This window comes from Leiobunum rupestre, chromosome 6 (genome assembly GCF_980474605.1).
Source record: "Leiobunum rupestre chromosome 6, qqLeiRupe1.1.hap1, whole genome shotgun sequence".
NCBI lineage: Eukaryota > Metazoa > Arthropoda > Arachnida > Opiliones > Sclerosomatidae > Leiobunum > Leiobunum rupestre.
This window is the reverse complement of record NC_143389.1, coordinates 41,770,467-41,842,555: the sequence shown is the minus strand read 5'-3', so window position 1 is coordinate 41,842,555 and position 72,089 is coordinate 41,770,467. Positions and strand designations below refer to the sequence as shown.

Sequence of the window (72,089 nt, the reverse complement as noted above, 5' to 3'; positions counted from 1 at the left end):
TAGAGCCGTCTGTGTTGCCGGAGACAAGGATCTCATTATGATACGTCAGTGTAGGGACAGCCATCGACTTACACAAAGTACGGAATACGGTACCTGTTATCCGAATTTTCGGATAGGTGCTCCATTGGCCAATTTGATGACTTTCAAAATTAGTTTCCACTTATGTGCAAGGATAGGCCGGTCTCCCACTGTTGAAACACGACTCCAATGTAATGTAACGTTTTTACGCTTATAAAGTTGGTTTTCCCCTAAAGCTGGTTCCCTCCACGGTACAAAATAAAATAAATAAGCCGAGTCGTTCAACATTGGTGTTACCCGCTGTGATGAGCAAGGGCTACAACGCGGCTCAACGAATTCACTCTCCACCTTCATCATGGGTTTTTCCCCGAACCGAAAGAGTCGGCGATCACGCGGTCATCCTCGGCCGCGAGGAGGGAAAAAGAAAAAGAGGTCAGAACCAGTAGAGTTTTGGATCCAGCGCTGAAAGTCGAGCGATGTTCTCGATCCTCGTTAAAAAGTGTATGCGCGAGTAAACAAAGTAATAAAGTGAAATGTGGTATATGGAAGAAGTAGAACAAGGTCCTCAGAGCCGAGCTTGCGACTGCGCCTCTTCACCATGGAGCGAGAAATCATAACTGGATTCCGTCTTCGAATTGCTTTAGTTTTAAGATTAGTGTTAAAGGGAATATAACCTGCAAAGAAATCTTTATGGAAGACCCCTTCAATTTTTCAAATTTTCCTGTACAGTGGCGCCAAACATTTCTAAAGCCAAAGGCAAGAGTGGTCATAGCTGCAAACGTTGGTGTTCCACACCAAATACCTGAGGTTGTATTCCCTTTAAGTTAGTTTACTGTGGGTGTTAGATTAGTTTTAATTTTTAGTATGTTTTAATATTAGTGTCGTAAATAAACCTTTTATCATTTATCAATGTTGGCACTTTCTTAACCTAAGCTATAATGCTTAACTAAAAATATTCCCTAGACAACGTGTTAGTTAATATATCTCCCCTTATTTTTAATATTAGATATTTAAAAGTGTCGCGGTAGAACTAGGCGGAACAGATAAATAACCGTTAAAATTTCGATGATTCATAAAAATTTCGGATAACTGTTTATTTATGGATATTAATCCCGGTTATAAAACGATTTAATATGCAAAAAATAACTTTTAATTCGGATTATTTTCGGTTATGGATAAAAACCAATAAAACGGTTATTTCTTATCCAAACCCCGAGCTCTACTCCAAGGTAGGTATACTCAATGTTTTTATTCAATTGAGTGAAGTGTGAAGCACTAAACAGCGTCCATAGGTTCAAAGACCAACACTTTCGATTTCACACTCCCACGATCTTCGACAAAGGGAGAACAAATATCCAAGAGGCTTTGTAAATCATCCAGTGTGTCCCCCAGGTATTTGGTGTGGAACACCAAAGTTTGCAGCTCTGGCCGCTCTTGCCTTTTGCTTTAGAAATGTTTGAAAAATTGAAGGGGTCTTCCATAAAGATTGCTTTGCAGGTTATATTCCCTTTATAGAGGACGTCATCAGCGAATAGAAGATAAAACCGAATGATTTACATGAACACCATGGGAGGAATTTTCTAACCAATCTGTCAATGCGTTGATAAATAGATTGAGAAGAGCAAAATGTAACACCGATGACACCATGGGAAGAATTTTCTAACCAATCTGTCAATGCGTTGATAAATAGATTGAGAAGAGCAAAATGTAACACCGATGACACCATGGGAAGAATTTTCTAACCAATCTGTCAATGCGTTGATAGATAGATTGCGAAGAGCCACGTGTAACACCGAAACTCTACCAATAGTTAAGGGTGTAGTGTAGTTAGGGTAAAATTGGGAAGCCAATAATTTTCGCCTTTTGTTTACATATCCAAAGCGCTGCGGTAGTTATTAACTAGAGTTATTAATTGTCATTCATTTAAAATATTTCTTTAATGCAATATTTCAAAGAATGAAACCGAATAAATACATGATAACAGTTAGCACATTACAATACACGAGTGTAAGTCTAGATGGCGACAGTTTCTACGTGACAACCATGATTATACAACAACGGTTTCTCCTGGCTCCAGAGACGAAAGACAGAGTAGCCCAGACCGATGTTTCTGTTGTTGACTGTAGCCGTGGTGCCCACCCAGGAACCCACGAATAAAGTCACCTTTACAGTAAAATCTGCTGTTCTCGAAAACCAATTTCTATTAATTTTGAAGTTAAAGGGAATAGAACCTCCAACGCGTTCTTTATGGAAGACCCCATCAATTTCCTTTATTCCCTTCTCAATCAGCGATTATCAGCGCCGCAGGTGTGAAAGGCCATGGGAGGCAGCGGACAATATTGGAACCCTCGGAGGGCGACAGAAATACCAGAGGTTATATTCCCTTTAAGATGTTATGTCATTTAATAAATTTTATGACCCGATTTTCGCCCAGATTTCTGGATTTTGAAGTTGATTTCAAGATTTCTAAAAACATTTTTCTCAAGAAGTGTACGGGAGCTCTACGTATGTCGGACCCCTCGGATTATGAACTTCCACATTTATGGTGGATCAATGAATTTAACTTTTATGCCACCAGGTTTAAACCAGTCGTAGCCAGGCTTGGACATAAGGATATTGTTTTTAGTAGTCAGCCTGAATTGTGAGCCTCCTATCTTAATTTATTTTAGTAGTCACTGACTAGTGGGGGTATAAAAGCAAGAGGGACCGCCATCATTTTGCGTTACCCGTCAGAATTAAAATAGCAGTTTATTATCACTTGAGTTACACGAGTAACATGACTTTGTACCGATACCAATTTCTTCACGACTTTGAGTCTTTGACTAGTTTAAAATATTTTCATTGATAATATCATCAAATGACGCATTAATTTGAGATAGAGATTCTGAATCAGAAATTGTATGAGGTGCAGTGGACTCTCTGGACTCTTGATTTTCTACAAGCTCTACAAACGTGTTGTGATTTTTTTAAGTAATATGGGATTGATGAATGATGAATTTATAATACGCCATATTCGCCATTATTTATGAATATTTAGGTACATTTTTCACTAGTCAAATTAACTAGTGAACCCCCAGATTTCGAATAATTTTAGTAGGCAGAGCATTTATTTTAGTAGTCAAATGCCGTGACTAGTGCCTTATGTCCAACCCTGGTAGTAGCGGACGATTTTTCGATTTAGTTTCTACTAACTTTAAAGGGCTGCTCTCGAAAAGCAACCAGACAAGCTGGAGCTGCTGGGTACATCAATTCTTACAATCAAGCTTAAATTGTTATTAAAATATGTATAGAAAATGTTTCTTTGAATTTAAGAGAAGTTTCGAAACAACCCGACGCCATGGAGGAATAGTAGAGGAGGGGAAAGGAAAGAAGGCGCTAAATCCAACAGCGTAGTGCCAGTTCGAGGCGGGGGGAGGAAGGGGGGAAAGTTGAGGTAGACTTTTTAAAAGAATTCAAACCCTAACCGGTAGATGGCGCCATGATCGCGCTGCCTTTGTTGGAATGTATGAATAGATAAAAGTCTACCTCGACATACCCCCCCGTTTCTACATCCCCTTTACGCGATTTCTGAAGAGGAATGTCAGTGCTTAGCCCAATCAGAACTATCAATACCACTCCAGGGCTATTCCCCTATGCCGACGCTTATGTTTCGCCAGAATTCTTGTCTGGAAGGAAATGAGCGCCATCTCGACTTGATTCTGATCGAGTTTCATTATTTTCTGTCTAGATGGCGTTTTTTACAGCAACCAAGTAACCCGGCCAAAGTTTAATGAGAGAGATCGATGATGAAGTACTCAGGCGGATCCATATTAGAAGGGGCAGCCCTTTTTGATGCGTAAACTTCTATTAAACGGTCGTTTTCAGACGGAACAGAAATGTAAATAGTAGCTTGTGTGCGAAGCAATTAGCTTTCGCAAATATTATGATTTAAAGTTAAAAAGCTATATTTAATATAATCAGCAACGGCATGCATTTAAATTATTTAGTTTTATAAACCGTGGAGTTTATTTGAATAGAGATGCTATATACTAAAAATCAATTTAAAAATCTTGGGAACTTTCTCATCGTCGCAATTAACCTTTCGACTTTATCCGCGGAACCTTTAACAGGTGTCCCCAAGTACTTGAAAAATCAATGTCCGAAAACCTGTGGGCATGGGAAAAGTAGGATCTGTTAAAACGCCATGAGATAAATCAATGACATTATGGCCCTAGTTCCGATACAGAAACGCAGATGGCGTCTAAATAGTAGTGTAGCGCTGGCTATACTGACTTTTCGCGACTCTTTACAAAACAACCCTCGTCGGCATACATGGATTGCGTCCAAAGCTCCACGACAGCTATCGTACCTTTTACCCCTAACACTACGTATTTAATCGTTATGACACTAAATATTCATTATTAAGCAATGTTTCTTTACAAACAATTTGAAATTATCGCGCTTATTAATATAATTCTGGCGATTTTAATTGACAGCTTGGACGAGCATTTTTGCAGGTATCAGTTCGATGAATTACGAAAGTTGTTTTTGAGACAATAATAGTGTCTTTTCCCATTAAAACTTAAACAGCGGCGGTGACGTTTTAACCTTTGATAAGATTTCTTCTAAAAATTATGACAAATTGAAACCACCAGTTCATAACGGTAAGTTGGCCTTCATTATTTCAGGAACGAATGTAATGGGATCACATTAAATGTGCGAAATAATAACAATGATCCAAATATTTGTTCGGAAAACTAAATTTAATGCCCACATTTTTTCACTATTTGTCGGTGAATGGAATTTATAATTTTGGTGAACAGTTTAAACGAATTAGTGTCGCGCTTCCAACAGTGAACTGATCAGGTAGAGTCTGTTCGCCATATACGTAAATAAATTAATTTACTTTCTGTCAATTCCCTCCCACTCGTAACGCGATGTAACAATTATAAAGACCCTTAACCCCTAAATTACGCAACAAATACTCAAACCCCCCTCAATTTTAAAACCCCTAAAACTTAAAATTATTCCATTTGTTTCAAATTAATCATACTTTATCTGATAATATCTGAGCGTAATATGCGGATAATCTGATATCGGATCTATCGTAATCAGTTCATCGGTTGCTATCTGAGAATCGATTGAAAGCACTAACAAGGAGACGACCCGAGTTGTAACCCTTCGATTTGGTTTAAACTAGGGGAATTAGTAGACCTTAACGTAACTTGAAAGTTTTTATTGGGAAACGTTATGCTGGGCTATCGTTTTGCCATGGCAACCGAAAATGTTTTTGACAACGCAAAATACACTTTTATCTACGTGATTTAACATGGCAAAATGAAAAACAATGAAATTTTAAAAAACTTAAATTTTGAAAAAATATTAATTTTTTTTATAATTTTTGGGTACTTGAGACTATTTTTGGGTGATTTCGCCTGTCGTTGGGTAAATGTGACCAAATTAGGGTAAATTCCAATCAATTAAGGTAAGTTCAAGTATTTGTGAATACATTAAAAGTAACAAAATCCAATTTAATTTAAGTTATTTCGACTAAATAGGACAAAGTTCAATAAATTGGGTAAAACCGAAAAATTCAGTAAATTGAGTAAAATTCGGTAAGATAACTAAAGTTCGGTAAATCCTAATACATTTTTGTTAATTTGACTAAATAGTTCTTTTTATAAAATAACTTTGGCCATCTTGTTGAAATGTTGCCTCCCCGCTTCAGCTGTGGATCCGTTTTCTCTCCCACTAAAGAGCTTACGAACTCATTCTTAGGCATTGGCTGAACTATTCCAGGGCAACATTTCAACAAGTTGGGCAAGGGTAAAGACATTTTATAAAATCAACTATTGGACGAAGTGTTCACCATTTAATGGAATCTATATAAATTATAAGTTCTCAAATGCAATACATTTTCCAAAAGCTAACTTGCAATAACCCAGATCTAATTGAAAAGTACCTAAATTAGTTTGCGGTTACCCAACTTTACATGGTCTTGCCTATTTAGCCATATTTTCCGAAATTAGTTTCCAATTATCCACCTTTATTCGATCTTACCCAATTTAGTTGCATTTATCCAACTTACTTATTCCCTATTTAATCGACTTTTCCAGTTTAGTCGATTTAACCCTAAATAAGTTACAATTTACCTAACTTTAACTCACTGAATTCAACTCGTATTTTCCTTAATATATTAAAAAATTTCTTAATTTACTAGTATTTACACAAATGATTAAACTTTACACAACTTTACTTATCTTACTGAATTTTACTCGTATTTAATTCAAATTATTCGAATTTACCAGAATTTACGGGATTTTTCGGTTTTACCCTATTTATTGAACTTTGTCCAATTTAGTCGAAATAACTTAAATTAAATTGGATTTTGTTACTTTTAATAGCATTAATTCACAAATATTTCAACTTCCTTTATTGATTGAAATTTACCTTAATTTCTTCACATTTACCTAACGACAGGCGAATTTACCCCAAAATTCTCTCTATTACCCAAAATTGGAAAAATTTCCCATTTTTTTAATATGTTTTTAAAATTTCATTGCTTTTTGACAGGAAGGACCCTTGAAATCTGTGATTTTCCCATGTTAAATCACATATAAAAAAATTTATTTTGTGTTGCCAAAAACATGTTTGGTTGCCATGGCAACTCTCGTTAAGGTCTACTAATTCCCCGAGTTTAAACCAAATCGGAGGGTTACACCTCAGGTCGTCTTCTTGTAAGTTAGTGTTTAGTAAATGTTTTGGCGATTTTAGCTTTTAGGTGGTTAGGTTGATCGCGTGCTGTCAACAAGTCGTTGTGTCTTTCCCGCAATCATAAGACATTGTCACATTGGTGGGTTTTCTGGTCATTAGGTAGGATGATTGTTTGCAAGCATTTCCCCCCCCCCTCCCCTTTCAAGTTCGTTTTTCCGTTATTCTTCGCCCGTTTTATAGTAAGATTCCCTTTGTTGACGCGTTTTCTAACTGTTTTCTTTATTAGCACCAACAAATTGCTCGTTCGTTAATCCACGTTTTGTATACGCCTGAAAGGTATATCATGAGTGGTTACTTCGAAGTCGAGTTCATTCTCGCCTAGCGACATCTATATACAGAAACGACAACTAAAAACTGAATACCGATGACGCTACTCTGAAATGACCCCCCAAACCGACACTGATCAAATTTAACTTCCCGCTATTTCTCCAAGGTTTGAAGTAACTCGGAAGTACCGCTTTGTTTCCCCACAATAACTGTTTTTTACTTCCTCGGGTTTTATATAGTTCATATTCTTAAAGGAAAGGCTCGAATTTTGTTTCTATCTGTAACAGCGAAAAAGTTATAAACATTTATTTGTTCTATTATACAACAACATGTGACGTAAATTTAAGTACACACAATCCCCCGATGTATTAAATATATTTTAAATATTAAATTTAAATTTGAACCAATTTTCGATGATCTTGTACTTAATAAACCCAAGAGGAATTTTACCGAAATTGAATTTTTTGAGTAACCGTTTTTGGAAATAAGGTATCGAAACACTAACGCGTTAAAAGGAATATAACCTGCAAAGCCATCTTTATGGAAGACCCCTTCAATATTTCAAATTTCCCTGCACAGTGGCGCCAAACATTTCTAATGCCAAAGGCAAGAGCGGCCAAAGCTGCAAGCGTTGGTGTTCCACACCAAATACCTGAGGTTATATTCCCTTTAATTTAAATGAAATTTTAGACACACCAAACTTTTCGAGTTACCTGGATTTGGAAATAAGGTAGCCATGTATCGATTGGTACGAAATTCTAATATCACAATAGCGTGTACGCGGGTCGGTTGGGTCCCGAGAATTGGCCAAAAATATCACTTAAAATAAAAAAATTCTTAATGAAGAAGAAAACGTTGTTCAGAAATGATCAGTACTAACTAAAAATATAATTTACAACCAATTCGAAAACCACTTAAATGGAAAAATGATTAACTTTTGGGTTCCAATTTCAAAAATGTATAACGGGCTACCGAGAGCATGATATTTCCTTTCGATTAAGATATCCCTGACTCTGCTAAGCCTAATTCTTATAGAGGTATGTGGATACGGCGGCATCGACCACACTGTACGTGGACCCAGTACATACAAATCCCTTAGGATTGTGTGTAAAAACAAGTTCACTGAACTTTAAAAAAAACTTTTTATTCTTTGTACAGCTAAGAAGGAATAGATATTCAAATATTTCTGGAATTCCTGTGACTTTACAAAACAAAACTTCGCGTTAAACATTCCTGCATCCAGATATTAACGAGAAAGATTATGTAAGAACTACAGAAGGGGTCGAAATGGGGTGGACAACTACTACCGGTGTGTGATGCTTAGGAAAAAAATTAGACATTTAAAAAGAAAATGCTTATTTATGCAAATAGAGCTGCATTATATGCTCTTAAATTTAAGTATTGTTGGAAATTAATTAATAATATTAATATTAATATTAATATTAATATATACAGGATGTTTTAATTTGATCGCCTTAAGCATCTGGCTCAAAAACTATGTAACCTAGAAATGTGAAATTTACAGGGTGTACACTATCGGGGAAGCAAAATCGTTTGAGAATTTTTACTTTTTTAACGCTAGGTGGTAGACGAAAACTGTCAATGAACAAGTTGTAGAGCATACTCGAAAACATTAAGTGAAATTGGTTTGGTCGATATAGGTAAATTTTTCACAAGTTGGTAGTAGGTGGAATCAGCGTTTTCACAACTAATTAAAAAAACAAATCTAAAAATTGTACTGTTTGTATGACTGTTAAAAATGAACGTTTTTTAAACTAATTTTTAATTGGTAATTAATTTTGAGATAAAAAAGAATAATTTCCGAAAGTGTTACAAAATTTACGAATGTACCAGTCTTATACTAAATGAGGTTCAATAATTCCACCATCCACTGCTATACACGTTCGTGCGCGATACAGCATATTTTGAAATTAATTGGAGTTACGAATCGAAACGCTGCAATAATTCTATGGTGCAACTTCGCGCAAGTCTTCTTTGCTAGTGACTGGCGTCTTATAAACTTCCTCCTTCACCAAACCCCACTGGATAACGTCTGGCGGGGTCAAATTCGGATACCGTTTCTTCCAATCCAACGCCCAGGGAACTCGGTGTTAAGGAATTGTATCACACCTCTTTGCTGGTGAGGAGGCGCACCGTCATGCTGGAAGCAAAGGTGTGGGATGTCGATCAAAGGTACATATTCCAACGCTTCATTCCGCAGGAAGGCCAAGTTGTTTTTCCTATTAAGCCTATTCGGTGGAAAAAATGGTTCAATAACGCGATCATCTAGTGGACCAACCCAGACGTTGAGGAGAAATTTGACCTGATTGTGCCAATGTGAATTTTCATCGCTCCACATGTGGCTGTTCTGTCTGTTAAACGGGCCATCTCTCGAAAATGAGCACTCGTCGGACACGATGAGCAAACGGAGGAAACTTTCATTTGCATCGACTATGGTTCTGAACCAGTTGCAAAATTCCAATCTAAGTCACCTATCACCATCGTGAAGTGCTTGGTGCAGCGTGGCACGGTATGGATTAAGGTTATGGTGGTCAAGGACACTCCAGATATTCTTATACTTGCTCGTGGGTAGGTAACAAAATAGGCGATGACTATGTCTCCCATATTAATGTTATGATGTCCCCGTCCGCGGAATCTGGGATTCACGTTGCCATCATCTTCAAAGTCACGAACAGCACGGATCTGGTCGACTAACAGGATAGAACATTTGAAATAACTGACTTACTAGACGTGCTTTTTGATGACCATCACCGTAGTATAACTTTACCATCTTGCACCGCTGTTCACGGCTATAACGAGCCATATTTAATTACTGAAGTACGTTGAGATAATTATTTAATGTCGGTGCCTCCGCAATTTAAATACTTAAAAGGAAACCTAAAATTAAACGAAGTGCAAATGAAATTCAGTTGGCATAAATTTGACATTTTTGTAGACTTCTTACAACCTTATTTTTTTAAACATTTTGTAACTCTTTCGGAAATTGTTTTTTCTCTCTCAAAATTAATTACCAATTAATTAAAAAAACATTCATTTTTAGCAGTCATACAAACATTACTATTTAGATAAGTTTATTTTTAAATTATTTGTGAAAAGGCTACTACCAACTTGTTATTTGTCATGACCTAATAACTCTGTGAAAAATTTACCTATTCTGACCAAACAAATTTCATTTATGGTTTTAGAGTATGCTCTACAACCTTTTCATTGACAGTTGTCGTCTACAACCTAGCGTTAAAAAAATAAAAATTCCAAAAACGTGAAAAAGTTCACGATTTTGTTGCAATTTACAAATATCACATTTCTAGATAATATAGTTTTTGAGCAAAATGCCTGGGGCAATCAAATTAAAACTCTCTGGATATTAATATAAATTGAGATTATATAGTCGTGGAATCTTCAGTAGAGCGGAAATGGACACGAAATTCCACAAACATCAGGATTATACAGGGTGTTAACTAAAAACGATACAAGGCCAATAGCTCCCAATGTATTTTATCTGGGAATTTTAAACTTTCAGGACACACAACACACGACAACGGAAATTTCCATGACCTTGAACCATGTCTTCAAGGTCATTTAAAATGTATCTCGAGAACCATTGAAGATAGAAAGTTCGTTTCAATTAGAAAAGTGTTCCCCTTCACATTTTAGTGGTAAATAACTTTGATCCTTCCTCATTTGACCAATAAAAAGTAGAAAGAATTAAGACAAAAACATGATATGAAGGTCGTGATGAAAATGATGTTACTAGAGACCAGGTTGAAGGGCTAATAACTCGAAAAAATTTCATGCTAGACAATCAAAATTTGCAAGACATACTCATCTGCTCGGATGACATAAAACTCGTGGGTCAAGGTCATTCAAAGTTTATCTCGAGAACCAATGGATTTAGAGAAATGGTTCCAATTTGAAAGGTTTTCATCATGGTGTTGTGCATCGGATTAAAGACATTTAGACTTAAAATTTCAATTTACACACTTTTAAAATTGGAACCATTGGCTTTCGAGATAAACTTAGAATGACCTTGAACCATGAGTATGTCTAGCAAATTTTTAGACTCTACGCATGAGTTATTAGCCGTTCAAACCTGTTCTCTAGTAAAATTATTTTCATCACAACCTTCTGGTTTTGTCTTTAATTCCTCGACTTGTTATTGATCAAATTAGGTATGGTCAAAGCTATTTACATTTAAATGTGAAGGGAAACATAACCTTTAAGTTAGTTTGTTCTGAATTGATATTGTTCAAGATTCTACTTTTGTGAAATATTGGTGACTTAAATCACTGACTTTTTAAAACCATGAAAGCTTTGTGAAACCAAATAATGATTTTATATGCATGGTAACATTGCGCGATCGTCCATTCGTAGCTTATAAATAACTTGTTTTGAAGATTTAATATTCAATTTTCTCTACATAATCCTAGAGCCTCACTTTTATAGAGTACATAGGAACTTTCATAGCGGGTTTACACTTAGTTTTATGCTCGAGTTTGCTTGTCGAATACTCCGGCATTTCTTTAAGGAAGTTTATGACGTCCATCATTAGAAAACGTCGATTTATTTTGCATTGTCGGCCTCTAGAGCAATACGACTCTGTATTCAGTCTTTACTTTACACGACTTCGAACTCGCGACAAGGTCAAACACTCGAATAAGTGCTTAACGTTTCATGTGCAAAAAAACCTTTGGCGACTTTCTGACTAATTTAAATATCGACCAATCAAGTGCCGAATTTGTGAAAGGAGAAAATACGAACTCCAATCGGTTTATGATCACAAATTATTATAATAAGAACTTGTATAGAGATAGAATTATGTGCCTGACAGAGAGTATCGCCGTCTTTGACGTATGAAATCCCAAAAACAATATTTTTTCATTAAAACCTAAAAATATTGAACATTAAAACCTAAAACAATTTTGAGGAATGTCATATAATAATTATGGCTGCTCTTTCTCGATTAAATATAATTAATGATTAATATAATAATTAATTAATATAACTATTATTAAATTATTCTACTACGTTCCTACCCCGTGCTAAGATGACCTATACGGCTGTCCCATGACCAAACCTAGTACACTACATGTTTTCAAATTCGAGAAAATTAAGTTTATCGATTTTGATTTACATTACTTCTTATGGTAATGTAGGTAGGAGGTTTTAGGAAAGACGGATTTTTACAGTTGTTGTATACTACTAACCCAAAATTTCAAAAATGGGCGTGACAGCCGTATGGGTTTAAGTGAAAATACACATTTCGACCTACCCATGTTTTTATGGGAGCATTGCAGCACACGCTATTTTATTATAGTTTTACACGACCGGACCGTGGGAATTTGAACATGTTACACTATATACTAATATTTTACACCATTGTGCTTTTATTGTAACTACGCTGTCGTGAACAGCGAAATAAAAGACGCGAACTTTTCCGACATAAAAACCGGTAAACCTTTTTCCTCTTATTTCAAAACAGAACTGGCCGTTAATTTATTTTTACACGCGCAAAATAACACCTTTTTTAACAGCAACCAAAAACTCACTTTCACGCGCGCGTGCGCTATATAAACATTTGAAAACGAATATAGGTACATGTACTATACAAAATTACGATGTGTACAACCGAACATTCCGCCCGCCTTGAAATAACGAATTTCAAATGAGATAGTAAAAGTCCGAAAAGTTACATTTGCATACATAAATAACCCTTAGTAAACAGTTTGAATACAATTAAAATCAGTCTAGTGGTAACTGGCATAATTTAACTACGGGTCTTTTCAGTGATTTGTCAGAGGTTCTGACAGTTACGACGCGAACTTGATTGTCTTGTCCTGGATGAAGTTCAGTGATTCTTGCCATTCTCCACTTGGTTGGAGGTAAATCTTCATCTTTGAGCAAGACCAAGTCGCCGACTCGTAGATTCGGTTTTGGTGTAGTCCACTTTGGACGTTGTAGAAGGCGAGAGAGGAATTCATTTCGCCAACGGTTCCAAAAGTGCTGCAGTACTTGTTGGCCCAATTGCCAACGTGACAGGCGGTTGACGTTTTCAGAAGTGAGATCGGGTTCGGGTATTGCGGTGAGTGCATCTCCGATTAGGAAATGTCCAGGTGTCAACGCATTGAAGTCGTTTGGATCCGAGCTTAACGCCGTTAAAGGACGTGAATTTAAGCAAGCTTCGATTTGGCAAAGAAGCGTTTGCATTTCTTCAAAGTTTAGAACCATGGTGCCAAGAACTCGTTTCAGATGATACTTGACGGACTTCATCCCGGCTTCCCAGAGGCCTCCAAAATGTGGCGCTGCAGGCGGGTTGAAGTGCCAATTAATTCCTTCGTCTGCGAGCCATCGTGATACTTGATCGTTGTTGTTTGTAGAGACTATGAATTTGATGAATGTTTTCATCTCTCGATCGGCTCCTGTAAAGTTGGTTCCACAGTCGCTGTAAATGTCGGCGCATTTTCCTCGTCGAGCAACAAAGCGTTTCAATGCTGCCAGAAATGCTTCGGTGGTCATGTCACTGACAAGTTCAAGATGAATTGATCTTGTGGTAAAGCAAGCGAAGACGGCAATGTATCCCTTAAACCTGAGGTGACTTCGTCCCTTCATTAGTTTAAGGGTAAATGGTCCTGCGTAGTCGACTCCACACTTCAAAAATGGCCGAGCAGGATTTACTCTCGCTGGTGGTAAATCGCCCATAAGTTGCTTTACAGTGACTGCCTGCTGTCGTACACATGAAACACATCTTCTGATATGGAAACGTATGGCATCACGAAGACCGACGATCCAATAACGTTTCTGTAAGACAGAAGTTAGTAGTTGAGCACCTCCGTGAAAATGTTTTTCGTGCTCGTGTTGTATTAGAAGTTCTGTTAATTTGCTCTGTCTCGGTAACAGTGCCGGATGCCTTTGTTCGTATGGTAAGTTGGAGTGGCAAAGTCTGCCACCAACTCTAAGAATCCCATCTTGATCGATGTACGGACGCATCGAAAGGATTTTACTTTTCCGTGGTAATTCCTTGTTTTGTTTAAGGCAAGCTATCTCTTCGTTAAAACTGTTGCTTTGGACGACCCGAATCCAATGGGATAGCGCCTTTTCGTTCTCTTCCTTCGATAAAGGTCCAGTAATCCTCAATTCTGTCGCATTTCGCGAATTGAAGACAAAACGTAGAATGTAGGCGGTGATATGAATGAGTTTTTTAAGCGCTGAAAATTTGGAAAGGAGCGTGAAATCCATTTGATGATGTGTTACTAACGAAATAATTCGTCTTTCCTCGGATAAACATTCATTTGGCTCTGAGAGTTCATGTAGTTCTTGCGTTGTTGCGGCGAAAATAAGGCACTGCGGTCCATGCCACCAGAGACCATGATTTCCCAGTTCGCTAGCGGATATTCCTCGAGAAGCGCAATCTGCAGGGTTGCTGTCTCCTGAAATGTGATGCCATTGCGCTCTCGGTAGTTTCTCGTGGATTTCTGACACTCGATTGGCTACGAACGTTTTCCAACGTTGCGGTGGAGCTTTCAACCAAGCTAGGACGATTGTTGAGTCCGACCAGCAATGAACATCAGCTATATCCAATCTCAATGACTCCCTGATCAGTTGAATCAGAGAAGCCAAAAGTAATGCACCAGATAATTCCAGTCTCGGAAGTGTGATTTGTTTGAGCGGAGCGACTCTTGTTTTCGCAGCGATCAGTTGTATTTTGATTTGTCCGTTGTTATTCACCGTCTTCAGGTATACGGCAGCTGCGTACGCTTTCTCCGATGCGTCACAAAATCCATGCAGGCTAATGTCTGTAGCATTAGCTTGCGAAATGTGCCGTTGAACCGTAATGTTTTCAATTTCTGGTAAATCGGTTCGAAACGACCTCCATTTAGCTTCAAGTGGTTGGGGAAGTTGCTCATCCCAATTCAATTTTAGCTGCCACATTTCCTGTAACATCAGTTTCGCTCGAACGGTTACTGGTGCCAACAGTCCCAGAGGATCGAATATCCTTGCTGTATCCGAAAGAATCGTACGTTTAGTGATTGAACTTCTTGACGCTGGAGAAGTAACCATAAACGAGAAATTATCAGCCGAAGGAGTCCAATATAGGCCGAGAGTCTTGACTGATTCGTCGTTCTCGATGCATAGTGGCTTTTGTAAATCCTTCATGTTGGCTGGTAGTGTATCCAATAATGCAGCTTCATTCAACGCCCATTTCCTTATTTCAAATCCTGCTTGAGATGTAGCTTGAATGATTTCTGACTGAAGTCTTAAAACGTTCTCAATCGTTTCGTCTCCTGTCATTAGATCGTCCATGTAGAAGTCATTTTGTAAAGCCGAAGATGCCAACGGAAGTGTCTCTTTCACGTCATGGCCGAGTTGCTTCAAGACTTTAGTTGCTAGGTATGGCGCTGATGCGGTTCCATATGTAACCGTTAGCAAACGGTATTCGAGCAAGGGTTCGTGTGAGTTGTTTCGCCAAACAATTCTTTGAAGATCGGAGTCATCTGGATGTACTCTAATTTGACGAAACATTTTGGCAAGGTCTGCTTTCATTACAATGCAATGTTGACGAAAGCGAATAAGGAGGTTGACCAAATCATCTTGAAGTTTTGGCCCCACTAGCAGATGATTGTTTAGGGAAACTCCAGTTGTAGATTTGGCAGAGGCGTCGAACACTACACGAACTCTCGTGGTGGTACTGTCTTCTTTGAATACCGCATGATGAGGCACGTAGTAAGATGGATTGGTTTCGATTTTTATTTCATTCGAGGGAATGAGTTCCATGTCCAAGGGCAATGTATTCCCCCATGAACTTGCGGTACTCCTCATAGAGATTCGGGTTAACACGTAGACGTCGTTCTAAGTGAGAGAATCGACGGATTGCCATTTGTTTAGAATCTCCAAGTTTTGGTGCATCGTTTATCTTTGGTAATCGTACAGTGAATCTTCCTGTAGAGTTACGTGTATGTGATTCTTCAAAGTTCTTTTCACATTGAATTTCTGTTGGAGATAGTATTCTTCGAGGCTGGATGTCTTCTAGCTCCCAAAGATGTTTCAAATCTGCTTCCAATGTACAATGGTGGACCTTTATTTTCGAACTTCTTCCGGCCATCAGCAATGGACCGGAAACTGCCCATCCGAAAAGAGTATTAAAGGCACCTGGAAGACCTTCTTTCCCCTTGCAAATGCCATCTTGTAAGAGCTCTAGATACACGTCAGCACCTAGTAAAATATCCACTTGTCCAGGGCTATGAAAAGTTGGATCAGCAAGTGTTAAGCCTTTCAAGTGTAGACAATTTCCAGGATCGAACGGACTGTTAGGTAAATAATCCGTGACCTTTTTCAGGACGATTGCCTCGACGATGACCTCCGACGTGTTAATGATATTTGACTGAATATTCACCATGACACTGCCTTGAGAGGTGTTCATTCCGGTTGCTCCAATTCCGTCAACTGAGACGTTGAAACGTGTTCGCTTCAATCTTAGTTTCCTCGTGAATTGTTCCGTGATGAAACTGGCTTGAGAACCCGAGTCCAGAAGCGCTCGGGCTGGATAAAGTTGCTCGTCAAGTCCCTTGACTTGGACCATTGCGGTTGCCAAGATAACTTGGGTTGATCCAATTATTTCACGAGATGGGCATGAAACTACACCGGAGGTTGCCTTCGTCTTCGTTAATTCCTTCTCTTGATGTAGAAGTGTGTTATGTCGTGCGTTGCATTTCCTACAATGACCAGATTTGCAGTCATTGCTTTGATGACCGGTTCGTAAGCAATTGAAACACATGGCACTCCTCTTGACCATGTTCCAACGCTCGTCCGAAGATGCATTCAGAAAATTGGTACATTTGTATACCGAGTGTGTTTCGTTGCAAAAGTGACACGTCTCGCTCAGAGCACCATGATGAGCCTTTGTACTCGGTCTCTGATGTAATGGAGGCTTCGACTTGATTGCAGTAGTTGTAGGCGGAGCTGCTGCTAAGGTTCTGGCCCGTTGTTCAAGAAATGTAACGAGATCCTCGAAAGTTGGTCTTTCGGTCCCCCTCAGGGAAAGTTCCCATTGTCGGCGAGATTCTGAATCCAGTTTTTCCTTTACAAGATGAAGTAGTATGGAGTCCCAATGTTGTACTGGTTCTTTGAGAACCTTGAGCGCCCTTATGCATTCGGCGGTGGTATCGATGAGCGTTCGTAAAGCGGATGAAGATTCTTGGATGACGTTAGTTTGACTGAAGAGACGTTTTACGTGTGCATCGATGATTTCCCGGGTATTGTTGAACCGATTGTTTAAGATATCCCAAGCCTCCAGATAGTTAGCGTCAGTTACCGGAATAGATTGAACTAGGAGCGCTGCTTCGTTTCGTAATGATGACTTCAAATACTGAAACTTCTGAGCTCCGGTGAGTGATTCGTTGTTGTGTACGGTGGCCGTGAAGAGATCATGAAATGGAAGCCAATCGACGTAACCACCGCTGAATGATGGAAGTTCCAGCTTAGGTAAACGTACATCACTAGCTGGTCTGACTTGTCTCACTGGAATGTTTGCTGCTCTTTCATTTGATTCAGTGACGAGTAGGATTGTCAGATCTTCGAGTCGAGCGATTAGGGGGTTGTATTCATCTTCGTGATCCGCGAAATCGTCGTCGTCGGGATCGATATTTGCAACTACGGCATCGTGAACCTCATCCAAGTCTTTCGATAGTTTTTCCACCTTGTCTACATACAGCTTCAAGGCGACGTCAGATAGATTCGTTGCTGTTTGACCCACCGCATTTTCAATCCTGGTGATCTGTCCCTTGATAGCTGCTCTTCTTCTCACCAGAACATCCATGATGACTTATGTTGATTCGTTTACGATCGGGATATGATCGATGGTTTAAACGGTTTCCAACGGAGAATCCACGCTAATTTTCACTGTCTCTCACGGAAAGATAGCCGATTCGATGATTAGTTGAGGAACATAATCAAGTTGACGAATGTATCCGGCTCGACGGACCAAAAAATGTCGTGAACAGCGAAATAAAAGACGCGAACTTTTCCGACATAAAAACCGGTAAACCTTTTTCCTCTTATTTCAAAACAGAACTGGCCGTTAATTTATTTTTACACGCGCAAAATAACACCTTTTTTAACAGCAACCAAAAACTCACTTTCACGCGCGCGTGCGCTATATAAACATTTGAAAACGAATATAGGTACATGTACTATACAAAATTACGATGTGTACAACCGAACATACGCTCTTACGCTAGATGTCTTGTTTCGCGAAACTTGATATTTATTCGTTTAGACAAAAGCGAATAGTTTACTTAAAAGTGAAAATTAATGTTTTGGGGCTTTTAGCTAAAATGAACGCAATACAATAATAATCACCTAGGCTAATACCCAAAGTACCACCTTAGGCCTAAGTCATCTAGCGACTTTTAAAGCCATTAATTCAGGGGGCTGGGTTACAACGCGAGCCAACAGCTCCCTACACTCACTATTACCGTTAACCTCAACAAGTTTTTATGAAAGGGGAAATATACATGTAATTTCAATAATATATAAAGCCAAAAAAAAAAACTGTACAACCTAAGAGTCAATCGACACAGGATCTAACTCAGGGTTAAAGATATGAACTAATGGCCTTTCGCAGAATGTCACAAGTTGCCTCAATCACACCAACAACAATTTCGAAATAAGAATCCCTTTCCGACAAAAGTTACCGATTTCTGCCACTAGATGGCATTCTGGTTTTATCTAGGGGATCCCCCATTTCGTGGGAATATCGAATATAAAGAAAGGAGTGGCATCTCTTCTCGCGGAGAAACGGGGCCATGGGCAGTTACAAACATCACTGGTCACTACGTACATGTACAAGCTACAAATAGGCGTAGGAGGGAGTCATTTCACACGGATATATATAGTGGTTAAATGGTTATTAGTATAGAATTCGTAAACCCAGGTGTAAACAGTTCAAACAAGAAACATTTTCCAACCTTTTCGAAGAAATATGGAGAAAATATCGCTTGACCACTCTTACTGCAAAATTAAAATTAAACAAATATTTTGTAAGTTGAAATGGAGTCATGTGAGGTCAAAACTTAATTAACTTTCGACAATTATAAATAATGATCCCGATGCCAGATATGGACAAATCTATTAGCAATATATAGTGCCCATTTTTCTAAGGCATTTATAAGGCCAGAATTTCTAACGAAGGCATAAAAACGTCGTTTTAGCGGTAGAGGTGCCTTAAGAGTCTGTACATTTAACTGACTCAATATTGAATTTTTCATACTTTTATTTTTTAGCGTATTTCCAAGATAAAATTACTTTATATTATTTAATACTTAAAACCAAAAACTCGTTTTTCTCAAATATAGGTTTTTAGACTAGCTTTAACTTTCAGGTAACGCGATTCCCCACCCCTCCTAACCACTAAATAATATAAACATAGCTAAATGACTGTAGATATCTCATTAAAAAATCTGTCAACACGCATTAAATGACCACTAAGAACTAACTATAAAAAGAAGTATTTCATCTAGGTCATCAAAGCGAACCATATACTGTACGGGTGTGGTCGAAGCCCGGAAACATACACGCAATCACCGCTCAACTGTAAATTGTAAAAATTCTGTCTTTCGCAAACCATACTTTTATATTATTATAATTGCAGTTGTTAATTTTTCGGAAAAATGAAATTCGGAAAATTAAAAAATTGAAACATATATTACTTTTTTAGGGTTTTTTTCTAGACTAGTCTAGAGGTTTAGTTTTACTTTTAGATTCGAAAAAACTAGGTGAAAATGCCGCGAAATTTAAATTTTCGAACAATATTAGATTATAATCATGGAAGGAAAACTTTTGTTTTTATTTTTTTCTGAAAAATACCGAAAACTTTCTGGAAAAAAGTCTTCGGTAATTTTCCAGACAATTTTCCGGGCGAGAAATTTTCCGACTTACAACTCTAATTATAATATTCTAATAAATTTAAAATAATATAACATTACAATTAATATTTTTTTGAATAAAAATATTTCGATGAAATAACGGTAAGTGCGTGTTTCAAACGAATAACTTTAGCAGAGATGGACACTTCTCTCTAATTCGATCATTATACAATAGGCAAGCCTGTGATAGTCGAGATCAACGTGGCTGTACTTAGCATTAAATCGATTGACGAGGAGAAAATGGTATTTAAAAATTCAATGTACATTTAAAGTGTTAAAAGAGCTAAACTAGAAACACGATGTTGTTTCATTTGGACAAAGAGCTACGAGACGGACGTTTTCTTCCACCAGTTCTGGTGGGATTCGCGCTTGACCATTCCGACTAACGCCAGTAACTGCGACAAGAATATAACGTCCATCATCATGGACAACGCCTGGCGGGAATTGATGTGGACCCCGGACACCTACTTCAAGAACTCGGAGGACGGGAAACTACACGACATCGTCATTCCCTACATGTACCACACGCTCGACAAGGACGGCACTGTCTTCTTCGCGGCCAGGTAATTGAGAATCATGCCTACCTAACTTATACCATTGTTTGGTTTCGTAGTTACATTCATTTCCTTACACCTACGAGCAACAAACACAGCACCCTACACAAGGAGAACGCAACCCGTCAAAAGTTGCGCATTATCCTGTGTACATTTTTCATTGGTTAGACGCATTATCGCCTGCTGCCGTCGGAAGGGGAAAATTCGGAAATTGTCTTCCCCATTTCCGTAAAACGTGCAATGAAAGTTTGTACACAACACTGTCTTAGCGTTAAAAGGAACCAACTATGGACTGCAATGCAAAGGATGATAAAATTAGCGAATAAGTAGATTATGAAAAGGGATAATAAAGCTAAACCCTAAACAAATTTGAAGAAATATAAAAACTTACAAATAGCTCGTACCAAATAGATCTTCGAGTGATAAACTTAATTAAATTAAATAATGGACTAATCTACTTATTCGCTAATTTTACCACTGCCTTAGCGTGTTTAAAGGCTAGCTGCGTTTTCCTTGTGTTTGTTGCTCCTAGCTTACACCTTGTTGGCACTACCACACTATACGAATTTTAAATTTACATGATTTTGTCCTCTGGGGTATACGGTCAAAATTTACTCGATAAAAGGTTAAATATTAAAACCGCAAAGACTATAATTGGGTAGCTTACGTGTAAACACGATTCGTAAGTGTATATTTGAAATATTAACATCATTAGGGATATATAAACCTTGTTTACATCTTCGGTTATGGAACCTATACGAACTTGACCGTTGTGTTTCCGATATAAATTTATTTATATGTAGAAGGTAACGTTGAATGAGGTTTCGTTGACAAATCACGTAAAGTACCATTTAGAAAGTTCCTTACCTTCTTAATTACGTTAAAAATGCTTGTACCCTCCCAGCTCCTCATCTTAATATGATTTAAGTTAATTTAATATTGATTCTCAAATTGTTAATCCTTCAGAAAATAAATCATAGATTTTAAAACCAATAAGAAAAACACCGCTATTAAATGGTAATTGTTTCTTAAATTCATTCAATTGAATTATTGAATCGAAACTTGAAATTGGTATATATTAATTTTTGATTACAATCATTTTCGCGTTTGAGAGCTAAAAGGTATCGCGTACAATTTAAATGACCTGCTATTAAGTCTGCCGACAAAGATAGTTAAATTCTCGATTGTCCTCAGTAGCCAGGGCTAATAATGTATTCAGGTTAACAGAAAATATGTGGGCAACACCCTGTCCTTGATTTCCGGAAGCAAAACCACGCCTAATGGGGGAACTTCGCAGCGTTGCCAGACGTACGATAATTATCATACACGTTAATAATTTCGAGCTAATTTGTGGGACGTACGATATTTTCAATGGCTTACTATATAGTATGCATTCTTCGATAATTTAGCTTGCACGTACGATAATGTACGATATTGTTTTTAAAACTGTGACTTTTAATAGGTCGAACTTTTATCGCTATAAAAATTTTTATTCCACAAGTTTAACGTTAATATTTCACACAAAATTCAAATTTACCGCCAGTTTTCAGGCGTACGATAATATTTTTCTGAAATCAATAATTTTTTGGCTCTGGTACGATTATTTAAAGGCCTAGGTTTGCTTCTGGCTGTCCCCCTTAAATTAACTTGCCTGAAAAGCAAATACCCTGGTGGTAGGTCAACCGCTGAACATGTTGGCCCACCACCAGGGTATTTGCTTTTCAGGCAAGTTATTTTAAAGGGGGACAGGCAGAAGCAAACCTAGGCCTTTAAAGAGGCTGGAAAGTGGGGTTTTGAAATCGTCCAGTAACGTGGTATCTCCAAAAAAATCCGGACCCTGCTTTATTTTCTTTATTCCCCGCTTGACGGAGATGTTTTGAAAATAGTGAGGAGCGACCCGAGAGAGACTAGTGAGAGGTATTCATACGCGAACTAAGATATTCGGGCCTTCGTGGGCGTGGTTTTGGTTCTAGTATTTTATTATTTATTTAATTTAATTATAATGAACGAGTTTAATTCAAATAAAAAACGGAAACGTGATGATACGAAAATATCTCTTGTTGGTGAATTAGATAAATGGGAAAAGGCAAAAGAACTGTGGTTGAGTTCTAAGGTGTATCAAAATGCTCCAGTGAAACCAAGGCCCTTAGCCATTGGGGCTAAAAAGTAACTATAAATAAAAATAAAGAAGAACAAACAAATAAAATCATTTTTGTTCGAGTTTAGTTGAACGAATACCTTGTTGTCCCATTGGCAGGTTAAGTTTGAAGTTGAATTGCCCGATGGACCTGACGGCTTACCCGCACGACGTGCAATCGTGTTCCATCACTATCATGAGCCGTAAGTTCCTATTGTTCTTTAAGTTATTCATGCGCTCGTTAAACAAACGCAAATATTAAAGCACCGAAAACACGACACGATAGAGCTCCCTGCCTCGGCTATTTGGAATTACTCAAGAATAAACATCGCAAAATTACACCTCAGGAGACAGCTGACGTGCAAAGGCTTTTTAACCGATTGTGGTATTTTCGTTAGCCAGATCTCCACCAGTTATTGATTCTAGTATTTGCGTGGTCGCTTACAGTGGCGCCGATCGGTTTTTTTTAACGGGGGCCGAAGCCCACTAATAAACTTGGAATGAGGCTGCTGGCAACACTTGGGATCGGCGCCACTGGTCGCTTACCAAATATCTGCAAGTTAGAAATACGAGCATTTTTAGTTTTAAGGTTAATATAAACTGGGTCTTGACCCAAATTGTTTAAAATTCACGTAAAATATAAAGTTTATATTTGGTTGAATTCAACCATGGATAGTAGATTTTAGAGGATCGGTAAAAAGCCTGGTTTTTAGCCCCTGTAAACCAATCACACTAAGAGAGTCGTCCAAGGTTATTTGAAAAAAAACAAGTATCGCTAAGAGTGGACGATACTGTTCGAAAAAAGGAAAAAGATAAACACGAAGTACATTTTTACGCCAAAAGGTATTTTTTCACGTTTTTATAGATTAAATATGATATACTAAATATCAGTTGATAGTTTTTATTGAATTAAAAAACCAAAATTAAAAATTACTAAAATATAAAGCGCAAAAAATTACGTAACAATAGCAACCGCGTTAGATTTCCATTTTAAAATTTTAAGATCACGTGGTACAAACTTAAATAATTCAAAATTAATACATTGAAACGTTCAATAGCTTTTTTAGATCTTTACATAGTGATTTCGTTATGTAGTTTTCCCATAAAACTTAAATTTGAATAGTTCATCGACACTAAAATAGACGGCACTGTGTGATTTTCAAATTATTTTCGTATTTTTTTTTCACGTTCATACTTATCAGAAAGGCCACGCTGTAAAATCTGCGTGTAAAACCACCTGGAGGCGTAAAACTAGGATATTACAAAATTTATCGACCTTCAAATCCGGTTTGTAAACATTTTAAACTACTAAAAATGCTAACACGCTGGTTTGGGATTTAAACCTGGTCATTAACTAAAATCAATATTTATGTTTTGCAACATTCAGATGACCCTACACGCGGGTCTTGTGGCAGTAGCATTTCGTAAGCTATACGGGAATGGCCGCAGCTGTGTCTTGGTTCAAGGTGCCAATGTACCTATCCTAAATACATGATTGTTAGCATCTTTCGATCTAGCTAAGAACTTTCTTTTAACTAGAGACGAGGCTTAAGGTCATGCCTGGTTTTGTTAAGAAAGTTAACGAGTACGAGTAGATGCAGGGATTGAAGTCGGACATCGCACTTGTAAAATAAAGACTTGTTTTTTAACGGTATCATGAAGGCTAAGAAGGTGGTAAAAACATGTTTATTTACAATGCAATATGAATTGTACAAAATCACGACAAAGCCTGGAGAGTTTATACATTTATTTTCAGACATTAAAAATTACTTAATACAAATTGATATACAAACGGAGGAAAGATGAGCGCTTAGACCTTGTTGCCCAGCTTTCTTGGTTAGTGTAGCTTTTAACTCTGGTTCGCGTAACATGTTGAATTTTCGTTCACACGCGCCCCAAAATGTTGCTCAGATTTCGAGCGTGAACATGCATAGATAATTACTTGGAACTTTTAAAAAACAACTTGAAATATGTAAATTTACATTAATAAAGATATTTATTTATTGAATCTAAGCCTCGGTCAAAAACAAACCGGTCTTTCTTCAAACCTTTGAACTTGGCCAACCAAAGCGTTTGTGTGGTCAACACGTTGTTAAAATCAGTGGCGCATTATTCATAAGGCTGACAAGGCTGAAGGGGGCCAAAAAGAGCAAGGACCCATAAAATTGTACGAAAGGTGAGCGAGGGTTACGGCACTCGTTCAAATATTTTTTAGGTGATGAAGGCATAAATTCGACCAACGTGTTTTGAAGCGACTAATTGGTATAATTGTGTTTTTGTAAATGTGCCTGAAAAAAAATTTCTTATTAAAGGGGAAATAAAATAACTATTGTCACGGCTAGGGCTCGGGGAAGAAATAACCGTTAAATTGGTTTTTATCCATAACCAAAAATTATCTGAATTAAAAGTTATTTTTCGCATATTAAATCGTTTTATAACCGCGAATAATATCCATAAATAAACAGTTAACCGAAATTTTTATGAATAATCGAAAATTTGCCGGTTAATTCATCTGTTCCGCCTAGCTCTAGCCATGACTAGCTAAGTGTTTCGAAATCTACTGTGAAAACTACATAACACTCGCTTCATATGGATCAAGGTCATGAAAGTCACAAACCTTTTAAGAAAGACATATCAAAATACGTTTTAAATGAGATGTTAAAAGCCTATATTGTTTTGAAAATATCACCTTTTATGAATTTAAAATTATAATATCGTCACCCATTAGGTAGATACTGTAGCTATCAAATGATACTAAAAGCGTACACTCTTGGATGTATTTCTCTCAGACCAAGTAATTTCTCTTTAACAAAGCTATTTACATACTTTCCACATAAGCTCTGAGCAAAAATTAATTGTTTAATTAATATTAATCAAGACGTCGTGGACATTCGAGTACACGCGATCACACCAATGTATTAAGTATATCTTGCATATTTAAGTTTAATTTTGAACAAACTTTCAATCACCTTGTACATAAACTTAAGGCGTTAGAGATTTTATGTTGAGAAATGACAAGTCTATAGCTGCACTAGCTGTCCAATCTTTGCGAAAATATTGGGCAGCATGGGTTTGAGCTGTCCAATCTTTGTGAAAATATTGGGGCAGCATGGGTTTGAGCTGTCCAATCTTTGCGAAAATATTGGGGCAGCATGGGTTTGAGCTGTCCAATCTTTGCGAAAATATTGGGGCAGCATGGGTTTGAGCTGTCCAATCTTTGCGAAAATATTGGGCAGCATGGGTTTGAGCTGTCCAATCTTTGCGAAAATATTGGGGCAGCATGGGTTTGAGCTGTCCAATCTTTGTGAAAATATTGGGGCAGCATGGGTTTGAGCTGTCCAATCTTTGCGAAAATATTGGGGCAGCATGGGTTTGAGCTGTCCAATCTTTGCGAAAATATTGGGGAAGCATGGGTTTGAGCTGTCCAATCTTTGCGAAAATATTGGGCAGCATGGGTTTGAGCTGTCCAATCTTTGCGAAAATATTGGGGCAGCATGGGTTTGAGCTGTCCAATCTTTGCGAAAATATTGGGGCAGCATGGGTTTGAGCTGTCCAATCTTTGCGAAAATATTGGGCAGCATGGGTTTGAGCTGTCCAATCTTTGCGAAAATATTGGGGCAGCATGGGTTTGAGCTGTCCAATCTTTGCGAAAATATTGGGCAGCATGGGTTTGAGCTGTCCAATCTTTGCGAAAATATTGGGGCAGCATGGGTTTGAGCTGTCCAATCTTTGCGAAAATATTGGGGCAGCATGGGTTTGAGCTGTCCAATCTTTGCGAAAATATTGGGCAGCATGGGTTTGAGCTGTCCAATCTTTGCGAAAATATTGGGCAGCATGGGTTTGAGCTGTCCAATCTTTGCGAAAATATTGGGGCAGCATGGGTTTGAGCTGTCCAATCTTTGCGAAAATATTGGGGCAGCATGGGTTTGAGCTGTCCAATCTTTGCGAAAATATTGGGCAGCATGGGTTTGAGCTGTCCAATCTTTGCGAAAATATTGGGGCAGCATGGGTTTGAGCTATCCAATCTTTGCGAAAATATTGGGGCAGCATGGGTTTGAGCTGTCCTTACGATTGTTTGCCCCCCTCCCGGCTATCGAGAGTGTGTGATGCTCTAACGATTGAGGCTTCCTTAACCATTTTATCCGCAACGGTTGAGGAGGTATACCCGTACGGCGATGATACTAGGCAAAATCGCCAAAAATATCACTAAAATGTTCAAATGATCAACATCTGGGCGTTCTATCACAAAAATTTATATTGTGCCCTGCCGTTTGACGTATTATTTACCATTACCATCCTAACGGTTGAATAGTTATGTAGCGGCTACGTACCATGTGGAAATAATACACACAAATCCTTACACGATTGTGTTTAAAAATAAGCCGTTTTCTTGAGAAGGTATGTATAAAATATATGTAAGATGGTCAAAACACGTGCTTATTTTGCTTAATAGCTAATCGAGCCCTGCGTTTTAGTTTTCAAGGTTTACACAACGGTTATTTAAGTAATGAATTTTCCACGTTGAAGATAACGAGAACGCTTAACTTGGTCACGTGGATCGCTACCTAAAAGATTATAATTAATATAAGAGCTGAAATAAACGTTATTCCACGTAATAAAAGAGCTAATTACCATTTTGATTCCAACCAGTAACGCACAATGTTGAAAACGTCGTGCTGAAATGGCGTCGCTTTTCCATCTCGAAATCGCTGCTTTTGTCTCAGTTTTCCGTCGTCGGCCATAATCAGGAAAGTCTCAACAAGACGTACACCATAGGTCAGTTCACACACGTCAAAGAATAGAAAAGAAAAATAAGTCACTTTTCTGAAATATCTAATAGTACTTAAGTAAGTTAATTGAATATACTTGTTCGTGCTATATTCGACAGGAAGTTTTTCGTATCTGGTGGGCACGATGCAACTGAGTCGTCACATGGGTTTCTTTCTCATCAACAAATACATCCCGTCCGTTCTGATCGTCTGCATGTCATTCGTGACTTTTTGGATCCCGTCCACAGCCTACCCTGCTCGGGTCACCTTAAGCGTCACCTCCCTGTTGACCATGGTCACCCAGCAGTACGCCAGTCACATGCCGTCCGTCTCTTATGTCATCGCCCTCAATGTCTGGATGATGGTATACAAATTGGGCACTCTATATGATTCACCCTTTACAGTCGTGAAATAATTTACTATAGCTTCACTAATGGATGTACTTCAAACCGTACAGCTCTACACCGAGTTCGGGTTTGCCTTCCATCCTCACGGTAACACTCGACATGGCGGAAATGGATTTAAGGGGGAAGACTACAGTGGCCAATGTCTACTTTCGCGCTATTTCAAGATGCACTCTTTTAATTTTGTATTTTAACTTATAAAATTAATATTTATGTGTAGAACAGCCTCTTGTTTAAATTTAAAAGTAATTAAGTTATTACGTTTTAATTCGGACCGCCGGAGCTAAACAAGTTGGACAAGCGCCCAAACTACCCTTTAGTTAGGACATTATATATCGTTAACTATTAATATTATAATTATCAAAATTATTTAAAGCACTAGAGGAAGGTTCAGCCTAATAAGAAAAATATAATTCAATTATGTAATTGTTAAAACAGAAACGTTCAGCTTGAACGAAAAAGAGGTTTTTACTGTATTCTTCCCCCTTAAAGCGATATCTCTGTTCGTAAAGACATATTCCGCTAGGTGGCGTTCGAAACACAAAGCTCACCCAATTTTAAATAATAAATGAGATATTTAAAGATCAGAAATTGTTATGGAAAGAAATTTCCAAACGCAGCCCGGTTTCGCCCTTTTGAGGCTTATCAATACTTTGTAGGAACTCTGGATGTAGGTATATATAGTTAATTAACCAAAGTTCCAGTTTTACTAGAATAAGCAAGAATAGCAACAATAGCTTTCTTCGAACTAAATATAAAATCATTTCGTTTGTTAAGTTTTCGCTATAATTTTGTCCATGAAAGGAAAAAAAATATTAACCATAATCCGCCACAGATAATTAAAAGCGCGGCAAGGTGCTTTACGCCCGATTATCGATTAGTCGATCCCTCCGAGACTATAAGTATACATATATACTAAGGGATCTTTTCAGGGTTGCGTTGGGTTCGTATTTACGACGTTGTTGGAATACGCTTTAGTGGTGGGGTTAATGGAAGCTAACCAGAAGAAAGTCTACCCTAGCGAGAACGTAAGTTAAACTGGTAGATAACGGTAACCATAGGAAGTGTCATTTCTACAGTAGAGGCCAACCGTTAATACCATAGATAACATAACTTCGTATATAGATCTAGGAAACTTCGATTGGGCAAACTGATTTTCACGAGATTGCCCTGACATCTAGTGACTGCGCCAGTTGGCTGTGTTCTCAAGAGCGTAGAACGTATTGAGAAATTTGAGGTCGGAGTTTTGGGAATAAACGTATTTTGCAAGGTAAATGTCTTCAAATATACCAGAAATAGCTTTTAAAACAAACTTGAAATCTTTACTGAATGCTATTTCTTTAGTGCTATTTTTTTGCTCTCTGTTCAAGAAAAAGTACTTTTAATACATATAGCTCGCTTAAGCCTTTGCAATTGGGATTGCGTTACACCAAGCTTGGACTAATTAACACAGGGACGTTTCGGTGCTACTGAAATTCCCAGCAAAGCGCGCGACCCGGTTAGCCTCATTCCTCTATCGGGAAAAATATGCGAAACAGTTACTGCGCAAGTGCGAAAGTGTCACACGGAGTGGCCATGCTAAAAATTTCAAATCTTGAACGTAAGCTACGCCACCTCGTAGCTATTAAAGATATTATTTCTTATTAGGCAGACCGCTTAAAAATTGACAGGCGAATGCCAACAGAGGACGCTACCTAACAGGGTCGCTCCGTGTGACACCTTCGAGCTTGCGCAGAGTAAGTAACGCATTTTTTTCGCCAGTAGAGAGATGACCCTAAGTGTGGTTTACGTTTTAGGGAAGCCGAAACGTCCCTGTGTTAATTAGTCCAAGCACCCTTCCATAAAAACTTGTCTAAGTTAACGGTAATAGTTAGTGTAGGGAGCTGTTGGCTCGATCTCGTGGCATGCAGGGCTTGCCACCACCCTCCTACGTATTGTAACCCGGCCACCTGAATTAAGGGCTTCAAAAGTCGCATGATGACTTAGGCCTAAGGTGGTGCCTTGGGTATTAGCCTAGCTGATTATTATTATTATTATTATTATTATTAGGTTCTAGTACGTACTTCGAGTAGCGCGAACTTCACCAAATAATATTATTCGGGTGCCGCCACCCGATGTCGGCCAAAATTCTGGCGTCACTTCTACAACATGAAGTTTCCTATCTATATACGAAGTTATTTTATCTATGGTTAATACCGTCGCTATCTTTCAACCGCAGACGCTCAATTTCTCGAACAAGAAGAAAGCGATGGTGGTGACGAGCGTCGTCCATAACCGAGATAAAGCATCCGCGGTTGGGAAGAAGGAATCCACCAGAACGAGCTGGGATCCTAAAACCTCGGTGGACACAATCTCCAGATACATCTTCCCGCTTTTTTTCTTTGGGTTCTGCCTCTTTTATTGGATACATTTCGTCGCTCTCAAGCCGCAATGACTTCAGTTGACTAATTCATTCGCACTTATCGTCATGAAATAAAGTCGTTTTTACGAAAACAATGTTTGTATTTTTCTCCGTCTATATCAATGATGCAGTGCCGGATTAGGTTCCGGTAAGGCTATAGGCGCAATTTTCTCAAAAGCGCTTCTAAGTATGTAAGTGGTTTTTATATTTTTATTGCTATGTAATTTTTGAGCTTCACCAAGTGACCTACCCTAGGCGATTGCCTGGAAATATTACAAGTTACATTCCATTTAAATCTGTTTAATTTACATCCGAATGTTTCGAAAAAAAGGAAGAAATGATTATTTAGCGCGGGAGAGTACGTCGCCATGTTACGGTATAAAAGTGGGTAAATATACTGGATAAGCCTTATAATATAGAGGTAGTTTCGCGTGCAAATTTATTTTAGCCAATAAACAAAACCGGGCCAACACTTTCAAGGTTAAGTACCACCCTTGGCAGAAATACGAAATTTCATACGATCTTTAAAAGGGTTTAATGTTTAACAAAATACTAAATTCCTATGCGAAATATCGCTAACCACCGCAGTGGATGTTTAAAATAGGAGGGGGAAACCTTAGCGCCATCTACAGTTATAAAGGTAAAGGAAGCTAACGAGAGTAATTTAAATTGCTCTGTCAGGGTGTTTTTTCAAAAACTATTAAAGGTGGATTTCTGAAAACATTGGAGTATACTTATTAGATAGAATAAGCTTTAAATTATAAATATCCCCAAACAAAAATGTGGAGGTTGCAATATGGATGCAATACAGCCAAATTACAGACTTATAATCAATGAAATACAAATTTAATTCAACTGAACTAAATCTAATTCAATTTAACTAAATCCATTTTCAACTGAGAAAGGGTCCAGTTTTTACCATTTTTCAGGACTTGTCGTTAATATGAAAGATGTATTTCTACCGAAGACGAGTAGCCGAAACGAAGACAATTTAAATCCTAATTAATTGTAGTGGTTTTGCAAAGCCATTTTAACCTTAAAGCGTCTCATCCACAGAATTATTTAACAATTATGCAGCAAACTTGCAGCCCTGTTACGGTTATTTCGTAGTAGCAATGTAGACCCACTACATTTGAGTTGCAATCGAAATGCTGCCACAATACAGCTATGGTGCAGTAGAATTTAAGGGCATTGCTCTTTTTTATGTATAATTTCAGCCCCGTTATAGTTATTTCGTAGTTAATTTTTTTTGGTCTATACACTTTCTTTACAGTCTAATAACGGACCCATTTTACAGTTCCTTTGCAGTAGCATTGTAGGCCCAATACAATTATTTTGGCGTACAACAAATCTTATTGATGTACAGTGTTTTCTTAAAAAGAATAATCCAGTGTTGGTTACATATTTCAGAAACATTTATAAAATGCTAGTGCAATGTACGAATCTCAAACATTAGGCCGTGAAACAGATACCCCAGTTTATAGAAATTATATTTGTATTTCTGATTTATTTATCAGGGTTGCCACAGTTTTTGCAGATTCAAATTCCCTGACTTTTCCCGGTTTTCCTTGACCATCTCCGGAGATTTTCCCTGACTTATTTTGTGCCAAGATTTTTTAATTTTTAACCTATATTTTCGTAAAAGTTACGTATTTGCAACCGAAATTAAATTCCCTGACATTTCCCGGATTTTTAGATTATTTTTTACAATTTCCTGATTTTTTCCCCGATTTTTATACCCATAGTCAAACTCCCTGGCTTTTCCGGGAATTATAGGTTTTAAAGGTACCGTGGCAACCCTGATTATATTTGTAGGATACGCTTAAAAAATGTAGGAAACTTCGGAAAATTAGCAAATATAATGTGTGAGTTTTTCTTTTGTCAATTAATCATTTAAAGAAAAATTTTAACATTACTTTCTAAACCGAGTTTAACAATTTAGCTTGATATAGTGTTTCAGCCAAATTACAGAAATAATTCTTTTCTGTCACAAATCTGCAACAGTAGCTTCTTTTCAGTCGTTCATAAACTTGCATAAAAATGAAATAAAGGAATGCTATTACATCAAACATTTTGTCACATTTGAGCTTATTTTATACGGCTAGAATAGGCCTTTCCTTAAATTCGCTACGACTGCCCAACTTGTTCTGGAAATTGTGCAGTCAAACCTATGGACGAATTCATTAGCCTTCTTTAGTGGGGGAGCTAAGGAAGCATTGTAGAAGTGAGGGGAAAAACAGTAAACAAGGAGGCCACGTTAATTTATAGAAAGGCCCATTGCATTGCCCAACGTTTCAGAAACGCATTATCAACAAATTTTGACATTTTGAGCTTGAGGATGCATTTTATTAATTCAGTGACACTTATTTCTAATCTGAAATCCATTTAATTCTAGCCCTTATAGTTAGTTACTGAGATACGCAGATGTAAAAACACATTATAACCCAAAAGTTTTGAAGATACTTAAAAAACTCCATCTTCTCCAGTAGATCATAATTATCCGAAACGCATTTTCTGAAAATGGATATATTCATAAGTAACATAATACCTCTAACAATTGTAAGTATGACATTAGGTAATTTTTTTACTACATCCTTTCTTCACAGTGACGTCGAATATTTTTCTAAATAGCGCCCCTCGGTAGCAGAACCATGAACTAATCTAATCCAACTTCCGTTCACGTGTTATTCCGGCAATTTGGCGCGCTATTTTGAATACCGCCATTTTTAGGCTTAATGCGTATTTAGCCGCACTAAATTCGTTTTCGGCTCGTGCTCGTAGGCCACACACTATGGCTACGCAACAGACGAATGTTTTTGGAGTACTATATGATTGTCTGAATTTGAACTCCGACTCCTTTTTCGATGACCTATAGAGAAATTCCAATCACAAAGAGGGTTAAACTTCCGGGTTACAGAGTTGCTAGTCGTTTTACTGATTTATCTTTGGAAAAGAAAGGATGTATTAAGAAGAAATGCATAAGCAAGGCTAGAAGTGTCATACTTAGGGGTATTATGTTACTTATGAATTTTTTTTAACTCTTACAAGAATCCCGTTTAAATCAGGGGTATCTGTTATAATGCAATAGGAGAAACGAAAATCAAGGAAACGAATTACTAATTTTGAGGCCTGTTACTTAATTAATTAATAGATTCGCTTTATTTAAAAATGAAAATTTTGCCTTTTTCTGAAAAAGCATTATAAAAACCAGAATAACGAATTTTCTATTATGAAATAAAAATTTCGATTTATCTCTAAACCGCCTTTTTGCATATAATGCGTTTCTGAAACGTAGGGCAGTGCAGTCTATAGTTGCATTTTTTATCAAAGACTTAAAAATTACTATTTTTTCAACATAACAAGCAATTGTAGTTCTATTGTATTTTTCAAATCAAAAATCAAAAAATCATGGGACATCTAGCTGCTAATACAGTTAGCATCAGCAATTTGGCAGTCAATAAAGTCAGTGCAGTCAAATTGCAATCTTAAAGTTTTAGACTGAAAAAAAAAAACACACTGGACTTTTAACAATTCCACCTTTTATAACTTTTGAGAAAAATACTTTGTTGTAGCACGGCCAACTTTGATCTCATTCGTTGACGTTTCTGTGTTAACCTATGATCAAAAGATGTGTATGACGTGAGCGCCCCTAGCGGATTATTATTTTTAGAATAGTTTTTACATTGAAGCCAATATAAAAACCGAGCGTGGCGCTGAACTCCTACACGTTATAGTACAGTTTATAGGGGGAAAATCCTTGCTCGCGGAATTTCGACGAATGTGTTGGCCGCTGTAGCGCGAACAGCGCGTGATCAAAGTTGGCCGTGGTTGGTTATAGCAATTTCAGACGCCCTGTGTAGCCTTTATCAGTATGCATTATGTAACTATTTTCAATATGAATTGATTGATTCTTAAACGTGAGCGATACAAAAATGTACATTACAAAAATGGTTCATTTGCATAAGCAAGATCAGATATGAAGTGAGACTCAGATCAACGGAAAGTGGCAACGGGTAACTTCGATTTTGAGTATTTTTAATATTTGTTTATGATAATTACTATAACAGTATACTTGAACGCGCAAGTTAGATTGAAGGTTGAAATTGTAGGAATTGCGTTAGCGAAAACCTAGAAAACTTGTTTCGTTAAAATAATTTTTCTTATTGACTGCATGCGACATACATACATTTTATGCACGTAGATTATTCATAAATTATTTTAAGTTACTTCTGGCAAATATTTGACGTTTTCATTAAAACTATTAAAAATGATATTTCTATTATATTAAGCCGAATCGTGTTTTTAAAATTATATTATTTTGCGGAATTTAATATATATATATATATATTATTAAAATTGTTGCTGATTTATGTGCTAATTTATTTGGCCTTCAGTAACCAAAATCAATTTGATTTTTGAATTATACATAATGAAAATGTACAAATATGGTTGCTATAGCAATGAAAATTCAGAGCAAAATAACTACAAGTAGTAATTAAATTTAATTCGAATTAATTTAAATTTTAGTTTACATTACCAATGTATGCAAATTATCAATTTGCGGAGGAAAATAAGCATAAATTACAAAAACAAATCATAAAATAAAAAAAATCCTTATCAATTAAAATAAAAAATCGATAATCAATTAAAATAAAAAATCGATAATCAATTAAAATAAAAAATCGATAATAAATTAAAATAAAAAATCGATAATCAATTAAAATAAAATATTTGTTTTTAATATAAAAAATCATTAACCCTGCTAGATAGGTGTTGGAATGACAATACATAAAATAAAACTAGATTTTTTCCGGGTGTAGATGGCGTACAAAAGGTTTGGGGTTTCATTGCAAATACATCTTTACGAAATGAACCGGGCGTTTTACGGGTGTTTGATATAAATGATGATGACACGAAATACATTAAACAGTATATTAAATTATTCCTGTGGGAATTTTAACGGCATTTTGTATATTTTTGATGAATACAATCGAAACGACTATTCCACACCCGAGAAAATTATTTCGCGGAAACGACGTTAGATGGCAATTTAATCACCGAGTTAATAAAAATACGAGACTCGTTACCAAAAAAAAATCCGGTTTTATATAAAAATGGAAACGTTAGTTGGGTAGCTTATTAGAGTGCGCATTCGTGTATGTCCGAAATAAATTACGAAGTTGTACTGAAATGTTACGAAAGGTTAAACCAAAGTATCTGTTTCCCAGAACTCTTTCTCTATAATATTTTGGATGAATATCTTTACTACTAAATCATGACATACCTTCATCTCGAATTGACAAATAATATCTAACTACCCATACTTTTAAACAGAAGCATGTTTTATTGTCATTGGTATAAACGCCACCATAAATATGTTACCATATTTACTATTAAAAGACTGATCACATTTCTAATATGTCTAAATCCTGATTAAAATTAAATTTTTATAAAGATCAAAAATGATCAAATCATGATTAAAATAATCTTTATAAACATGAAAAATTATTAAAATAATAGTTAAAACTAAATCTTCATAAAGATGAAAAATGACTAATCATGATTAAAATAATGGTTACAAATTAATCTGTATGAAGATGAAAAATGATTATATCATGATTAAAAAAATAGTTAAAATTAAATCTCAATAAACATGAAAAATTATTAAACCATGATTAAAATAAAGGTTAATATTAAATCTTTATTAAGACGAAAAATTATTTGATTAAATTTTTAATCTTTTTTATTGCGATACCCTATAGCCGTGATCTACTCGTTTAAAACCTTCACCACTGAAATAGTTTAGACAAAACTTATCCATCGCGAGTTCCGCGACATCTCATTTCTACCACCATCATTGGGCCAAACTAAATATCTCCTATGAAAATTACATAAGGTGACAGTAGCGTGAAAAGCGGGAAAAGGGGAAAGTTCCAACGCTGATGTATTCCCTGAAATACCAGCTAAGAGCCTAAATGGTCGCGAAAAGTAATGGGGTACGGCGGGTAACTGCTTACAAGTGCTTTAGCGTATTCGGCATCGCATAAAGTAACACCGTCGTATTCACTGCCCATAAAAACCTGTTACGCCGGTAAAGAGAGGGAGGTCCGCAACGCGCATGCGTCGAAAATCAAGTAACCAGAAAAGTTTGGCCCGAAAAGGAGGAAGGAGGCTATTTTCCAAAACTACCGGGACTTATACTCGATCGAGGCGAAACGTACAACTCGACCAAAGCGTACGGTGCCGTAGAAAGGCCGATCTAGCCTGGACGTAACTAAACGAAGTATCCGTTGACTCTAGTATAGACCCAAAAACTTTGGCGCCCCCCACCTGACTCTCCCGTTTTCCCCCCGTTCACGGATACCTGCTAAAAGTTTGGAGATCGTGCAACCACCGCGTAACAATTCAGTACTCCGACGCTATAGAGGCGAGTGGGGGAAACACGTTGCGGACCATATCATTCCGGAAAATGAAGGGCCGGTTCGGGTAGGCCAGGAAAAAACCCGCGGACGGATATTCACAATTATAGCCGCGCATTTTATCAGTAAAATTGACCATTCGAAATGGAACCGACCCTAAATGGAATACGTCTTTCTCTTTTTCTAAAAGGTACGTCATTCTTTTTAAATCAGAGTTTTAAAATTTTACGTTTATAAATAGTACGTTACGAAAAGTCCTGGGCAATTAGGGTAAAACTAAAACAAAAAGACCTAGGCTTAAATGTGTCGGACATCGTCGGCCATATTGCTTTAATTAAAGCCCGCATTGTTAATGTCGGTGTCGTTATATTTACCTTTATAAAAACAAACGCGATTGTAGACGAAGTTTGAGAACTGCTTTTTTGTATTGAAGTTCTTTATGATTCCGTGATGAGGAATCCGAAATATTGGGATTGGGTGAAGGTTGACTTGTTTCTTTTGGCGATCGAGTCTAATTCGATATGAATTATTTATGAGAGGTAATTCGCTTTTTAATTAGACCGTTTTTTTGTTGTTTATTGTGTGCTAATGGTTCTGATAGTACGAAAACCAACGTTCGAGCGATGAGGAACCCAATTCAATATTGAATATATTAAGAAAACTCCCGTAATATCTAATAATAGACAATTCCGAAAGTCAGTGGGTGAAAATTACTTTTCCACAGTTAACGTCATCTTCCCTTAAAGGGAATATAACCCCAAACAATTTTATGGATTACCTCCGGCACAAACGACACTAAAGCGCGCCAATATTTGAGGTTATAGTCCCTTTAAGAGTTACTAAGAGTAACTATTTATTACTTTAGATTAAATGTAGTTCATAAATATCGAAACCTCCTAAAGGTCCCCCCTTATTACCCAAAAAGTACCGCCGCCCCTAAAAAAAACGGGAAGAAAATCTCCAGTTTTGAACTATTTTCTTCTTTTTGGAAAAAATCTTTAAAGATATAACCCGTTAAAGTTAGAGCCTTCGTTGAAGTTCGTTCTAGATAGATAAAAAGTTTTTCCCTTTAAAACGGACTTTTTCAAATCACGACGTTGTTTAATAGAAACTTCGTTTAAAATTATTTTTTTGTGCATTCGATGACACGATCTCGAAACGCGAGAAATTGTACCCAAGAACTTAATAAAAAGGTCGATACATATCCAAATTGTAAAGGTAGATTCTGGGATTTAAATATTTAGAAAAAAATGAGGAAAAAAAATATCCTGGTCGATATGAAAATAAAAATTCCGCGTAATATTTCCGCATTTATGGATTAAAATTTCCCTATACATATAAGAACGCCGATAAAAAAAATTAATACAAATTCCGAATAAAATTATCCGAAAAAGCGTGAACTAAAAATGATAATGAACTTCAAAAAGTATTTTCGTAACAATGAAAATAATTATTAGTATCTGACTGGACGGTTAATAATCGGAAATATAGTACATAGCTGCTACACGGGTTGAATACAGAAACTGTCAACTTAGTTTGACCAAACCATACGGCAAATTTTAAATTAATAACGCAAAAAAATTGATTAAAAATTGTAATATTCGTAAAAAAAATAATTATATAAAAATACGTATTGTTCTGTGACGCGAAAGTTCTTCGGTCACAAAAAATGTTTCAATGGAGAGATGTCACACTTGGATTAACACGTGAAATGGATGACCCCCCTTTTTCTGCATGCCATTAAATATAAAGCACAAGCCTCTGATGGAGATTGAAGATTTTATCTTATAAGCTTGCCATATGTATATACTTCTTTTGTTCGTTTTTTTCTATTGTAAATGTCAAAGCGGCGAAAGCATCGAGGCTTTTTCGGCGCGTCGAAAATTAAATTGCCTTTTAAAGTTCTCTAACCAACCTCGAATTTTGTCGTTTGTGGCTAATGATTAGAGTAAACCCTACACTATACGCTAGTTACTTAAATTTCATTATCTTCGGTGCGTTTTTTTTGTATTGTTAAGAGAAAATGAGAGGTTTCTATGGCGAGAACTTTTACCCGCCAGCAAATCGTTGTACCTCGAAATTCATTATCAAGTTTCAATTCAATCTACCAAGGGAAAACAGGAAAAGTCAGGGAATTTAAAAATGGGCCTAAAAGTCATGGAATTTTAAGAATTTGAAAAATCTCTTCAAATGGTCAGGCAAAACAGGGAATTTGAATCTCAAAATTTGGTGGCAACCCTGTTTACGCGGTATAAAATATTTTAGAAAAAGTTAGGTATGGATATGATAATTATCTGATTTTCTACGATACTTAGATATGTATAAAATATCGATTTCAAATTTACGGCATCGATGCGGTGAAGGTTGCGTAGAAATAACTAATTATATCTAATCACTTTAATAATAATAATAATTAATTGTCTTTGATCTCCGCAACGTGTTCACACCATCAAATTAGTTGGAACGACAAACATTGTCAGATAAGTTGATGAACTATGCTTCGCTCGCGTATAATTTTCGATTACCTTCCTATATTTCTTACTCGAAATATTTCACGAATAACGCGTAAAGATTATGGCAAAGCGAATTAGCATTGTTCGCGCATAAATTAGGGTTATTTATTATCAATTCAGCTCGCGGAATAGAGAAAAAACACAACTGAGAAATAGAGTACAACAATATTCAATACATTTTTCCCCGACAAAGAAACGGTGAAAACGCGTTCGGGATGAGTTCCGATGAACTGTGTAGGCTTCATTCGGGACGACGCACGCGCTACGTCTACATCTATTCACAATCCCGCGCCATTCAATTTCTTCCAAGTTCAAGAACTTTCCGGGGGCGGCGATACCTGTATATATATTAATGTTCGAAACACGAGGGTTGTTTACACCTATACCCGTCTGGGTATGCACTTGACGTCATCGACTGCGCGGTGAGAAAGTTAGTTCCATGATCCCTTCATTGTTAACCCCTTTAGCCAACAGGGGTGAAACTTGAAACGCCATATTGGAAAACTGGTCGTGAAATACCCAAAGAATAAACGTAAAGATGCGATTTCACACCGAGAGAGTGTATTTATAATATTGATGCAACGTGAAAGGAACGCGCGTGTTTAAGAGAAGGTGTTTCACTTCACGCTTAATTAGTCTAATGCAAATGGGGGAGGGCATTCTTTCAACATCTGCTTGTCTTATTTTATGGATACACGTTATTTTCACTAGATCTAATCATAATTTTTAAAATAAATTTTAATATAATAAATTATTAATATAAAAAGTAACATAATAAAAATAAGTATGCCACTTCCTTTGGTTTTAATGCTAGTTTTTCTTAGCGAACCTTTCGTTCGACACTGACACACTAGGCCAGCTCTGACTAGAACTTGCAAACGTACTGAGTAGTATATCATCGTCCTGGGTAATAGTATATTTCGCCCTGGGCATATTTGGACAGTAAAGGCCCATTTTCATGCTCGCTGGTAGCGGATAAAAATAATCAAAATTCGCATCCGCCACTCGCAAGCGTAAAAATAAAGCTAAAATATCTGTTTGAAACAGATCGACGCGGAAAGTGAAAAAGTGTGTAGTGGAAGCGGATTTTGTTGATTTTTACCCGCTACCAGCGAGCATGAAAATGGGGCTTAAGGGGACTCTACGCTGAACTAAACCTTAATTTCCAAATTACGCGAAAAATCAATTCTGTGATAATTTTTGCTAATATTAATAAAATAAATGAACCTTCTTTTGATAACTTATTTTTCCGAAATTTTAAATTTCAGTTTGATAATCCTTTTGAACACAACCGTCATCAGTGTTCAACCCTTGTAGCTTTGATTGTATCAATGTGATATTGATTACAGATTTAGCCATATCAAGGTGATACTGATTACAGATCTAGCCATACCAACGGCTATATTGAATAATAATAATAACAATAATCAGCTAGGCTAATACCCAAGGCACCATCTGAGGCCTAAGTGATCAAGCGACTTTTAAAGCCATTAATTCAGGTGGCCGGGTTACAATGTATTGGATGGAGGTGTATTCGGTGAATAGATTTTTTTCGAAGTGGATAACCCCTCGTTAGACCTGACCTGAAAACCAGGTTAAAGTCATAAGTATTCCGAGAAACAAAATTTACAAAACCAATATTTCCCAGAAATAAAAGAAAAATTCTAGAATATTTATCATCCTAAGAAAACCTCGTTTTAAAAAACCTTTTTTAACCGTGTTTCTCCAAAAAAAACGTCTTAATGGATGATCGTAAATTCCCCCTTTAAAATACAATAAGAAACAAAATCACTTTTTCTGAAACAGTTGTGTCTGGTGCTTTTTTGTGGAGCTCAATTTTGTGGGCATGTAGGTTAGCTATAGCCCATCGAATCTAGGTCTTTTACGCGATCTAAAAAGTCTATCTTTTTTGAAAGCTCGCGAATTCTCTTTCAAGTAGGTCATCACGCGAGAGATATAAAAAATACACGCATCCATATAAACGTAACGTTCTTCAAACCCTATTGCAGGCGTAAAAGATTGGAGAGGATTTTTGGCGTAAATAATTTGTTTACAGTACAAAGTGTGACAATAATAGTACTTTTATCTGAGAATGCTTCTTTAATTGTTTTTAAACGTTTTCGATTTGGAAAGATTTTGCTTTATCGATCGTTGCGTTTTTGAATGTTCAAAAAATTAAACACGTGGACTTTTGCTACGCGTGTACAATTTTCAAATTTAATTTTACCAGAAGATTTTTAATAAGATCATTGCCAAAATTATAGTTATACTATTGTTGGTTTACAATTTTAAACGCGGGGCCCCCAGAGGTCCTATAATTCCTATAACATCCTATATTTTTAGCAAAAGTCCTATAAAATCCTATAATTTTGATATTTTGCCCATTTCAAATCCAGCCACTCAGTTAAATTGCTAGATACCAAGTCATTCTAGTCTATACTTTTGTTAGCTTATAGTATATTTTTGTGATAAAATGGTTAAATAGTTTCTAATTTAAGTAAACTCTAAAGATTAATTTCTCCAAATATAGATTTTGATTTTAAATGCATAAAGTTAGTAAGTTAAATAGCATACATAGTCCTATAAAATCCTATAATTTTGTAAAAATAGTCCTATAAAGTCCTATGTTTTTAGAAATATAATCCTATTTTTACTATAAATAAAAATTGAAGATTTGAGTGGGGGCCCTGCAAACGCTATAAGTAAGTATTTATAAAAGAAGTACGAAGTTTATTGTAAATAAACAAATTACACATTCCACCTGGTTTAAAACGAAGCGGTTGTTAGCAGATGATTTTTAGATTTAGTTTTTAATGCAAGGCTGGTGTTTTGAATACCCTTCTACAATGTATGGGTATCAAAATTGATTTAAAGTTCGAAAACAAATCGCGATTTTTCTAATGAAATTTTCCACAATTATAAAAAATTTCGTTAATTGGCTTAAAATTTGAAAAAGAATTCTTAAAAACAAAAATTCCAAACTAATCCCGATTTTCAAAAACCAAGCGTTTAATGATATTTCTCAAAAATAAATAAACATTCTTGTACATTTCGTAAAAAATGGTAAAACGGATTACGAATAGTAAACACTAAACAATGACCCTTTTATCAAATCTATTTAAATTGCGTTAATATTAAAAAGTAATAACAAATTTCAATAGCTATATATAAAATACGTGCCTAAAGATATTTCCCAAGAATATAAAATCCACGTCAATTGCGATAAAATTTGAAAACTAATCGCGAATATCAAAAACGACATTTCTCAAAAATGTACAATACACTTAAATTGCCTTAAAATTTGTAAAAGGATCGCGAATTTTTAAAATCTACGTGTCAAACGACCTTTTTCAAAAAATAAAAATCCACGTGCATTACCTTAAAAATTGAAAACGAATAGCGAATTTGTAGTTTCCTGTTTTAACGACCTTCGATCCCAATTATAACTCCACAAAGCGGCGATAAGGAGGAACCATACGTATTTTTAAGGTAATTCTAAAAATCACAGAAGAGGAAATAGGATAAATCTGACCGCGTACTTTGAGCTGGATCAGTGTTCCTAAAAAGCCACATTTTTGGACAAAAGTCCAGGCTAGTGGCAAATAGTGGAAAATTGTCAAAAAGTGGCAAATAGTGGCTAATAAAGAAAAATTGCATTTCAAAGCTTAAAAAAGTAATGGAATTAAATTTTTAAAATATTTATTGTAAAAATGTCATAGTTTACACTGAACTTACAATGTTAGAATTAATTATTCCAAAAAAATAAGATTATTCTAATGTTAATCTTAATCTCACCATTCCTACGCATATATATTTGCCTTAAGTAGCGCAAATATGAAATTTCTGTGTTCAAATATTATTTTATAATTTTCTGTGGTAAAATTATTTATCGACCACATTTGGCCAGATTGGCCACTCAATTCACTTTTGTCCAGGCCGGAATTTTCCACACTATCGTCCACCTCGGAACACTGAGCTGGTTTTTAACCATAGCGCCATTCAACTTTGAAAAAGCCAGTAACTTCCCACTTTTATAGCTAAGAAACGCGCAATGAATCCTAATGCTTGTTTTCCACTGGCGCGCGCAACGACGCGTTTCTCAGCTTTGAAATAGGTGCTAGCATAAATTGTTAATGTCTTGTTCAACTTGTTAAAAAGTTCCACGCGCTCTATAATATTGTAGCGTAAAAGGCTCGCGCATTTTTATTTTATTTTAGGGGGCTCGCGCGAAATCGCTCGAGCCCGTTTACGCTAAAATATCACGACGCGCGTGGAACCTTTTAACAAGTTGAACACGACATAAATAGAGTTTATGCTAGCGTCTATTCAATCACAGAAGAGGAAATAGGATAAATCGGACCGCGTACTTTGAGCTGGTTTTTAATCATAGCGTAGACGTCACGCAGTTTTCTTCGGGTTCGTAAGATCGCGACCCACGTCTTTCTTATAAATTAGGGGGGAGTCTCGCCCCCCCTTTTTTTTGGTGAACTAAAGAAGTCAATGCCTGCGAGCCAAAAGACGGTTTCTAGTCAAACTTTTCCCCCTCTGAAACAGTCTCGACAGCGTTGGAATGTAATTTGCGGAGGTCTCGAGATGAACATAGAGAGGGAATTTTTGGCCCGTGGTTGTTTTTCTCTCTCGGAGAAACGAGCTTGTTTCTAAAGATGAACGCTTCTTGTTATATATTGATTGGCCCTCAGGGACCGGCCACCGACCGGCTACCGCTACTCCCAGTTTTCAAAGGAGAAAGTGCTGCTTGGAAGTTACGCTTGTTTGTTTATATCAATACGGAAACCATTTTCCTTCCCAGAAATTCCGACAATTTTATTTATAACAAACCGTTATTTCCTTTAAATATATTTTAGTTTTATTTTTATTTTTATAATATCCGATGTGTATTACCATAAGTCTATAATATCATTCTATAAGTTTGTCACTTTGGGGAATATCTTACTGAGAGCTAGTAACGGAGTGACGTCATCACCAGAAAAAAATATCCCCCTAGCGAGGCGCTGTCAAAGGCTACGTGTGACGCTTGAGCAAGCGGACGCAAAAAGGTGACGTAGTCCGTAACGCAGTCGGTCTTGTGAATAGCTCTCCATGTGAAAAATAGGAAGTGTCACGATTATGTATTAATATTATACACTTATGGTATTACGCGTGGTTAAATCGGGTTTAATTAGTAAAGTTCAGTTTTAAACCTTGCTTCCTGACTATAACCAAGAATGTCCGACATTTGCAAATTTTGCGTACGGAATTTTGAATCTCAAAGTGATTTCAGAAATCAGAAACTAATTTTGATATTTTAGAGCACGATTTTCGTGTTGATTTCTGGTTTTTCATGCTGATTTCGAGATTTAGAAGGAATTTTCGTCTAGATTTTATGATTTCTGGTTTTTCATGCTGATTTCGAGATTTTAGAATGAATTTTCGTCTAGATTTTATGATTTCTGGTTTTTCATGCTGATTTCGAGATTTTAGAATGAATTTTCGTCCAGATTTTATGATTTCTGGTTTTTCATGCTGATTTCGAGATTTTAGAATGAATTTTCGTCTAGATTTTATGATTTCTGGTTTTTCATGCTGATTTCGAGATTTAGAAGGAATTTTCGTCTAGATTTTATGATTTCTGGTTTTTCATGCTGATTTCGAGATTTTAGAATGAATTTTCGTCTAGATTTTATGATTTCTGGTTTTTCATGCTGATTTCGAGATTTTAGAATGAATTTTCGTCTAGATTTTATGATTTCTGGTTTTTCATGCTGATTTCGAGATTTAGAATGAATTTTCGTCTAGATTTTAGGATTTTCAATTGGATTTCAAGATTTCTAAGATCATTTTTCTCTAGAGTGTACGGGATTTGTACGAATGTCGAAGCCCTACTTAGCGAGAATGACTGTTTGGAGACGACTTTTAGGGTTGATCCCCATCCGCCTCATTGAAGAGTGTTGAACGTCTGTTTTTAAAAGAGTTTTTTTAGCACCGCAATTAACGTAGAGAAAAACGTATCCAATGTTGGCTTATATCAATATATTTCTTTAGCCTAACAAAAAGTAGAAAAAGTGTTGCCACAATATTTTCCGATTCAATTTCCCAGCTTTTCACGACAATTTTTAAAGATTTTCCCTAACACTTTTAAGTCGATAATTAGAAAATTTTAACTTAAGGATTTATTTTTATCCGAGCTTAATGGATTTTCTTGAAACGTAATCCGAACCAAAGTGTATTGCCACGTTGAAATTACAACATTTAAAAATGAGCCCATAATAATTATAGTCACAGACTTAAGTAAAATTACAATAAAATCGCCTTCATAAAATTTTAAAGACAAAATTTAAAAATTAATAAACTTTTTATCAATTCTTAAAATCCGCTGAACCACTTCAAAGTTCCTGACTTTTCCCTGACCTTTCGTGCAACCCCGAATACGTTTTACGATTCTAGAGCTTCCAAACGATTCTCAGAAAGCAGTTGCTTTATCTAACCTGAGCAATTAATTACGGTATATCAGATCTGTATTTACGCCCAGATATTATCAAAGCAGTTAATAATGGTGAAATGCGATTGAAATAGTTTAAATCGGAAACTAATTTGAACTCATTTCAAACCGGCAGATTTCAGATGCTTCGCAGTCATCGATTTTGCATATTTCATTCTGAAAAATTTGATTTATTTTCATTTCGATTTGCTTTTTATAACATTGGTTATGTATACGGTATTAGTAAGTGTAGGGAGCTGATGGCTCACGTGGCATGAAACGCTTGCCACCACCCTCCTACGCAATTTAACTCGGCCATTATTCAGTAGATGGTAAAAGTACTTAGCCGCAGTAACTGTGACGTACCAATTTTAACAACCTTAACTTATAAACTGAGAAGCCAATAGGCGCTAGCATAAATTATTCGTGTCTTGTTCAACTTGTTAAAATGTTCCACGCGCTCCTTAATATTTTAGCGTAAAAGGCTCGCGCGTTTTTTTAAATTTCGGGGAGCACGCGCGAAATCGCTCGAGCCGGTTTTTACGCTAAAATATCAAGACGCGCGTGGAACTGATTAACAAGTTGAATAAGACATAAATAGAGTTTATGCTAGCGTCTATTACGAATAAGTTCCAGAACCCTTCGGTTAACAAATTAGCTACAGGCTACAGTACATCCAAAGAAAAAATATCGAGTTTAACGATTGGAGAAAGCCTATAATTTTCTCTTCCCATTTTAGCGCACCCGTGACGATCGAGTCAACCCGTAAAATTTCTTCCGCAGGGTGTAAATAAAACCCAAAAAAACTTTTCGTCACCAAAATGGGGATAATTTTTCCAGCTAGCTAGTCTCCTTCGAGAGACTCCCCAAAATAAGATCGGAATCGAAAGGCGCCAGTGCGTTGAGGAGGGAGTTCGGAAACCACGTGTAACGGAATTCTCGCTTCATCGATGCCCGCAGACCAACAAAGACGAAGTTCGGACCGAGGGGGGGGGGGGGATATTTGGAACGGGCACGAGGAAGCGAAGGTAGCTTAATTTCCGAGGTCGAGCGGAAATCACATCAATAATTTCGTACTTCCAAATCCCCGACTTTGCCACCCCAGACGCGTCGTTCAAAATCCCGTTCGTCCAGTTTCCGGAGGTAGGCATTACGTTTATACCCGCCGTCCTTATTTGTAAATAATTACTCGATGAACTTTACCATACTCTAAGCCATATTTGGAATTCATCCGCGTTGGCGAATAAGCTCGACGACTTCACCCAACATCCTCGCCTTATTCCGTATTGGCTAATGGGCATGAATGAAGGTACGGTTGTAAATATTATGTACGCGAACCATAATAACCGTACTAATGATGGACTAATAGCGGCTTTTGGACAATTTGGGACTTACCGCGGGATGGACCGAATGCAACAACGTGTCTATTAGCAGGATGATTACGGGGAAATGATTATTATTGAATGTAATCGGGTTTGGGTTTTAATAAAATTGACCCTTTTACGAGGAAGGTCACGAGGACACCCGATTATATCGGCTATATACCGGTACAGTGTAGTCGAAACAATGCCCAACTGGTTATCTATTGAGGACCTTCAAAGCTATCAACTTATTATTATTGATACTAATTGTTTAGTAATGATTCCAATTAATAGTTTCGAATAATTGGTTTTAGAAAATGCGCGGATGAGGTGAGAAAATAAGTTAAATTAATTTTCAGTAATTAATTTCTGTCAATGTTATAACCGTAGTTTGTTACAATATTATTTAACAAAATCTTGCCCACAATTCAGTTAAATAAAATACATTGCGAATTCTAGGTTTGAAAGCGTTACATGAAACAGAGAAAAGTCTGGGAATTAAACATTTTGTTAAAAGCCTGATAATTGAAATTTATTTTGAAATTTCAAAATTTGGTAAAGAGTCAGAGAATTGAAATTTATTTTGAAATTTCAAAATTTGGTAAAGAGTCAGAGAATTGAAATTTATTTTGAAATTTCAAAATTTGGTAAAAAGTAGGAGAATTGAAGTTTATTTGAAATTTCAAAATTTGGTAAAGAGTCAGAGAATTGAAATTTATTTTGAAATTTCAAAATTTGGTAAAAAGTCAGAGAATTCAAATTTATTTTGAAATTTCAAAATTTGGTAAAAAGTCGGAGAATTGAAGTTTATTTTGAAATTTCAAAATTTGGTAAAAAGTCAGAGAATTGAAATACATTTTGAAATTTTTTAATGTAGTCTAAAAAACTAAGGTTGGTAAATGTTGCGATATTTTTCAGCAAATTTATGCTAAAATATAAGCTAAGTAAAGTGGTTAAAGTACAATAAAGGTGTAAAATGAATACCGGTAATAGTTAGTTAGGGAGCTGAGCTCGCATGGCTTGCCACCACCCTCCTACGCATTGTAACCCGACCACCTAAATTAATGGCTTTAAAAGTCGCTTGATGACTATGCCTATGGTGGTGCCTTGGGTATTAGCCTAGCTGATTATTATTATTATTATTATTAAATGATTAGATAATTTGATTATGAAAATGAAAATGAAATATAACGTGGTATTCGAAATTTCTAGACTATCAATTTTGTATTTTCTTCTATCGGCCATAATTACGTTTGAAACGTTGTCGAATGAAAAATATAAAACTAGTGGAAATCGTGACAGTCCGCGACTATTTTCAATGGGTAGAAAATAAAAGTAAACTGGGTTATTCTCCATTGATCTGAAAAGGGGTACCCCTCCTTTTTTTATAAAGTTCCGAACCATCCTAAAAACCTGACTAACTACAACCAGTTCGGGGAAAATCAAATTATCGAGCGAGCCAGCCAGCCACCGCAGCCGGATCAAATACTTTTGTCCCCGATTTATTACCCGTCAAAGAATCAAAAAAGGTCCACATTTTCTACGTTCCAACTGGGCCCTTCTTCGTGTTTTAGCCAAGAAGAAAAATAATTAAATAGCGAAACACGAACTTAGTCGTAGAAACTAGTTGAAAGAGAAAATACAGCGCGTTTATAAAAATGTCCGTAGCCAAAAACCAGCATACGTACCGAAATTTACGGTAGTATTGTGTATTATTTAAGTAATATATTGAAATACAAATATTTCAACTAGATTGTTATTAGATAAAGACTATACTTTCGTCCGCTTAATACGAGTGATTCTTTCCGTAATATAAATAATGCCAAAACAAATCTGCCAGTCACTTTAGGGTGTAGAAGAAGGTTCGGTGAGGGTACGGTCTACAGCGGTTGTAGTATTTTCCGCCACGCTACGAAATTGATAACGTCCTTTATCCATTAAGCGCTATTATATTCTGGCGAGGGGAAACCAGCTTGGGTTTTTTATTCTGTGGGAAAAAGTATGTGATAGCAGTCGCCGCGACTCGCCCTGAATAATACCCAAAAAACGCGAATTTTTTGGGCAGTTCCGATAGCGCGGCTTCGTTCACGAGGTACCTTTTGTGTTAGTTTTGACTCATTTTTTTGTTTCAAATAGCTGTCATATTTGACCCGATGCGGGTAACGTTTAAAAATGGGCGAGGCCACGGGTGCCACGTTTATGAACGGACGCGTACTTCGATAGGTTACGAAGTTATTTCTAACAAATCGTTTATCATTTAAATCGCGTTTGGCAATTTACGGAAACAGCGCGTTGTAGAAATTAAAGGTGACCCTAAATATTTCCTACGAATAAATTGTTTTTTTTTAATATAACAATTTTAAATTTATTATTTTTAAATTTAAGATTAACGGGGAAATTCTGTACAGAATTTTACAGATTCCGTTTCTTTAAACAGCTTCGCCATTTAAAGAAGCACTATTCCAAGATTTTTAACTATCTTTCTCACACAAAAGCGATATATCTTAAAATCCTCAATTTCACGCTCGACTAAACTTCAATACACTAAATCACAGAAATACTAGACGATGTTATTTAACCCAACCCACACCGAATTCTTTACATTTCAGTTCACGAAAATAATAAAAAAAAACCTTTAACGAGCATTTCTAAGAATGAAATCTTCCAACTAACAAGGAGACGACCCGAGGTTTTACACACCGATTTTGTTCAAACTCGGGGCATTGGTAGACCTTCATGTAACTTGAAAAATACTAAAGGGATTTTATTCAATGGGCAACGGTTTTGCCATGGCAACGAAAAATGTTTTTGACAACTTAAAATGGAAATTTTCCCATTGAAAATAACATGGGATTTTGACCGATTCCAAAGGGGCCCTGTGAAACATTTTACAAAATTGAAAAAAAAAAAATGCCAAAATTATAAAAAAAATTGATAAAAATTGACGAGAAAAATCAAAATTGGTCACATTTTTATCAATTTTTTAATTTTTTTTCACAGGGAAATCGGTCAAAATCCCATGTTATTTTATGTTGTCAAAAACATTTTTCGTTGCCATGGCAAAACCGTTGCCCATTGAATAAAATCCCTTTAGGATTTTTCAAGTTACATGAAGGTCTATCAATCCCCCGAGTTTGAACAAAATCGGTGTGTAACACCTCGGGTAGTCTCCTAGTAAGTGGAAGGGGACCAAAATTAATGTAATAATCTGCACTACACGAAGAATGTACAGAAAGTGAACAGATAATATTTGGGCAGCACCGTGTTATCGTGATTCCTGGAAGAAAAACCACGCCCCTCTGCCTTTCGAAGTGCAATCTCTCCCCATTTTTTCCTGGAAGGGGTAAGACACTCTGGTACAACCGCATAACAAGGATAATATCATAAGTTTATAATAAGATCCACCTAAGTCAGAATGAAAGGCAAATTAGTTGGATATTAAACCCCCTATATGAAGGTAAACGTAAGGAATATCATCCGCCACCTAGTGGCCTCCATTGCTACTATGATTTAAAATATATTTTTCCGCGAAGACTGCGCGCAGAGGCTCATCGCGGAAATAGAATAATCGAAAATATTTATGCGCGTGCCTTAGAAGCGTTAGATGAATTGGATGTGGGAGATAATTTATTTAACCACATTAAACTTATATTTAAAAGACAAGTTAGTTAAAGAAATCCGCATTGAGTTTAGGTACATTTAAATTTACATAAAATAAACAAAAACTGAGCATAGTGACAAAAGCTTACTAACAATCACTAAATCTTTTAAGACCAGGCAGTTACCTATCGTCCGTTAAAAAAAATTATTTTATAGCCGTACACAACTAGTATGGCACTCACAGCGTAACCGCGAAAATTTAAAATGCTTCTACGAGGTCAATGCAATTTACATGAGAGCTTATTTGGAATTATTATTATTAGTATTATAAATTTATGATAATATATATCCGAAATCATAAAATAATAATAATCAGCTAGGCTAATACCCAAGGCACCACCTTAGGCCTAAATCATCAACCGACTTTTAAAGCCATTAGTTCAGGTAGCCGGGTTACAAGGCGTATGAGGGTGGTGGCAAGCCCTTCATGCCACGCGAGCCAACAGCTCCCAACACTAACTATTACCGTTAACCTCAACAAGTTTTATGGAAGGGGAAACCGAAGAGCTCGGGGGAAAACCGCCCAAACCAGCGGGGAGAAAACTTGCAAACTCAACGCGGAAGGAGTTGTTCGGAGTTTTCACCCGGCTCCTGTTGCTGCTAGCTATTGGCTAAAGTACACATTATCCGTTAACCACAATACATTTTTGACTACACGACGACCTTTAACACCTTAATTAACACTCATTACGATCTAAAGGTTATTTGAATGAAATTCACAAATTTTAATACAAAACGTCTGGAAAACAAGGGCGTATTTTTAATGTAAGAGCTTTATCTATTTAATAGATATTTAAATAGCCCGTGGTCATAGAAGGGAGAGTTTGCCAAACTGAAATGAACGTTTTCGAAATCTGAAAAGACTAATTTATGTATTAAGAGACGGAGGAAAATGAATCGTCCACCGCGTGATTAAACCCGAGGCCTGTACTTAAAAAGATCTCCAAACGAGTTTTAGAGAGGAAATAACGTAAGTCGAAGCTTATCATTATAGAGTACGTTGGAGGGCAAACTGGGGAGTACATACTGCGCTAATTCTAGAATAGTAATCAAAACCTTGGCAGCGTGCGTATCCGTACTAAATTACGGACTCGTTGTTATAAAAAAAAATATAAGAAAGGCGTGATTTTCAACTATCGAAATTGAAAAGAATAAAATGTCCTTGCCATGGGAAATCTCGCCCCGCCGCGGAATGAGAGGTGGCTCTCCAAAAAACAAGATCGCCAAGAAGGTGACTTTATTATTTCCTTGCCCCTTCCTCGTTATTATTATTAAGCTTTACCATTTATTCGAAATTTAAAATTGACGAACGGCCCTTTAAATATGGTTAAATACGGAACCACTCCTTCCTCGTTGAGTTTGTAAGTTATCACCCGGCTGGTTAAAGGGGTTTTAGCCATCAGAAGGGCTGTGCGAGTAAAGGTTTTAGGCAATCGAGTCGGTTATCGAGTATCAATTTTTTTTCATCGAGTATTCGAGTCGAGTCGTGTAATCGAGTACTTGATTAAGGGGAAACCTTCTCTTATTCGAGTCAGTCGAGTAACTAAAAAAAAAACCTCGAGTAATATTTTTAACGAGTCGGGTTATCGAGTTCTTGATCAGGGTTCATAGAAACATGGAAATCAGTGAAAACCTGGAAATATCAGTGAAATTTATTTAAAGCAAAAAAAGTCAGGGAAATATCAGGGAAAATGAAAATTTTCCTGAAAAATCAGGGAAATCAGGGAAAATAATTATGAGAACTCCAAATTATGTGCAATTTGTTTTAGTATTTTTGAAATTATTAGTATTAAACTCATACGTTCAATCTTGACTATATTATATTAGAAAGTGTAACAGTAATGCTTTTAACATTTTGGAGACCCCTATTGTTTTAAAAAGTACACCTGGAAAATATTCAAAACTACTCTGGAAAACCTGGAAATATCAGGGAAAATGGTTTTTGAAATATTGTATGAACCATGTTGATTAGGAGCGGGTTTTATTCAAGTAATTATGAAATTAAATTTAAAAGGAGTATAAAGTTACTTTCAATGCTGAAAAATATTCCTTTAATTTACATAAACCACAGTTTCCACAACTTTGTAGGTACCGTTTATTGCCCCCTAAAAAGTGGTAAAAACAAATACCAATCGGGTATCCGAATATGCAATTTTTTGGTACTCGGTAATCGAGGAGTATTCTCCAATTACTCCGATGTCCGAGTACTCGCACAGCCCTAGTCTTCAATAAAACAAGTAGTACGTTTCGTATGGAGTCTTACGCTCGTGTGAGAAGCGACTATTTTTTGATCACGAATCCGTCCACAGGCGGTTTCGTAAATCTTAAAATGTGCGTTCTCTCTCTTATTTCTCTATGCTCTTTTGGTAATACGCGTCATTCTTAACACGAATCCCAAAAAATAATTAGGCAAAGGGACAAGAATAAAAATAAGGTCAAATAGGCACCACAATTCTTAAAATAGGACCTAAATACGGATCAATGTAAAACAAAATAAGACCTTTATTCGAACTATCTTATCCCGAGACCGGAATTAGTTTTTAATAATGTACTTGGTCAAGTGACCATTTTGTACACTTATACAAAATATTTCAAACCGTTGGTGCTTTCACTCGGATTTGTTAAAAATAGGGTACTTTAGGGACTAAATCTCTATTTTAGGATGATTTAAGCGCATTACAGAAAAAATAGGTACTTTTATCCTAGCTCAAGCTACTCCACGGACAGAAATAAAATCCTAAGTTTAATTTATTATAACTTCGGGAGAATGACTATGAGACGATTTTTAGCGTTGCTCCCAATCCCCCGAACCTTAGAAGAGTAAGCCTCGCCCCCCTAAAAACGATTCAGACCAGCATATCAATAGTTTCTAAATATGACGTTTTCTGACGTGATTGAAGCGCACGTGGGTGAAGTTTCCCTTCCACCCTTTCGTGCCAACATAGCCATACTCCCTAACTATAACTAACAGGGTTGCCACACTTCAGGGAATTTAAAAATGGGCCTAAAAAGTTAGGGAAATGGGGAATTTTAAGAATGTGCAAACATTCAGGGAAATGTCTGGGAATTTTAAGAATTTGTAAACATTCAGGGAAATGTCTGGGAATTTTAAGAATTTGTAAACATTCGGGGAAATGTCTGGGAATTTTAAGAATTTGTAAACATTCGGGGAAATGTCTGGGAATTTTAAGAATTTGTAAACATTCGGGGAAATGTCTGGGAATATTAAGAATTTGTAAACATTCAGGGAAGAGTCAGGGAATTCAATTTTCTCTCGACACTTTTTAAGGTAATTTCACTCTAGATCTATGGCAAATTCTATGATTATCATTTATTTCCTTGAAAGTTTGCTAATTTCTTCAACATTTCAATAACCTTTTTACTGAAATATGAGTCAATTCAAATTTATTAACTTTTATTAACAAAATAAACATTTTGGCCTTAAAAAGTTAGGGAAAATCTCCTAAAATGGTCAGTTAAAACAAGGAAGTCACAGAATTTGAATATCAAAATTTTGTGGCAACCCTGACTAAACACATTCTTGGTTCAACAAAGCGTATTAACCTCTCGCTCCTATTCGTATCTTGTTGCGATCAATCGTCAGTAATTCGGGCATAAACGGAGGCGATGGCGGAAAGCCACTATTTTAATATTTCGTTGCCCTCCACCTTTTGGGGCCAACGAAATGAAAATCCAAATTGGTAAGATATCAAGTTTTCCTACCCCTCACAGCCGCTTTTTTTTCTATAACTTACAGGCCTACATTTTATACGAATTATATATAGGGTGTCTCCCTAAAGGTGAAATTTCACTAATTATAGTTTAATCGATTTTTTTTATCGCCCTATGCTCCAATTTTAAATGCTATTCGTTGATAGGGAAAACGTTTCTTTAATGACATTGAATAAAATTTAATAGACGTCAACCGCATTGCATCGTTTTAAAACGATATTTTTTAATACAATGGATTTGGTTTTCTTTAGAGAGTTATTATAACCGCTTTGTTGAAAGAACTAAATTATCTATTTTTTTATATTTCGTACAGAGGTTTTTAGCTTTTTATATTTTATTTTTAGAGCGCTTAAGAAATATAAGAATGAAATAAACGCGCTTAGGATAAACCAGCTTTTAATAAATCGGGGAAAAGCGCGTGGTATATGGATCATGGAAATTAAATTATTGTTACGAAATCTTTTGTTACGAAGGTAATGGGATAAATATTATAATTATTTCTGAGAAACTACTACGTCGCCTCAAATTAAGTTAGAACAATTTAAAAATTTTGAAATAACATATTTAAAAAAAATGAATTTAGAAGTAGCGTATTTTCTTCCTGCAATCCATTACGAATTAAAAAAGTACGAAATTTACGAGCGTAACCGCAGACCTTGGACCTACTTTTCTCGAAAAATTGGCCTTTGGAAAAAACAAGATTTAATGATGCATTACGCCAAATTTGAATTTTTCTACCAGTATTAATATGAAAAAATTGAGTGGGACTATCCACGTTATTACGAGCCTTGAAAACATTCCACAAGTGAGACGGACATAAGCAACGGTTTAATAAACCGTGCCCAGAATATAACAGCCAACAAAATAAAACAGTATTCAAACAATAGAAAACCGACCCCATCCTGATATGATGTAAACGAACCTTGACTATTATTTTGTTTATGGTTTTAAGTGGTTAAGTTATTAAAAACGAGGGTTTAGAAGCTAACGAGCAATGACCGCGGAATACTGGATATTTTTATTTCGAGCGTTACCAAAAATATTATTGTTGTTACTTCTGAACGCGTGAAATTAAAAACTGTCTAAACCTCAAGGGCCTGACCGTTTTAATCATATTTTACTTTTATTTCCTATTTCATTATAATTCCATTCATAATATTTTTTTCCGGCTGGAAATATTAACTATTAAGGAAAACTTCTTTTATATAATCTTAAAAATATTTAATTAGCTATTCCAGCTAAAGGGAAAAGTTATTTTTAATTTCAATTAAGAACTTAATTCACAGCGAAGATACGATCTGTATAAATTATTTGATAACGGTAAGAGGTGCCCTTATTTCTCTCTCTTTTTTTAAATAAACTTTATTTATTATAAGAATCAGACCACATAAGTTTTGGAATTTAAATAAATACCGGTTTTGTCATTATTGGCGGAAACATACTATCGAAGCTCATTAACATTCCAAAAATGAAGGGGCATAAAGTTACAAAAATACGACACAAGCGAATCACATTTTTTTTTTATCATTTCAAGGTAGTTTCTACATTCAACAATTATTTACGACAGCCGGGATTTATTTAAATAAAGGTAGGGCTAACTGAAAACGCCACTGCCAAATGAAATCGACTTAAACGAGATTTTAAATAATTACAAAATGTAGTTTTCGAATCCAGTTGGCTCCCACGTAAAAACCGTCGAATTGAAAAACTTAACTTCCAGATTTTAATCTCCAGTCTGTATAAAATAAAAGGCCGATTTTTAAAAATCAATCAATCAATTTCTAGAGGTTTTTCCGTAGAAATTCCCCCATCATTTCCTAATATTGGAATGACGGTTTTTTTTTCAAGCAAATATCGCGCGCCAGTAGCACGGTAAAGTGAGTTTTGATTGCTGAATTTTATTCAGATGGGGCACTATTAAATATACCGGGCTGTATCGAAGGTATAGTCGAGTCAGTGGAGCGTAGCTCGGTAAAGGCAGCCAGAGCATTTTCGAAAAATGTTCGTGAAAATACGAAGGCGGGGAGCGTTGGGGAGAAAATGAAACATCCGTTTCGTTTGGATTGTGGCGAATAAAATGAAATAATCATTCCGCCGCTATCTAGCAAAGTCGGAAATAGCAGGAAAAATGGATCTTCAGGGTCACTGACATAATCTCCAGGAGAATATTTAAAAACAACGTCAGATTTTTGCGTCTCAAAGGGTTAAGAATATACACAAACAACGTATTTGCGATGGCCACGTTTAAATTTATAATAGGCGTAATTTTTAGGAAAATAGTTGTAGAAGGATTAGTATAATTTTTACTGATATTTTGTGTCAATTTTTGCAGGTTTCATACCGAATGAATAGGTGGAGTTCAGGGTAGCCGAAAGTGTCCAACCATTAGTGGGAGGAGTGGTCCCAGTTATATGCCGGGGGCGCCTAGTCTAGGAGTCAAGAGAGGTCCTGGCAGGAGAGACGTCGTCGAATGGCTTGGCGTCACAGAAACGATCCGCACCAGTACCACCACAGCCACCACCGCCCAACTGGATACGGCCACAATACTATGAGCAGTGGCTATTCGCGGCCTTTTACCGGTAATTACCCTCACTCTTCAGCAACTTTCTATCGTCCTTCGTCGCCCTCGGTCACTACCTCGTCCTCGGACGACCGGGAAGAGGTTCCCATGGTGCGCCACCCTCCTCGGCGCCCGTACAGCCGCGGCAGCCGATTGAACCAGCACGGAGGCAGCAGCCACTCCCTTCACCACGCCGGACTCGGTCACATCCAAACAGTGCCATCAATCATGGACAATTACCACATGCACCCCATGCACGGCGGTCCGGGCCCCAATCACATGGGCACCTTCCGAAACGGAACCTTGAGATCGACCAGGAGCGTCCCCGCCTTGGCCCTGGCCACCTGGGACGGAGAACCCTGTCCAGTTCACGGCGGAGGACCGCCCATCTTCCCGCCCAGCGGACCGCCCACCATGAGGCGTTACGGATCCCTGTTCGACGTCAGGGCGCACGGGGGACCGCCCATGCTGTACCCCCCGCCGCCTCCCTCCGTCATGATGGATAAGAAATCCATGCACGGATCTATGCAAATGTTAGCCATGCCATTCCCTCCACCGCACGGGTACCCTCCGCAGGGACACGGCCCGCCCTCGGGTGGCCCCTTCCCGCCCCACTTCTTAGCCCCGACCCTGATGAGAGGCCGGCCCATGGTGATACCGGCCGGAGCGGAGCCCCTCCCCATCCGTGACCCCTTCAAGTTACGCACTCCCCCGCCACAGTTCGTCGCCAAAATGGACGAAGACGATTACACCATGGATCAAGTTTGTTGCAAGGGTCATCTAATCGTGCTCTGGATTATCTTAGGAGTTGTCACGGTCGGAGTCATATTGGGCATTATACTGGGAGTCACCATCGCCTAATTGCCCGATGCAAAATGGCTAAATCAAATTCCGACCAAACAAACAGTAGAAAACGATTAAAACCAATTGTCAGTAAAATAACGTGGAAAGTTTCTAACGCCTTAATACGTTGAAAAATAACTTTTTTATTTATTTTCCGGTTAAACGACATTTTGACGCGAAATCGAAGCGAGGAAAATGATAGAAACAAAATCCGCCAAAAAAGGAACGAAACGCCTCAGTTACGCCATCTATCGCTACTTACGCGAAATACCCCCTGCCAAGATTTTTTATATTTCTTCCAAAAAAAACTTTTGAGAAGAGTGCCTTGGAACTATCTTTTAAATAATGGAAAAATATTTATTTTTTGGTGGAAAAACATCGACTTTTAAAAGTAATAATTACAAAACATGCCTTTTTTTACCGCTTCTAAAAAATTAAACTTGCTCTATAAATTTTACTACTTTCTTAATTACTTTCATGTTGAATTAAATGTTTTGAAATTTACAAGAAAATGTATATATATTATAACCGTTTAATAAAATTTAAAAGATATAAATACATTGTTATGTACATATTTTAGGTTAATGGCTCTGGGTTGAGTATTTAATGTGAAGTAGGTTAATAAATTACATTTCGATAACAAAATATAATTGAAGATAAACATTGTGATATATTATGAAATTGTCATTTTGAAAAGAAATGAAAAAGATATTTGTAGCTTTTATAAATCCCTCACTTTGTTAAAAAAGCAAATGGCTTAGTGAGAAAGCTGAAGAGGATTTTAGAATATTAAAATTTCATAATGCATAAAAATAATAGTTTAGAGACAAATGACCGTACTTCAAAATGCTTTTCCAAGCACTGGTATTTGATTCCGGTGTAATATGTTGCCCATTCTCTACAACATCCTTGCATTGTTGGCATCTTAAAACAGTGTTGCTTATACTGTCCTCATTATAAGCCTAAAAAATTCAACTTACCCTCATTTATTTAAATGGCATTTAGAATAATTAAGTTTTACCTGAAATGTGTCCATATTGTCAACCATTTGGGAGGTAGATAAAGTGAGGTGTAGAAACGAGTTATTTGGTTGAATATTTTTGGATACTGTGGAAGAATTTGGGGACAAATGCTTTTGCATTGCTTTGATATTTGGGTTGTCTGTTATTCTAAGTTTAATCTGATATTCTACGCCGGGAAACATTGTCCCATCCAAATTTGCAAATTCCACCATTTTAGCCAGCTTCCACTTTTTCAAAGCTTAAGTAACAGTCTAGTTAAGGGAAAATGGTTACCTGAATATGGGGTAACCCAAATTCCACACTGTTAGTCTTTAGTGTAATTAAAAAAGATACAAATTTCAACAATGAAATCTTTGCCATCCAATGTAAGGCTGTTTGGGACAGATTCTGGGCGTTTTACTTTATCTTCTGCTATGGTAATACTCCTTCTGGCAATAGACTATATATTATAACGTTAATAAACTCAAACTTATTATATTATCAAATTAAAAGTTAATCTATACTGAGATTTTATAAATACCTCGATATAGTTCCTATATTTGCTAGCATTTAGTCTAAATGAAAATTATGATATCTCATTACTTCCATCGCAAGTTCGCAATCAAACAAACGCGTTTTAGAGCCCAGGCTTAAGAACTATCAAAACAAAACTAACTTACCGTCTCAGTGTTCTCAATGACGAAACGTGAATCCAAAATTTTACAATTTTACCTTTGTATAGAAATAAAAGATACGTTTCTTTACTTTTTAGTGGAATATTTAAAGTCATAGCGATATTACAACTAATTCAATAAAAAGCGTGTCTGACACCATTGAAAAATTGGCGGCTCCGGTCAAACTAATCCGTGACGGGTTTCTGTGAGCAGACAACATCCTAAAATTTTTGCGTCTCTCCTAGCCTTTGTGCCACATTTCGGAGGCACAAAGTTTTTATCAATGCCCACTTACTGTAATTTTTAGAAATTAGGTGTATTGTACTGGTTATAATGAAGAATATACTTACTAAAATAAACTGCAAAAAATTAGTTTGATGCTATTAAACCGCCTATAAAATATCTATAGCTTCAATCGATAGATTTCATAAATCACCTAGCGCGTGTAAATACTCAAACATGTAAACACGATTTTCAAATCGGTCATTATAGGCCATTTTAACCTAAACTCTACCAAATTCACCGCACTCGTCTACATACATCAAATAATTCTAGGTTTTATAAAGAAAAACAAAGGAACAATTGGTTAAGCAGGGAGATCAGATTAGCGTTGATCCCCCACTCTTTTCGAGTGCTCCCTTCGAGATTCTTAACGAGTCGGAAAAAATGCATTAATTGAAAGCCTACGCATGGGCAAAATTACGTGTCACCCACAGTCTCCTTCATCTCGACCGACCGCGCCGAGTACTCCTCAAACGAAAATAACCATTAATTAAACTCCCACCGCAGAGCGGAAGAACCCAACCACCGTATCAAGAGGGGCAAACGTCGAACTGGAGTTACCCGAATACTAGAAACCCATCAAGTCAAATTAGTTCCATGCCCCCTCCACACTGCACAGTAAATAGCGTCCTGTCAAAAATACTACAGAGTAGCCCGGGTTTCTGTCAATGGAAATACATGGAATAAACCATTTTTAGTCGATATCGAAAGTGGTATAATTCCCGTAGTCCTTCGAGATTTCGAAGTGACACGGTTGTATCGTTCATCGGGCTCAGAGTAAACAGTTTACGTAAAAACGGTAACAGACAGAGTGTGTGCTTTTCATCTTATTCGAAATAAGTTCCGACGAAATCGACTAGATCTCAAGCGTTAGAAAAGAAGAAGGGAAGGGAAAAGTGGCCTCCCATAAAGACATCGCAGCAGCTGCTAGCATTGCTCTGGAAGGCTATTTTAAGGGGGGCCTTCCCCAAAACTATCGCCCAGTCTGGGAAAATGATGTAAACTCATCGGGCAGACGTCGCGAAGGAAAGGAACGTTTAATGTATTAAAAGCAGAGGCGAGTCCGATTCGCATCCGCTAATCAGAATCATTTAATCTCGCCAACCCACGTACGGGATTTTTTAATGACATATTCGAACGCAACCATCAACCGAAGACTGAGTTTTTAAGGATGATCCCTATTGGTCGGAAATAATTCTCCGGGAAAAGAAGAGAAAGTTTCACCCTCTTCCTTCATTTTTTTCGCTCCCGGCCGCCGAGCGCGTCTGAGCCATCAAAGAGTTTCTAAAATAAGAGTTAACATCACGGCTCGGAGGCTCTATCGTCCGCGCTCCATCAGAGCGACTTCGACTGGCGGCTAGAAGAGCGTAAACAACACTTCGACGGAGAGCGTTTTTAACAGCCAGCTGTACCTATGGGTTTGGGGATGTTGAGTTTAGTACTAGTTACGTCAACGTGCCAAGTAGTTTCTGGAGTGGTTTTGTGGATACTGGCGGCCTTGGACCTTCACATTAACGAGAGCGAAGGCTGTAAAGCGTTGAACGCCGGAAGTATCGCCACGGGTTTGTTTCAGTTCCTCGGTGGTCTTGCCGGATTGGCCCTGGTAACGACTCACAAGAAGGGTTCTCGTACGTCTTCAGTTCACGATGAAACCAGATCGAAAGTCCTGAGATTGCTACCCATCATTTACGTCGGGCTTAGTGCCGCCGTTATCGTACCAATCATCGTGCACAGTCAGTCAGTACTATGCATCCCAGTGATGTGGAATCGAGGTTGTTACATTTATTGTATCGTAGAGTACATTTGTCGGATTATAATGACTTTCAGAATGGTGTACAATTTAAACCTAGAATTTTCGATTTCAACCCTTTAATCGTTGAGATTTCTAGGTTCTAATCAACATTAGTTATGTGTTCCAATCCGAAGGTTATACTTTACGATGCTCACTCGTTAATTTTTGGCAGCGGAATGCGCGTCATCTAATTGTTCTTTTAACCTTTTAGGTCCTGGAGTGTTAACCATCGGTATTTTCAAGCTAATCATAACCTACATGGGGTTTTTATTTTCTATTTGTGCCGTTGCTCTAACGTTGACGGAGTACACATCATTTAAAGTTTGCAAGAAGCACAACCATCCCGAAGAAAAGGTCGAAAATCCTAATAACGTAACGGCAAGTACACCCAAGAAGAACAATAAGCCGCCGGTAATTAAGTCCCAATCTATCTCAGTAAAACATTTCCTAAATGAGTTTTTAATCTTAGACATTACAACTACCGGAAGCCAAAACCCACCAACAGGAAGCCCCTGGTAGCGGGGAAAAAGTGACGGTGGTCACCTTACCAGAAGCTGAGGGTGTCGTCTACGCGGTACCCGAAGAATTTTACGTCGTCAAGAAGGGAGAGTCAACATACGTCACTCCACCAGGTGACCACCGATGGACCAAATTCTTCCCATCTTACAAGAAAGTAGATGTCGACTAGTCATTAATAAAACGATGTTTTAAAGCTTTATGTATTAAATATGATATATAAATGTCAAAACGTAAATGATGTTATTACATAGAAAATATATATTAGAGAAAAAGTAACTCTATAGGGTTGATAATCTTTAAACTGTATCTGAAGGTTTTAAAGCTAGGAGTTTGCATGATTTACTTCCGGTTGATAGATTTTAATAGAAGAAGCTAAGTCGAAGCGGAGGCAAATACACTTAAAACATATGTAACAACAAAATTATGTTACATATGCTTAAAAGTACATCTGATGTCCAATCGCCCGAGCTTACTATTCCTCTTCTATATTTTCTATGGTTATTAGAGAAAAAATATTTTAAAACGTATTTAAATTTAACGAGTTGTCCACGCGCGCGTTTTTATAAAACAGTTTTCAAAAACTGAAATTTATTTAAATAAAGGCTAAGCGATTTTAGAGACGATCTATCTTTCTTTGATCATATACCATGCCGGACAAAAATAGTTATAAATTAACAACCAGAAATTTCGCGGGGAAACATCTGAATGACGAGCCCCAAGAAACAGAGAAGTCCAAATGGTAAAACAAAAATTGGACTTTGAACTAGGTTTACCCAAGGTCAACGCTATAACCTTTTGTACCTAAAGCCTCAAGGAAAACGACACCATCGAGTGTAAGACAAAGGTCATTTCTAGAAAGGAACTGGAAAGTTTTAGGGGTGTCTGTTTACCTCATTATCATCGATATTACTGCGACTGCAAAGAATTATGTTGCGGAAAAACTGCCCCCTCTTTCAAGAAAGACAATCGTACTTGGCTATGGAAAGTAAAGCCCAAAGTAATTTTAAAATCAGTTGAATTCGTAATATTTCGAATTTTTAAAACTACATAACGGACCAGGTTGAAAAGAAATTTGTATTTGGCGGGCAAATTCAAAAGTCCGGTTCGCGAATTCTCGGGAAAAAATATTTCTAGGAGAGCTTCTGCCATCTACGAAGGGAAATGAAAAACATCAACCAATTTTATTTCAAATCTTTACTTTGTAAAAATTTACAAGTACTGTAAAATTTTAATCTTCCGACTTCAAATTAAGTCCATGGCAGCCAATTTGGAAAACATATAGAACCCAAAATTAAATAAAGTAAACAATAGCCAATGAGTACTCTTGTTAATTTGCTACTGTCACAAATGAGATATTTCAAACAAATTAACAACGTTGACACTTTGAATACATCTCTTTTAAGTTCTTTACACTCTTTCAAAGCTTTTTCAAAATCAAACTTTAAAGCTTTCGCTAAACTCCAGTATATTATGGGACTAGATGAACACATTAGTCTAGTTGTCACCTTGAATGAAATAATTATGAACGGAGGTTGAAATTGCATAAGACAAAATTATATTTACCTGTACATGTATGAATAATACGCAAAATACCACTAATACAAAAGCATGGACTGCGTAGACAAATGTCTTTTCATTTATAATCGACACTAGAAAATCTTCAAAATTTTTAACCCGCAACTCTTTTAGTTTCCTCCCAATTGTTTTCATTGAGAAACTCAAAATTAAAAGAACAGCTGGTGTAGCTAATGCAAAGTTTGGAATTTGTTTCCATTGATAATAATGTAGGAAACCCACGTTCCAATAATGATTTTGAATGTATGAGTAAGATAAAGGAACGGTATCGTAACACCAAGGTGATAACTTTTCAGAAGGCATTCGATAACTTCTTTCTATCGCGTAATCTTTCACTTCCGATGGTATTTTAAGTTCTGAATAATACGGAACACAATAAAGGAGACAAGAATAAACTTGATACCATATGAAAGGCAAAACACACAAAAATATTCTGGCACTCAGATGCAGCAATTGTTTTAGAAATAGAGTTATATTTAACTGTTCATTACTCGCCAAGACATCTTTAACTATCAACCTTAGAAAACTATAAATCACAAACCCGCACGATATAAGTCCATTTGATCTAGTGCCACCACTGAGACCAAACAGAAAAGCCGCAATGTATAAATATTGTTTCTCTAAGCATAAAAACCCGAGAAAACTTAGAAAGCAATATAAGGACTCAGAGTAAAATGCGGAATAAAATATAGAAGCCGGATTTATAGCAAATAATATTGATGTTAAATAAGATAAATTTTTATCGTTGAATATATGTTTAGTTAAATAATAAAGTATGACAGTGGTTAAAATAAAGTAGATTAGATTTAACATTAGTCCAGTGAGCAAAATGCTATTATAAATGCTAACATACTTTGATAAACAAAACTGAAACGGTAAACTTAAGAAGTAACTGAGGTACGGAAATAATGGAAAAAATGCTAATGTATTTTCATATGTGTAACCATTCTTAGAGATGTGGAGAAAGTACTGAGCATCCCAGCTTTTGAGCCCACCAAATAAAAAAGTGATAGACTCGTCAATTACTGTAGTGTCATTTTGCCCTGGTGCCATAAAACAGCCTGATTTTGGTACATGATTTTCAATCACATAGTTAAACAGGCACTGAAAATGTTTCAACAAATATTCTAATGTAGAAAAAATTAATTACAGCAAAGTAAGCCTGCCTATGAATTGGAAATCCAATTCATGGAAGAAACCATATAGACCTTGGCTTCTCCAAAATCGGTGACCATTTCACAGTCCAGTTTTAATCCATAAATAAATGGACTTATTTACCTGACAGGAAAAGAGGAAAAATCTCGATAATAAGGCAAACTTTACTATAACATCAATAACAGCCATAAAAACAAACAACGCCGCGACGGCGACGCGGAAAGTTCAAAACGCTAATCGGTAATACTTGCAGAATACATAGAAGACGACACAAAAGGTTTCTGGACGAATCTGGAGCAGTGTGAGAAATAAGGCTTTTTATTTATTTATTTATTTATTAAAAAAAAAAAAAGAGGATACATAATACGCCTAAGCCAGTGAGGCTTCTGTGGCGTCCTCTAAAAAAAACACACACACACAATATATAATATATACTGTACAATATAAACAAAGAACACGGTGAAAATTTAACTATCCCTAACCCAATCAATTAGCTTGACACGAAAAGAAACCTTTGATTGACTGTTAAGGATATCTTGAGGTAGTGAATTCCAGTCGCTTAAAGCTCGAAAAGTAAGGTGATTTTGTCGCACGCCGGTGTTTAATCACGGTTTGAAAAGTTTTTCAGAATGACCACGCATACGGCCGGTATTATTTAGAGTAAAAAATTTTGAAAAATTTAGGGAAACGTTGCCTCTTAAAATGTCAAAAATAAATACTAGGTCATTAATTCTATGGTGGTCAACTGGGTCAAGAAGATCGAGTGAAGAGTCACGGTCACGTTGAAGAAGATCTGTAAGGCCAGGCGTCAACTTAGTGAACCGGTTATGAGCTTTTGATAGGACGTCACGGTCACCAGCGAGTGAGGGTGACCATATGACAGAGCCATAGTCAATAGACGGAAGAATTAGAGCATTGTATATAATACGCAATATAGGCTTAGAGCGGTAAAAAGAATTTCGGCGAGTGAGTCCAGTGATAGAATTGATACGACTTACAACGCTTTGGGTATGCTTGGAGAATTTTAGGTTTTCATCAAATAGAATGCCAAGATCGCGTATAACAGGCACATTAGGAATAGGTTCTCCAGCAATTTGGTACGTGTGGCGAACATTGGAGTTACCTAAGTGAAGGACGGTACTTTTGGTTGTATTAAAATTCATACCATAATTTCGGACCAAATCAACAACGTCATCCAAGTCCAATTGTAAGTTAGCCCTATTTTCAGCGGAATTGGCGTTAGTAGCCAACTTACGATTAGTGTCATCTGCAAACAAGTGCGGGACGGAGTGCTTAACACACTTTGGCAATGAATTTATAAAGATTGAAAATAGCAGTGGTCAAAGTACTGTGCCCTGAGGGACACCACTGAGGGTAGATCGTAGTGAAGAAGAGCAGCCCTTCAGGACAACACGGTGGAAGCGACCTTCAATGAAATCACCAAGCCAACGTAAAGCCAAATCACAAATCCCAGCATCCAAGAGAGACCGTAGCAGATGACTATGTGGAATAGTATCGAACGCACGGCTCATATCTAGGGAAATAATGTCCACAGGTGAACCGCTATCGAGCCAGCTAACGTAATCATGTGTTGCAGATAGAAGATTGGTAGTGCATGAGTGACGGGGCCGGAAACCGTGTTGGGCATCAGATAGAAAATTTGTTCTAGTGAGAAAGTCTTCTGTCTGGGCTTTAGATATGCGCTCACAAACACGAGAAATATGGCTGGTTTTGGTAATAGGTCTATAGTTTTCCTTCTTGGTTCGCGAATCCGGAGCAGTGTGAGAAATAAGGCTTTAACACAGGCCAATCACCAGTTTAAAAATTAGCTGGGCCAGTTTAAAAATTAAATGCTTGGGGTGTTAGTGGCCATGGTGACCACTTAATTTATTAAAAAAAAATCCATTCACTGCCAACTCGCGTAATAGCGGCGAAACCATTCGCCGAAATTCTATGATCAAGGATTTTCCCGCTATATACCATGCTATAAACTATCGGCGTTCAGCGCCACGCTCGTTTTTATATTGGCTTCAATGCAAAAACTATTCTAAAAAACATTTTCCGCTAGGGGCGCTAGACGCCGAGAGATATTTTTGTTCGTAGGTTAACATAGAAACTTCAACGAATGGGCTGGCCACTATTGCGCGAGTGTCAAAGTTGGCCGTAGCTTGGCCTTGTGTCAATTGTGTGTATGGGTGGGTGACTCTGCGTATCAGTGGCGTAAATAGCGCCCCCGCAGACCCCGCGGCGTGGGCGGCCCCCGAGAACTAGGGGGCCCCCAAACGTTTATGATTAAAATCTGTGCCGCAAGTCGTTTTTCGAGGGGGGGCCTCGGAGTTCTTTGTTACGCCACTGCTGGGTATCGTGAGTCTGTCTACTCTATACTCTACACACAATAGGTGGTTTTTTTTCGCTTGTACGGGGACAAAAAGTGTTTTATTCGCCTGTTCTCGGGGTAAGATTTACCCGGTCCCGAATTTTGTTCGCTTGTTCCAGAGCTCTAAGGTTACACTTTTTACTCCTCCTCGAAAGGAGGGGTAAAACATCGACATTTGTCGATGGGTAGAGGGAGTAATCTAGCTTTGTCGTCTACTTAAATTTTGTTTCACGAAAACATGACGGGCAATCTTTTTATAAATAACCTTTAACCTTTAACTACTCCCTTCTTAGGCCAAGCGCTCACTGCTCTTCGTAACGTCTACGTACTACCTTCAACAAGCCTTTACTTCGTAACGGAGACAATGCCTTGTGGAAGGCAGGACGGATACGCAACGGAGAGCCAGTGGGCGCCTAACCTAACTCCAACTCGTTTTTACACACAATCCTAAGGATTTGTGTGTATTAGTCTCACCATATGTAACATAATCACTCATAAGTATGCCATAAAAGCATTTTCGTTAATGAAACCTTATTCACGGGATATGATGCAAATCACGTAATTTCCGACTCCGTGACGAAAAACGCGTCATCAACTTTACGGAAACGGAAGTTAGTGAGAATTCCTCGCGCGTTTCTGGCTTTGCCCATGTCAAGTTTAGCTCGTGCCTCGCGATCACATGATTTCATTTCAATAGCGCAAGGATTATAAGCATTTTTGCATTTTTGGGTCCGCTCAATGTATGTTCCGCGTGAAACAAGGTCTCATTGAATTTTTTTCAATGGAAATTTTATACAGAGGCATACTTATGAGTAATTATGTTACATATGGTCTCACGTACATTGTAGCCGTTGCCGCCGATGCCGATGGCGCCGTGTCGCGCATACCTCTTCAACGGTTATAACTAGAAGAGTCAATGATATCTCGTTCGAATGTACATACATTGCCATTGATAAAGTTTTCAAATCGGAGCCCAAGAAGTTGGGAATTTGCCCAATTTACTATTTTCGGTGATTTCGCTTTATGTGATAGATATTAATATTAAGTCCGATAACGTTAAAAAACAATTATTGGATAGGTTAGGATTCAGCGGACCTACAACTTCGGTTTTATCAGTAAATTTTAAATTTAAGTATAGTTTTCAGGGTAATTTACGGGACCCCAATTTTCGTGTTTTTATATTTTCGCCTAAAATTCTACATACAGTTCCTTAATTTAAGTCCGATTTTCATGAAAGTTATATTTTTGAATAGCTGTGGTTTACATATAACCTAGAATTGTAAAAACGTTCCTTAATTTTAATTCTAAGTAAGGTTTTTTGTTCAGCGTATACGGACCCCCGTAATTTCCAACATTGTAAATCCGCGTGTTTATAGTAGTCTAAGCGGCCGTTCAGAGTGGGCCACGCTTTCAACGTATGACCAGAAGTAACAATTAAGTATGACACTGATCTATCTAGTCTTCGGCGTTTGACCAGAAGTACTAAGTGTGACACTCAACGTAACAAATAAGTGTGATCAGAAATAACAAATAAGTGTGATCAGAAGTAACAAATAAGTATGAAACTGATCGAACTAGTCTTTGTCGTATAACCAGAAGATATAAGTGTGACACTCAACGGCTGACTAGTAGTAACAAATAAGTGTTATCAGAAGTAAAAAATAAGAGTGACACTGATCGAAGCAATCTTCGATGCTTTCAAAGTATGACTAGAAGTAACAAATAAGCGTAAATTTGTATATATGTGTGACCGTGGATATATTTTGGTTGTGATACCGGCGTTGCAGGTTGCTGTGAATAGCTCAAACAAACTTAACACAGAAGGATTGTGTGTATTCTGACCGTCGTATGTCTTGTTTTCGTCAAGACAGAATTGAAGTAAAATGACGTCATATGGCTACACTTTTTAACCTGCTCGAAAAACCCAGAACAGGAGAAAAAAAACACCTAGTATAGAAGAAGGGAATTTAGCAGTTAGCAAAAAGAAATATAAACAGTATCTCTCTCAGTAGGCTTGTTCAGGTCGGGAAACGTCAGCTTGCAAACTCCCTATGGGTCGTGCATCCCGAATCGGCCTCATTACAATGTGATCCATTTGTGATAGTAGTGATTTTTTAATTTAACATTGATCAATAAAGATGTTTCTACATATTGCTTAAGCAGATTTATAGTTCTTTATTTAACACGAGGATTTAACACTCCAAAATTTGAAATACCTATAATAACTAAACTACTAAGCCTATGAGTAGAAGGAAAGTGATGGCGAGACGCCACCCCCGGGGACGGGGTCAGGTTCGGGATCGGGGTCCGGGATTTAAGGGGTGAAATGAGGGTAAAATCATCGAAAAGTCAATGTATTTAGGGTATTTCTCGAGACGATTTGTTTTCCCGTATATCAACATATTGTGTCCAGGCCAACTTGTTCATTTATCTACGCTTATCTCGAAAGATACTTGAACGTATATCTTATCAAGTTTTATCGTACGGAATAAGTTGAAATGATGTAAAAATTGATAACCTAGGCGACGCGTGCGCAGATTACCCCGGGGGGCGCGGTTAATTTGAATTTAAGAGTGTTTTGACGTCATGGAATATTCGTTGTTAAAGTAGAATGGAAATATTTTTAAACTTCATTTTAATATCATTGTAGTACTTAAATATGCTTGACACTTGAACCAATCTCACGAGTATTTCTTAAAACGAATATCTCGATCGCGTTTTATCGTACGAAATAAGTGGAAATTATGTAAAAAGTGATAACCTAGGAGATAGCACACGTGCGCGGATTACCTGGGAGGCGCGGATTGCCCGGGCGCGCGGTTAATTTGAATTTAAAACATGGATTCCCTCTCCGAAATAATTCATGTACCCAAAATTGGACCGCAAGTTTTTTTTTTCTTTTAGGGGAATCTCTATGGGAGTTTAACATTACAATAAAGCTAATAGGTCCAGTTTGGGGTACTTTTGGTCCGAAATGGGGTACATAGGGCCGAAAATGGTGACTTTGGTCGTTTTAAGGGTACTTTTGGTCTATTTTGGTCCATTTTTGGGTACATCAGAAAAGCAGTTGGAAAAACGAAGAGCCTTATTTTTTTTTTCCACCCATCTCCAAACTCCAAAAATTTATTGCTTTAATTTATTTATCCCTTCCGTAGGTATAAAATAAGATAAAAACCACTTACCTATATTTTAATTACGGTAAATTAAAAATACTTAATTAGTGTACTAAGTTACGTTTAAAAGAACCTTTTGTAACAATTCCAATATGTAAATATAGGTATAAGGATTGATAAAATACTTAAAGTGGTTTTACTGATAAACTCTAAAGGAATTTAACTTTAAAGGGTGTCTTAGATTATTGTTTTTAATTTTATTCAAGTTGAAAACGTATTAAGAGTTCTTCAAAGTACTATAAAAGGATTTTATTTACGAACTTAATTCATATTTTCTTCAAACTTTCAATTCGCTTTTATTACTATTTAAATACGGTAAAATATAATTCTTATACACAAATTTAGTCAGAAAGATACTATAAAACACTAAAATTAAAATTAAATTAAATTTGTGTGGATAAGATTTGTAAATATCATTTTGAAACTAATAACTTTCACGCTTTATTTAAGTCAAGCCAATAAAAACAATTACCTATATTTTAAATACGGTAAAATATAAATACATTTCCGATATGTAAATAGGTAGAATAACACTATGAAAAGTTCCTTTTTCTTCTTTTAATACGACAACACACAACTCTGATACGCAAATATATAAAGAAAATATAAACAAATTTACTCTACGTTCGATACGTTAAAATACATTTCCGATACACAAATATAGATAAAGAAATACTATAAAATGTAAAAAGGTAGAAAAATACTACACATTAACCATTATGAATTTAAGCTTACAACATCCTTCACGTATAGAGCATAACATATATGTTCAGAGTTAACTTGTTTCCTCGTTATCTTTATCGCATGTGTTTTAAATAGCGTATGGAATAAGTTAAGAATGTACTGAAATGGTGTATGTTTAAACCTCGTAGAATAAATAGTAAAACATATGTTCAGAGTCGGCTTGATTACTAAAGCGAATAACACAGAGACGTTTCCGGTGTAGTCACGTAGGAAGAAAAATACTACAACACTCTCTATACTCTACATTCAACACGTTAAAATATACTTCCGAAATGCCAATATAGGTAGTAAAATACTACAAAATCTCTATACTCTACCTTCAATACGTTAAATTACATTCCAATATGTAAATATAGGTAGTAAATACTACAAAAGCCTCTTTTCTTGGCGTTCAATATGTTAAAATAGATTTCTGAAATGCAAATATAGGTAGTAAATACTACAAAAGCCTCTTTTCTTGGCGTTCAATATGTTAAAATAGATTTCTGAAATGCAAATATAGGTAGTAATTACTACAAAAGCCTCTTACTCTACGTTCAATACGTTAAATTAATGATATGCCTCCGATCGAATCGTTCATACGCATTTAAATTAGAATTGCTTCTAGTGTTCGGCAGTCGATTAATTTTTATCCACAAATTTTCCGATTTATTTAAAAATCTCTGGTAAAAAGAATATCATTTTAACTTATTTAATTGTGTTTTTTACCCAACCAAGCATTTATTTGAATAAAAGTGGTATTTATTTAAATAACCAATAGTTAAATAAAAATTGTTAAATGTTTAAATAATCGAAAGTGAACAAGCCTATTTTTTAAATAAAACAAACAGACTTTAGAGTTGATAAGATTTGTAAATATCATTTGAAACTAATAATTTTCACGCTTTATTTAAGTCAAGCAATTACATTTTTAAAAATGAAAGAAGTTAAACAATATAAAAATTTGTAAATATTGTAAATATTTTTAGGTAATAAAGAAATTAAGAAATG

General features: G+C 36.7%; 5 protein-coding genes across 7 annotated transcripts; 3 read left to right on the top strand and 2 right to left on the bottom strand.

Annotated features, from left to right (window-relative positions):
• Positions 1–20,147: 20,147 nt before the first annotated feature.
• LOC149941005 (glycine receptor subunit alpha-2-like) lies at positions 20,148–28,877 on the top strand (the record flags this gene model as incomplete). Its single annotated transcript, XM_090179404.1, has 6 exons — positions 20,148–20,219; positions 20,298–20,539; positions 22,788–22,870; positions 27,318–27,443; positions 27,556–27,800; positions 28,773–28,877. Coding segments are annotated over 6 exons (873 nt in total), but the record flags the coding sequence as incomplete, so codon positions are not given.
• Positions 28,878–36,671: 7,794 nt separating this feature from the next.
• LOC149941004 (uncharacterized) lies at positions 36,672–58,235 on the top strand. 3 transcript variants are annotated; one of them, XM_090177828.1, is made up of 2 exons: positions 36,672–36,850; positions 56,737–58,235. In XM_090177828.1, the coding sequence occupies exon 2, from the start codon at positions 56,875–56,877 to the stop codon at positions 57,823–57,825; it is 951 nt and encodes a 316-aa protein (XP_090033954.1). In that variant the 5' UTR covers positions 36,672–36,850; positions 56,737–56,874; the 3' UTR covers positions 57,826–58,235. The 3 variants fall into 3 exon arrangements, with proteins under 3 accessions (XP_090033954.1, XP_090033957.1, XP_090033955.1); XM_090177831.1 differs by lacking the exon at positions 36,672–36,850 and adding an exon at positions 55,214–55,316; XM_090177829.1 differs by lacking the exon at positions 36,672–36,850 and adding an exon at positions 56,275–56,665.
• Positions 58,236–58,364: 129 nt separating this feature from the next.
• LOC149941003 (uncharacterized) lies at positions 58,365–60,121 on the bottom strand. Its single transcript, XM_090178489.1, has 7 exons — positions 59,833–60,121; positions 59,489–59,776; positions 59,350–59,383; positions 59,163–59,268; positions 58,829–59,067; positions 58,648–58,769; positions 58,365–58,576 (listed from the first exon to the last, which is right to left on the bottom strand). Exons 2-7 carry the CDS (start codon positions 59,596–59,598, stop codon positions 58,540–58,542), a joined length of 648 nt encoding a protein of 215 aa, XP_090034615.1. The 5' UTR covers positions 59,599–59,776; positions 59,833–60,121; the 3' UTR covers positions 58,365–58,539.
• Positions 60,122–60,934: 813 nt separating this feature from the next.
• On the top strand, positions 60,935–63,436 carry LOC149941002 (uncharacterized). Its single transcript, XM_090178834.1, has 5 exons — positions 60,935–61,536; positions 61,768–61,967; positions 62,026–62,814; positions 62,883–63,072; positions 63,135–63,436. Exons 1-3 carry the CDS (start codon positions 61,179–61,181, stop codon positions 62,242–62,244), a joined length of 777 nt encoding a protein of 258 aa, XP_090034960.1. The 5' UTR covers positions 60,935–61,178; the 3' UTR covers positions 62,245–62,814; positions 62,883–63,072; positions 63,135–63,436.
• PIG-V (phosphatidylinositol glycan anchor biosynthesis class V) lies at positions 63,261–65,081 on the bottom strand. Its single transcript, XM_090178833.1, has 3 exons — positions 64,929–65,081; positions 63,639–64,754; positions 63,261–63,580 (listed from the first exon to the last, which is right to left on the bottom strand). Exons 1-3 carry the CDS (start codon positions 64,992–64,994, stop codon positions 63,323–63,325), a joined length of 1,440 nt encoding a protein of 479 aa, XP_090034959.1. The 5' UTR covers positions 64,995–65,081; the 3' UTR covers positions 63,261–63,322.
• Between the last annotated feature and the right edge of the window lie 7,008 nt (positions 65,082–72,089).

What these genes read in the sequence shown, in the direction of transcription:
- LOC149941003 (XM_090178489.1), bottom strand. Translation starts at nt 59,598, where the DNA reads ATGACTTTAAATATTCCACTAAAAAGTAAAGAAACGTATCTTTTATTT. An exon ending in ACAATATGGACACATTTCAG is followed by an intron (nt 58,770 to 58,828) that starts GTAAAACTTAAT and finishes TGAATTTTTTAG; the next exon opens with GCTTATAATGAGGACAGTAT. An exon ending in GCTTGGAAAAGCATTTTGAA is followed by an intron (nt 58,577 to 58,647) that starts GTACGGTCATTT and finishes AATCCTCTTCAG; the next exon opens with CTTTCTCACTAAGCCATTTG.
- LOC149941002 (XM_090178834.1), top strand. Translation starts at nt 61,179, where the DNA reads ATGGGTTTGGGGATGTTGAGTTTAGTACTAGTTACGTCAACGTGCCAA. An exon ending in CCCAGTGATGTGGAATCGAG is followed by an intron (nt 61,537 to 61,767) that starts GTTGTTACATTT and finishes TTAACCTTTTAG; the next exon opens with GTCCTGGAGTGTTAACCATC. An exon ending in AGAAGAACAATAAGCCGCCG is followed by an intron (nt 61,968 to 62,025) that starts GTAATTAAGTCC and finishes TTTTAATCTTAG; the next exon opens with ACATTACAACTACCGGAAGC.
- LOC149941004 (XM_090177828.1), top strand. Translation starts at nt 56,875, where the DNA reads ATGGCTTGGCGTCACAGAAACGATCCGCACCAGTACCACCACAGCCAC.
- PIG-V (XM_090178833.1), bottom strand. Translation starts at nt 64,994, where the DNA reads ATGGCTGTTATTGATGTTATAGTAAAGTTTGCCTTATTATCGAGATTT. An exon ending in TTTTCCTCTTTTCCTGTCAG is followed by an intron (nt 64,755 to 64,928) that starts GTAAATAAGTCC and finishes AAACATTTTCAG; the next exon opens with TGCCTGTTTAACTATGTGAT. An exon ending in TATTATTCATACATGTACAG is followed by an intron (nt 63,581 to 63,638) that starts GTAAATATAATT and finishes ATTTCATTCAAG; the next exon opens with GTGACAACTAGACTAATGTG.